General features: G+C 49.0%; 2 protein-coding genes across 2 annotated transcripts; both read left to right on the top strand.

The window, feature by feature from the left end:
* Window positions 1–22,006: 22,006 nt before the first annotated feature.
* UBL7 (ubiquitin like 7) lies at window positions 22,007–35,238 on the top strand. Its single transcript, XM_054565162.1, is given in 12 exon segments — window positions 22,007–22,124; window positions 23,524–23,736; window positions 24,527–24,646; window positions 28,699–28,781; window positions 29,559–29,643; window positions 30,199–30,256; window positions 30,996–31,129; window positions 31,390–31,439; window positions 31,684–31,725; window positions 31,727–31,852; window positions 32,433–32,555; window positions 34,845–35,238. Coding segments are annotated over 12 exon segments (1,212 nt in total). The 5' UTR covers window positions 22,007–22,084; the 3' UTR covers window positions 34,983–35,238.
* An 11,753-nt stretch (window positions 35,239–46,991) lies between these two features.
* SEMA7A (semaphorin 7A (JohnMiltonHagen blood group)) lies at window positions 46,992–70,028 on the top strand. The gene is made up of 14 exons (XM_054565153.1): window positions 46,992–47,204; window positions 60,878–61,029; window positions 61,542–61,583; window positions 61,935–62,027; window positions 62,241–62,325; window positions 62,472–62,582; window positions 63,217–63,356; window positions 63,949–64,133; window positions 65,031–65,139; window positions 65,226–65,424; window positions 67,936–68,063; window positions 68,266–68,420; window positions 68,639–68,700; window positions 69,023–70,028. Exons 1-14 carry the CDS (start codon window positions 47,033–47,035, stop codon window positions 69,382–69,384), a joined length of 1,995 nt encoding a protein of 664 aa, XP_054421128.1. The 5' UTR covers window positions 46,992–47,032; the 3' UTR covers window positions 69,385–70,028.
* Window positions 70,029–70,316: the final 288 nt, after the last annotated feature.

The raw sequence follows: 70,316 nt of genomic DNA, 5'->3' as shown, positions 1-70,316 counted from the left end.
TTCCTGGATCTCCTGGAAGTCTATTTCTTTTGCCAGGTTGGGGAAATTTTCCTTCATTATTTTTTGAAATAAGCTTTCAATGTCTTGCTCTTGCTCATCTCCTTCTGGCATCCCTATGATTTGATGTTGGAACATTTAAAGTTGTCCCAGAGGCCCCTATGCCTCTCCTCATTTTTTGAATTCTTGCTTCTTTATTCTGTTCTGGTTGAATGTTTATCTCTTCCTTCTGCTCCAATTCGTTGATATGAGTCTTGGTTTCCTTTCCTTTCTTTTTGGTTCTCTGTATATCTTCCTTTATGTCACTTTGCGTAGCCTTCACTTTACCTCCATTTTGCGACCATACTCAACCATCTCTGTAAGCATCCTGATTACCAGTGTTTTAAACTGTGCATCTGATAGGCTGGCTACCAGTTCATCACTTAGTTCTATTTTTGGATCTTTGATTGGCTCTTTCATTTGGGCCATATTTCTTTGTCTCAGCATGCCTTTTATGTTGTAAGGGGTGGAGCCTTAAGTATTCACCAGGGTGGGGCAATCCATGCCTCTGGGTTGTGATGATGTGTGTGGTGCAGGGGTTTGAGAGAACAATGTTGTTTGCTTGGCTCTCTGCCGGCTTTCAGTCACTTACCCTGCTACCCACAAGCAAATCGGGCCCTTCTGGTGCTGATTCCGGAGTGGGTGAGTTTGTGTACATTCTCAGACCCTGGTGTCTCTCCAACGAACTGTCCTGTGAGGCTGGGAGTTTATCCTACTGTCACAACCCCCACAGATTTTTACCATCAGAGGTTCTGAGGATTTCTTTTCCTGCACTGGACCCCTGCATTGCATGGTCTGTCTCACTCCCCAGCTGTCCCTCTTGGCTTATCTGCACACAAATGTGGGACCCTCTGGCCCACCAGCCACTGCCTCACCCACTCGTCCGGGTCCTCTGGCCACTGCCTTGCCATGTGTCCTCTCTGCCAGGCTGCCCATCTCCGCCTCTCCTACCAGTCTGGATGAATGTTTCTTCTTTAACTTCTTGGTTGTCAGACTTCCATACTGTTCAATTTTTTGGCAGTTCTGGTTATATTTTGCTTTTAAATTCACTGTTGTCCTTATTTTGGTTGTGCGAGGAGGCTATGTGTATCTACCTACACCTCCATCTTGGCCAGAAGTCCCTCTCTTGCTTCTCTTAAGATTCTCTCTTTATCTTTGACTGTTGTCATTTTTGTTATGATGTGTCTTGATGTGGTCCTCTTTGGATCAACTAGTTTGGGACTCTTTGCTTCCTGGACTTGTATGTCTATTTCCTTCACCAAATTAGGGAAGTTTTCTTTCATTATTTTTTCAAATAAGTTTTCAATTTCTTCCTCTTCCTCTTCTCCTTCTGGCACCCCTATGATTAGGATGTTGGTACGTTTAAAGTTGTCCCAGAGGTTTCTAAGCCTCTCTTCATTTTTTTGAATTCTTGTTTCTTCTTTCTGTTCTGGTCAAATGTTTATTGCTTCTTTATGTTCCAAATTGTTGATTTAAACCCCAGCTTCCTTCCCTTCACTGTTGGTTCCCTGTATATTTTTCTTTATTTAACTTAGTGTATTCCTCATTTCTTCCTTCTTTCCGTGGCCACATTCAATGAGGTCTCTGGGCATCCTGAAAACCACTGTTTTGAATGCTACCTCTGATAGTTTGGCTATCTCTGTTTCCTTTAGTTCTTTTTTGGGGATTGTGTTCTGTTCTTGCATTTGGGCCACATTTCTTTGCCTCCTCAATATGGTGGCCTCCCTGTGTTTGTTTCTGTGTATTAGGTAGAGCTGCTTTTACTCTCTGTTTTAGTAGCACAGCCTATGCAGAAAAGTCACCCATCTGGCTGAACGTGACTTCTTTAAATCCTTGGTTGTTTAATTTCCATACAGCTCAATTTACTGATGGTTCTGGTGTTATTTGTTTCTGAGATTTGGCTGTAATTTTTCTATGGTTGCATGAAGAGATGAAGCATGTCTACCTACACCTCTATCTTGACTGGAAGTCCTAGATCTTTATTTTTCCACACAGCTTTATGTTACTATCCATTCTGCCCCTTAGCATTTCTTGAAGGGCAGGTCTAACAGTAACAAACTCCCTCAGTTTTTGGAAAAATCTTGGAATACCTTAATTTCTTACTCACTTTTGAAAGACAGGTCTACTTGATATAGGATTCTTGATTGAAAACTTTTTTTTCTTTTATCACCTTGAATATATCAGCCTGAATAAAACTACCTTTTAGCCTCCAAAGTTTCTGATGAGAAATCTGCTTATAATTTTATTGAGGACACCTTGTATGTGATGAGTTGCTTCTCTCTTGCTGTTTTGAAGATTTGTTTTAATTTTTAAAAATATTTTATTTATTTATATATTTACTTTAGAGAGAGGGGAAGGGAGGGAGAAAAGGAAGAAAAGAAACATCAATGTGTGGTTGTCTCTTGTATTCTCCCCGACAGAGGACCTGGCCCGCAACCCAGGCATATGCTCTGACTGGGAATTAACCAGTGATCCTTTATTTAACCAATAAAGTTATCCCAGAGGTTCACAGGCCATTGTTCAGTCCACTGAGCCACACCAGTCAAGGCTGAAGATTCCTTCTAATAGTTTGGTTTTGAAAGATTGATTGAATCTTGTGGAGTTTTTTTGAGATAAACTTACTTGGAGTTTGTTGAGTTTCTTCAATGTTTATATTTTTTATTATCAAATTTGGGAACTTTTCAGTTATTATTTTTTCAAATATTCTCTTTGCCCCTTTCTGCCTCCTCCACTGGACCTCTCACAAAGTGTGTTTTTCCTCTTGATGGTGTCCCTCAGTTCCATTTGGCTCTGTTTGCTTTTCTTTAATCTTTTCTCACTTTGTTCCTCAGACTTCATAATTTCTTTCTTTTTTAAAGTATATTTTATGGATTATGTTATTACAGTTGTCCTAATTTTTTCTCCCCTTTCTCCACCTCCACCCTGTACTCCCCCCACACCCACCAGCATTACCCTCCACCTTATTTCATGTCCATGGGTCGTTCATATAAGTTCTTTGGCTTCTCCATTTCCTATACTTTTTATAACCTCCCCACCTTTTGTGCTTACCAATTCTTCTTATTCCCTGTACCTTTCCCCACATTCTCCTTCTCCCCCTCCCCACTGATAACACTCCATGTGATCTCCATTTCTGTGATTCTGTTCCTGTTCTACTTGTTTGCTTACTTTGTTTTTGTTTTTGTTTTTGTTGGTCAGTTGTTGATAATTATGAGTTTGTTGTCACTTTACTGTTCATAGTTTTGATCTTCTTTTCCTTAGATAAGCCCTTTTAACATTACATATAATAAGGGCTTGGTGATGAAGAACTCCTTTAGCTTTATCTTGTCTGGGAAGCACTTTATCTGCCCTTCCATTCTAAATGAGAGCTTTGCTGGATAGAGTAATCTTGGATTAGAGTCCTTGCCTTTCATGCCTTTGAATACTTCTTTCCATTCTCTTCTTGCCTGTAAGGTTTCTTATGAGAAATTGGCTGAGAGTCTTATGGGAACTCCTTTGTAGGTAACTGTCTCCTTTTCTCTTGCTGCTTTTAAGATTCTCTCCTTATCTTTAATCTTGGGTAACTTAATTATGATGTGTCTCAGTGTGTTTCTTCTTGGATCCAACTTCTTTGGGACTTCCTGAGCTTCCTGGACTTCCCAGAAGTCTATTTCCTTTGCCAGATTGGGGAATTTTTCCTTAATTATTTTTTCAAATAAGTTTTCAACTTCTTGCTCTTCCTCTTCTCCTTCTGGCATCCCCATGATTCGGATGTGGGATCAATTAAAGTTATCCCAGAGGTTTCTCACCCCCTCCTCATTTTTTTTTTTTTGAATTCTTATTTCTTCATTTTGTTCTGGTAGGATTTTTTTTTTCTTCCAAATAATTGATTTGAGTTCCAGTTTCCTTCCCTTCACTGTTGGTTCCCTGTATATTTTCCTTTATTTCATTTTGTATGGCTTACATATCTTTCTTCATTTTGCATCTGAACTCAATAATTTCTGTGAGCATCCTGATTACCAGTGTTTTGAACCCTGCCTCTGATAGGTTGTCTATCTTCTTATAACTTTGTTCTTTTTCTGGAGTTTGGTCTGTTCTTTTGGGCCATATTTCTTTGTCTTGGTGTTATGTGGTAAGGGGTGGAGCCTTAGTTGTTTGCCAGGGTGGGGCAAGCCACTTTGCTGTGTAGTGGTGCTATATGTTGGGGAGGGTTCAGAGAGGGAACAATGCCACTTACATGCTTGCTTAGCTATCGCCTCACTTTCTGTCACTTCCCTCACTTCCCACAAGCAGACCGTGCCCTTTCATGTGTTGATTCCTGGGTTCAGTGAGTTTGTGTTTGTTCTAGAACCCTGGGGGTCTCTCCAACAGACTCTCCTGGGAGTTTCTCCTGCCACCACAACCCCCACAGGTTTTTACAGCCAGAGGTTTTGCAGATTCAGTTTCCTGCACTGGAACCCTGGGTTGTACAGATTGTCTCACTCTCCAATTGTTCCTCCTGACTCATCCGCATATGAATGTGGGAAATCCTGTCTGCCAGCCACCACCTTGCCTGACTGGTTGGCCGCCTTGCAGCTTGTCCTCTCTGGCCTGACTTCCCGTCTCCACCCCTTTTACCAACCTGGATGAATATTTCTTCTTTAACTCCTTGGTTGTCAGATTTCCATGCAGTTTGATTTTTCTGGCAGTTCTGGTTGTTTTTTGTTTTTAAATTTGTTGTTATCTTTTTTTGGTTGTGCAAGGAAGTGAAGTGTTTCTACCTATGCCTCTATCTTGGCTGTATCATCTAGACCCCGACTTGATAATTTTTATTCTCCTATCTTCAAGTTTGTTGATAACTTTTTTCAACTCTCAGATCTTTGAATCTATTGATTATTTTTCATTTCAGCTATTGTATATTCAAGCTCCAGATTTTCTCTACATATCCTCTAGTTCTCAGAACATTGTTAAGATACTTTTTAAAAAGTTTTTGTCTAGTAGATCTCCCATCAGGTCTTTTATGGACAGTTTTGTTGATTTATTTTGTTATCCTTTGAATGGGCCATATTTCGCTGTTTTTGTATGCCTCATGATTTTTTTCTTAAAAACTGGACATTTGAACCTAATAATGTGGTGTCTCTTCAAATCAGATTCTCCATTTTCCCTAGCACTTGCTGTTTGTTGATATTTTTGATTCTTGTAGACTCTTTGCCAAGGCTTAAACTGAGTTGTAGGCTTAAGGTCTTCTCAGGTTATTTTCTGAGCCTGTGCCTTTCCCTAGACATGTGTGGTCACATTTTAATTTTTCTTATACATGGAGTTGTGTTTAAATATCATAGTCTTTAAAGTTTGGCTCTCAAAGGGGGAAAAGAGAAAATGAAGGGAGGGAAGAGTGCTTGTTTTGTTTTGTTTTGTTTTTAATCCCCTGAGAGTCACTTTAGCCAGAAGTTGAGAGATTTGCAACAATGGAGGTAGTATAAAGTCTTAAAAAAAAAAAAAGGCTCTGACCAGTATGGCTCAATAAATTGGGCGTCATCCTTCAAACTGAAAGGTTGCCAGTTCGATTCCTGGTCAGAGCACATGCTAGGGTTGTGGGCCAGGTCTCTGGTTGGGGGAATGTTAGAGGCAACCCCGATCAATGTTTCTCCCGCACATCAATGTTTCTCTGCCTCTCTTTCTCCCTCCCTTCCCTCTCTCTAAAAATAAATAAAAATAAAATCTTTAGGAAAAAAAACAACAACAATGGGGTTGGTGCTGTCCTTTTCGTCTGCAGTTGAATGAACAGAAGAAATAATCAGGGATCAGAACACAGATCCCCAATATTTTGAAGACAGGATCCTTTAGCCCACCTTGGCTCCAGTAAGCTATGTGCAAGCCGTTCCTGGAATATGTGCACAGCTGCTTGCCAAGGAACTGTGGGTGTGGTATAGGTAGCTACTACTGTGCTAAAGCCTGAAATTCACTGATATTACAGAAACTTATTACCACCACCACACTTATTGCGAGCCTTCAATAGACATCAGAGTTCATAATAGTTACAGCAAATTCTGCCAGTGCAATTGCCTAGGTAGGAAGATAGATTCCTGGTGCTTCCTACTTTGCCATCTCCCCAGAATCCTCCACACCTCCTTTTAAAAGTTCAATAAAAGTAATTTCACACAAAAACTGAACAACAGAAAAGAAATAAAATTAAATCTCATACTAGATTATTATAAGAAAAAAAGAGAATAAAGAGCAGAATTACAGTCCTGCAGACAATGAAAGCATAAGAATAAGACATAAGCAAGAAAAAGATAAAAATATCTATTTCAAAATAAACTAAAAGATTTTAAGAAAATGGTATAAGACTTGAAAGAACAACATCAATTTGAACTAGGAAATCTCAGAAGTGTGGTGGCAGAACTCAGTAAAGAAAATTACAAATAAAGGGAAATAATCAATACAAAATGAAGTCTATACCAAAAGGAACACAAAAAAAGTATACAACAAAAAGTGTTGTAAAAGAAATATAAGGTGAAAAGGAGGAACGTCTTAAAAAAAAACACACAAATGGAAGAAAGAGAAACAATTTGAGGAAAAGCGATAGATATTATAGGACAATGAAGATCCAACATACAGATAACAAGAGTCTTCTTTAAGAAGCAAACCAGCCCTGGTTGGTGTGGCTCAGTGGACTGAGTGCCAGCCTGCAAACTGAAGGGCTGTGGGTTCAATTCCAAGTCTAGGGCACGTGCCTGGGTTGCAGGCCAGGTACCCAGTAGGGGTCGTGCTAGAGGCAACCACACATTGGGTTTCCTTTTCTTTCTCCTTCCCTTCCCTCCTCTCTAAAAATAATTAAGTAAAATCTTTTTTAAAAAGAAGCAAACCAAAGCAAGAAAACAGAATGATTCTAAAACTTACAATTCACAATTACTCTTATATAATAAAAACGAATTGAGCCTACATTTCAAAGAGTATATCACATGCCTGCGATTATTGAACTAGAACAAACAACACCAAGACATATTCTGGTAAAATTATTGGACCTCATTTAAAAAATTGAATTCATATATTTGGGTAATGGGCAAAAAAACAGCAAGTAACTTGTAACAGCAAGAAATTAGGTTTTCATCATCATAAGAAGATGAAAAAAATCTCAAGGAAAAATAAATAAGAGCCCTGGCTGGTGTGGCTCAGTGAATTGAGTGCTGGCCTGCAAACTAAAGGGTTGCTGGTTTGATTCCTGGTCAGGGCATATGCCTGGGTTGTGGGCCAGGTCCCCAGTTGGGGGGCATGTGAGAGGCAACCAGTCTGTATCTCTCACACATCATGCTTCTGTCCCTCTCTTTCTCTTTTCATTCCCCTCTTTCTAAAAATAAGCAAATAATATCTTCAAAAAAAATCTGAGCCAAAGATTTTATATTTAGAAAACTGATTTTCAAGTAGAAAGAGCACAAACTTCTTTTAATATGAAAAATTTTAGGAAACATTCTAGCCCTTCCTGAGAAATTTACTAGAGAAAGTTTTCAATTGTAAAAAACTAGTGGTTAACATTAAACATAGAATTCTTTGGAAAATTAAAGGGATTAAAAGAAAGATAGTAAAGTACTTAATGTGTGTAGGTTCAGATAATAGTAATACAGGTATTAAAATTGTGGGGAATAGAGTAGGTAGAATGAGTATATGAGTCCTGACTGATGGGCTCAGTGGGTTGGGTATTGTCCTGCAAACCAAAAGTTTGGCAGTTTGATTACCAGTCCCCAGAAGGGCTTTGATTTCCAGTCAAGGTACATGCTGGGGTCTCAGGCCAGGCCCCGCACTGGGGGTGTGAGAGAGGCAACCAACATTGTTGTTTCTCTCTCCCTCTTTCTCCCTTCCTTCCCCTCTCTCTAAAAAATAAATAAAGTCTCATCATATATGAAACATTTTTAATTCCTCTCAACAGTTGCATGGGTGATAACAGTACTAGTATTGTTATTCTGGAGATTTCAGTGCATGAGGGATAAACTAAATGAGTACTTATGGAATATTCAAGTTCTGTCTTTTTTTTTTTTTTTTTTACACAATTGCCGAAGGTCTCTGCAATCTCACCAGACAAGCAGCTTTTGATATCTTTTTTAAAATTAATTAATCATTTATTTATTTATTTTTAAAGAAGGGAAGGGAGGGAGAAAGAGAGGGAGAGAAACAACAATGTTGGTTGCCTCTCTCACACCCGCAGTGGGGAACCTGGCCTGAGAACCCAGCATGTACCCTGATTGGGAATTGAACAGGTGACCCTTTGGTTCACAGCCTGGCACTCAATCCACTGAGCCACACCAGCCAGGGCCAAGTTTTGTCATTCTTTATGTTCTCGAGAACTAGGATTCTCAGTGTGGAAGAATAACCACATAAATAGAAAAGGTTTCATAAACCCCTGTAGTCTTGAATTTGAAGTCACAGAATATAGGTCTAGATGAAAATATAGGTATAGATCTAGATCTAGATCTCTCCCTAGCTCTGTCCACTAAAGCAGCTTAGAAATGACAATAAACATCCTAGTGCCCAGATTGTGTCTGGAAATACAATTTCCCACTGAAGACCATATGAACTTCTTGAAGAAATGGATTGATTATTGTGTCTGGGGCATGAAATGTACAACATGAACCTGTAACTCTTGTCATGCCAGATGGCAAGGAAATTATCAAAAACTTTTTGGCCCTGGCTGGGTGGCTCAGTTGCTTAGAGCAGTGACTCAACATGCCAAAGTTTGGATTCCTGGTCAGGACAGAGAGCAACTAGTGATTGCATAAATAAATAAATGGAACAACAAATTGATGTTTTTCTTTCTCCCTTCCCCTCTCTCTCTTAAATCAATTGAAAAAAGAACTTCTAAAGCAAGGGTGTCCAACCTATGGTCTGTGTGCCACACGTGGCCCAGGATGGCTATGAATTTGGCCCAACACGAAATTGTAAATTTACTTAAAACCTTTCTTTTTCCCTCATCAGTTTTCATTAGTGTTTGTATATTTAATGTGTAGCCCAAGACAACTCTTCTTCTTCCAATATGGCCCAGAGACATCAAAAGGTTGGACGCCCCTGTAAGGAAGGACTTCCAGTCATGATGGCAGCATAGGTAAACATGGCTCATGTCCTTGCACAATTATATCAAAATTATAGCTAAACTACAAAACAGCCATCATTCAGAACTGCTAGAAGTTGAGCTACATGGAAGTCCTACAACTACAGATTTGAAGATGAAGGCATATTGAGACTGGTACAAGAGGTGGAAACATGAAATGGGCTGGTCCCACACCCATATGTGGCAGATAAAAATCAGGAGGGATATCTTGCGAGTGACAGGTCCCAGCTCCACACCAGCCCAGGGTTCCAGTGACAGGAAGATAGGTCCCATAATTCTGACTGTGGAAGGTTGTGGAAGACAGAAACTTCTGGAGTGCCAGGCAGTTTCTCTTAAAGGGCCTGTGCATGGACTTACTCTGATTTACTCCCTCTGAGCTCTGGAATAGGGGCTGCAGCTTGAAAGTCACCAGAGGCATAAAGGGAGGAACTGAATTGTCCAGCAGCAGACTGAGAGCTGAGGGTGTAGCTTTCTCCCAGACAGAATTGCTGGCCGAAGACATTGTTGATTTTCTGAGCCCTAGCCGCACAGAGCCAGCAAGCAGTCACTATACCTGAGATTCCATCAACGTGGTTTACAATGTTTGCCCCACCCTGGGGCTGTGCCGCATGCAAATTTTGGACACTTACAAGCTGTTTCCAGTGCCTTTTTCTTCCTTTCTTTTAAAAAAATATTTTATTATTTATTTATTTTTAGAGAGAGGGGAAGGGAGGGAAACATCAATGTGTGGTTGCCTCTTGCACGCCCCCTGCTGGGGAACTGGCCTGCAACCCAGGCATGTGCCATGAGTGGGAATCGAACCAGTGACCCTTTTGTTCACAGGCCCGCACCCAATTTGCTGAGCCACACCTGCCAGGGCATCCAGGGCCTTTTTATACAAATGCTTTGTCTTGATTCAGATTTTCCTAAATTCAAACAAGCAGCATCTGGCCTCAAGAGTGACCGGTACCTCTGAGTAAGTGGCACCAGGCCTGATGTTAGTGGCAGGCAGGCTTGCTTCACAGGTTGGCCTGGGCTAGGCACCTCCAAGCCCAGCACAAGCAGCAGCCATATGAAGATTGCTTTGTAGCTTATGCTGGTTGGCCCTCAGATAGAGTACAGCTGGTGGTTTACCTTGGACATGCCAAGAGCAATCAAGCTCAATGCAGGAGAAGAGTGTCCTTAGCTCACATGGGCATAACTAAAGTATGCAGCTTGGGTGATAGGGGAGGCCATGCTTCTGGACCCTATAGGATACCTAAAACATTAGGCCTCTCTACCAAGCCTAGGAGACATAGCAGCTCTACCTAATACATAGAAATGAACACAAGGAGGCTGCCAAAATGAGGAGACAAAAAAGCATGGCCCAAATGAAAGAACAGAACAAAACTCCAGAAAAAGAAGTAACTAAGGAAGACAAACTATCTACTAGATACATAGTTCAAAACACTGATTATATGGATGCTCAAGGAATTTAGTGAGGACCTCAACAACATAAAAAAGATCCAGTCAGAAATGAAGGATACACTAATTGAAATAAAGAACAATACAGAGAATCAGTAGTAGACTGGATGAAGCTGAGAATCCAATCAGCAATTTGGAATATAAGGAAGCAACAAACACCCAATCAGAACAGGGGAAAAAAAGAATAAAAAAAAAATGAAGATAGTATAAGGAGCCACTGTGGCAACTTCAAGTGTACCAACTTTCACATTATGGGGGTGCTAGAAAGAGAAGAGAGAGAGCAATAAATTGAACCTATTTGAGAAAATAATGACATAAAACTTCCCTAACTTGGGGAAGGAAATAGACATACACATACAGGAAGTATAGGGAGTCCCAAACAAGATAAACCCAAAGAGGCCCACACCAAGACACATCAGAATTAAAATGCCAAAGGCTGGACTCAGGCGATCCCTGACAAGTCATGTCTCCAACCACAGGGAAAACTTTTCACAGACAAGCTAAATTGGCATTGAAGATCAATGTCCCTGGCTTCAAGTTCAAGATGGCGGAGTAGGAAGATCCTGAGCTTACCTCCTCTCACTGACCTGCAACTACATATAGAACTGCAACTACATATAGAACAACTATCTCTGAGAACCACCTGAAGACTAGCAACCACATATAGAACAACTATCTTTGAGAACCACCTGAAGACTAGTGGAACAGATTTTCTATAATTACAGATATAAAGTAAAAGCCACATTGAAAAGGGTAGGAGGGGTAGCTTAGTCAGGACGTACCCTACTCCCCACTCCTCATGCAGTGACTCACGAGTGGGAGGGTTATCACAACTGTAGAGGTTGTCCCCAAAGAGCAAAGGGTCTGAGCCCAGCCTGGTTGACCTGAATCAGGAAGTGGAGCCCTCCTAACTGGCTTTGAAAACCAGCAAGGCTTACATCTAGGAGAACCAAAGGGCTGTTCTTTCTGAGTTGTGCTCTTTTCCTCGTTCTGGCACAGAGGGAGCAGTTTGAAAAGCGGCTAGGTCATATGTGAAGGTGATACATTGACTAATTTTAGGGTGTGTGCTGGAGGGACAGGGATCTGTTGGAAATTGCTCATGTCAGAGGTGCTTGTGGGTGCCATTTCCCCCCCATTCTTTAACCTAGCTGGTCTGACAGTGGCAGGTGCCACGTCTGACACTGTCCATTAACCTTGGTAACACTGCCCCACCCTGGTGTTTCCCTGAGAACCTATCCAGGGTGGCACCCTTCCAAAACACTCCCTACCCTGTCACACACAGTGGGCAGCATCACTCAGCACCAGCACATAGCAGTGTGTCTGCAAAAGTGGGGGTGGGCTTTGCAGCCAGCTGCATCAAAGCCTTGCCCTGCACACCAGTGAGCCAGCAACAGTTGTGGCCAGGCCTCACAGCCAGCAGGCCAGATACCAGCCTTGTGTGGTAGTGTGTCCATAGAAGTTGTGGCCCAGCCACAACAGGAGGCTATACTAGTTCACCCTCTAGAGCACCTGGCTCTGGTGACAAGGGGGGCATCTTCTAAGTAAGGGCCCCACAGGAAAATAAGGCCACTTTTATAAGACTGAGAGATTTATCTTACCTACCTAATACAATACATAGAAACAAACAGGCAAAATGAGGATAGAAAAGAATATGTTACGAACAAACAACAGGATGAAACCCCAGAAAAAGAACTAAATAAAACTGAGATAAGCTATCTACTAGATGAAGAGTTCAAAATAATAGCCATAAAGATGCTCACTCAACTGTCCAGACAAATGAAAAACCTCAGTCAGAACTTCATCAACTTGAACAAAGACATAAAAATTCTAAGAAAGGACATATCAGAACTGAAGAATATAACAGTTGAAATGAAAAATTCACTGGAGAGAATCAATATAAAATCAGATGACAGAGAAGAATGGATCAGCAATCAGGAAAACAGGATAGTGGAAATCACCCAGCTGGAAGATAAAAAAGAAAAAAGAATGAAAAAGAATGAAGATAGACTTCCAGCCAAGATGGAAGCATAGGAAGATACACTTTGCCTCCTCGCATGACTAAAAGAAGGACAACAACAAATTTAAAAACAAAGAACAACCAGAACTGTCAGAATATCAAACTGTATGGAAGTCCAACAACCAAGGAGTTAAAGAAGAAACATTCATCCAGACTGGTAGGAGGGGCAGAGAGAGGCAGCCAAGGCAGAGAGGCTGCACAACAAGGCAGCAGCTATCAGACCGGGAAGTCCCACATTTGCGTGTGGATAAACCAGAGGAACAGATGGGGAGCAAAACAAATGGCACAATCCAGGGTACAAGTGTGGGAAAAGAAAGGGTCAAAACCTCTGGAGGTAAAGACCTGTGGGGGAAGCGGTGGCAGGAGAAACTCCCAGCCTCACAGGAGAGTCTGTTGGAAAGACTCACAGGGTCCTAGAATGTACAAAAACGCACCCACTTGGGAATTAGCACCAGAAGGGCCCAATTTGCTTGTGGGTAAGGGGGGAAGTGACTGAAAGCTGGCAGAGAGTCAAGCAAGTGGCATTGTTCCCTCTTGGACCCCCTCCCCCTGACACAGCATCACAACTCGGCATCCTGGGTTGCCCCACCCTGGTGAATGCTTAAGGCTCCGCTCCTCCTAACATAACAGGTGCTTTGAGATAACAAAATATGGCCCAAATGAAAGAACAGATCAAAGCTCCAAAAATAGAACTAAGTGATGAACTGGTAGCCAACCTATCAGATGCACGGTTCAAAACACTGGTAATCTGGATGCTCACTGAATTGGTTGAGTATGGTCACAAAATGGAGGAAAAAGCAAAGGCTATGAGAAGTGAAATATAGGAAAATATACAGGGAACTAACAGTGAAGAGAAGGAAACTGGGACTCAAATCAACTATTTGGAGCAGAAGGAAGGGATAAATGTTCAACCAGAACAGTAAGAAGAAACAAGAATTCAGAAAAATGAGGAGAGGCTTAGGAACCTCTTGGACAACTTTAAATGATCCAACATCCAAATCATAGGGGTGCCAGAAGGAGAAGAGGAAGAGCAAGAAGTTGAAAACTTATTTCAAAAAATAATGAAGGAGAACTTCCCCAACCTGGCCAAGGAAATAGACTTCCGGGAGATCCAGGAAGCTCAGAGAATCCCAAAGAAGTTGGACCCAAGGAAGCCTACACCAAGGCACATGATAATTACATCACCCAAGATTAAAGATAAGGAGAGACTCTTAAAAGCAGCAAAAGGAAAAGAGACAGTTACCTACAAAGGAATTCCCACAAGAGTACCAGCTGATTTCTCAAAAGAAACCTTGCAGGCAAGAAGGGGCTGGCAAGAAGTTTTCAAAGTCATGAAAGGCAAGGACCTATATCCAAGATTACTCTATCCAGAAAAGTTCTCATTTAGAATGGAAGGGCAGAAAAAGTGCTTCCCAGACAAGGTAAAGTTAAAGGAGTTCATTACCACCAAGCCCTTACTATATGAAATGTTAAAAGGACTTATCTAAGAAAAAGAAGATAAAAAACTATGAACAGTAAAACAGAGGGGAGGAGGAGGGGCAAGAATGGGGGAAAAGGTACAGGGAATAAGCAGCATAAATAGTAGGTACAAAATAGGCAGGGGGACGTTAAGAATAGTATAGAAAGTGGAGAAGCCAAAGAACTTATATGTATGACCCATGGACATGAACTGGGGGTGGGGGGAATTAAGGGTTGGGCAGTGTAGGGTGGAGGGGAATAAAGGGGAGAAAAAGTGGGATAACTGTAATAGTATAATCAATAAAATATATATTAAAAAATAGAAATAATGTAGATAGTATAAGGAACTTTTGGGACAACATCAAGCATACTAACATTAGAATCATTGGGGTCCCAGAAGAAGAGAGAGAAAGGGATGAAAAATCTGTTTGAAGAAATAATGGCTGAAAACTTTCCTAACTTGGCAAAGGAAACAGACATTCAAGTCCAGGAAGCACAGAGTCCCAAACAAGAAGAACCCAAAGAGACCCACGCTAAGACACATTATAATTAAGTTGTTAGAGTTAAAGATAAAGAGAGAATCTTAAAAGCAGCAAGAGAAAAACAACTAGTTACATACAAGTGTACTCCCATAAGACTATCAGTTGACTTTTCAACAGAAGCTTTGCAGACCAGAAGGGTGTCACATAATATATTCAACATGATGAAAGAAAAAAACGTACAACCAAGAATATTCCACCCAGCAAGGCTATCACTCAGAATTGAAGGAGAGATCAAGATTTGCTCAAACAACAATTAAAGGAGTTCATTACCACTAAAGCAGCATTACAAGAAATGTTAAAGGGAATTCTTTAAGTGGAAAAGGCCAAAACTAGAAATAAGAAAATATATGAAAAAATATCTCACCAGTAAAGGCAAACATAGTAAAGACAGTAGACCAGCCACTTATAAATGTAGTATTAAAACAATTAAAATGTCAATAATTACTTAAATGGAAGTTGACTAAATGCTCCATTGAAAAAACATAGGATGTCTGGTTAAAAAAACAAAAAACAAAAAACAAGACCCCTATATATACTGCGTACATGAGACTCTAGATTGAAAGACACACGGGGACTGAAAATCTGAGTGTGGAACAATTCAAAAAGATACATGCACCTTCATGTTTACTGCAGTATTATTTACAATAGTTATGTTATTGAAGCAACCTAGGTATTCATCACTAGATGAATGGATAAAGAAGTGATGTGTGTGTGCATGTGCACACATACATGCTGGAATATTACACAGCTATGAAAAAGAAATATATCTTGCCATTTGCAACAACATGGGTAGACCTAGAGGGTATTATGCTTAGAGAAATTAAGTCAGAGAAGACAAATCCTGTGTCACGTCACCTAGGTGTGGACTCTAAAAAAACTAAAGAAATGAACTGACAAACCAACCCACAGATACAGAAAAACTGATGATTGCTAGAGGGTTGGGTGGTGGGGGCATGGGAAAAAAGGTTAAGGGGATTAAGAGATACAAACTTATAAATAAGTCATGGGGATGTAAAGTACAACAGGGAATATTAATAATATCAATAATATCACAATAACTTTGTATGGTGACAGACGGATGGTGGATTTTTTGTGCTGATCACTTTGTAAGGTATATAAATGTGAAATCTCATTATGTTCTACACCTGAAACTAATATAATATTGCATATCAGCTGTACTTTAATTCAGAAGAGCTTTACATTTCAGAATAAAAATTAGACATAAAAAATTAATGACAAAGGGAGAATCTTAAAAGGAGCAAGAGAAAAGCAGTTAACTACAAGGGTGTAAGACTGTCAGCTGATTTCTCAAAAGAAAGTTTGGAGGCTAGAAGGTATTGGCAAGAAATATTCAAAGTGATGAAAAGCAAGGATCTACAACCAAGATTACTTTACCCAGAAAAGCTGTCATTTAGAATCAAGGACAGATAAAGGCTTCCCAGGCAAAAGAAAGCTAAAAGGGTTCTTCACCACCAATTCAATATTATATAAACTGTTAAAGGGTCTTTAAGAAGAAAAAGACTAAAACTATGAACAATAAAATGGCAATAAATTCGTATCTATCAACAATTAAATCTAGAAACCAAAATAAGTGAACAAGCTGAACAGAAACAGTATCAAGGATACAGACGACGTTTTGATGGTTGCCAGAGTGGGAGGGGTGTCAGACAGATGGGCGAAAAAGGTGAAGCTATTAAGTACAAATCAGTAGTTAAAAAATAGTCATGAGGATGTAATGTACAGCATAAGGAATATAGTAACCCAGGAACATATTGGCATGACCCATGGACATGGACAATAATGAGACTGCCTGAGGAAGTATGCATGGGGGGATTGCATGTAGGGGGGCAAGGAAGAAAAATTGGGACAACTTTAGTAGCATAAACAATAAATTATAATTTAAATTAGAAAAAAACTAGCATTATGTGTCAAAAGGACTCAGTCTCAAGTTGAAGAGGCTCCACAGTGATGTTAGCATGGATTTCAACATGAACAAATGCAAGTAAATATATTGTGGAAAACAGAAGTCATTTTAGAGAAGGTAAAATTATAGAGAAGGGGGAAAGGGCTAGACAAAAATGTGGTGTTAGATTGGAATATGAAGTCTTGGAGATATATATGGGTAGGTTTTGTGTGTAAACATTCATATACTTCCTAGGTCTATGCACTGAGGGACAGGAAGTAATGGTGGCACTAAGGACACCTAGCATTAAGACTTTGATTCTAAATATCATTCTCTACTAAAGGAACCAAGGCTGCTTGAATTAATGACTGACAAGACAGATTTTGTGAAAATCTTTTACAGAACATGAATATACCAGTGAAGTGTTCAGCCTCCACCTACCTGGGACAGTTGATGAAATTTAAATTATATCTGTGGATTACATGATACTACTATATTAACTAATTTCTGATTCTGAAGGGTTGTACTGCAGCTATGTAGGAGTGTGTCTTTGTTTTCAGGAAATACCTGAAATATTTGAGTACTAAATTGTAGAGAATTGTTTGCTAGTTTGTTTTTTTAGATTCAATTGTTGATAATTTGCATTTTTGTCATTTTGTTGTTCATAGTTTTGATTTTCTTTTCTTAAATAAGTCCCTTAAGCATTTCATATAATAATGGTTTGGTAATGATGAACTCCTTTAGTCTTTTCTTATCTGGGAAGCTCCTTGCTTTTTGATTCTGATAGCTTTACTGGGTAGAACCACCTTGGTTGTAGGTCCCTGCTTTTCATGACTGAATTATTTCTTGCCAATCCTTTCTAGTCTCCAAAGTTACTTTTGAGAAATCAGCTGACAGTCTTATGAGAAATCCTGGTAACTAACTGCTTTTCTCTTGCTGCTTTGAAGATTCTCTCTTTATCTCTAACATTTGGCATTTTAATTATGATGTGTCTTGGAGTAGGAGTCTTTGCATCCATCTTGTTTGGGACTCTCTGTGCTTCCTGGACTTGCATGTCTATTTCCTTCACCAAATTAGGGAAGTTTTCTTTATTTTTTTCAAATAGATTTCCAATTTCTTGCTCTTTCTCCTCCTTCTGAAACTCCTATGATGTGAATGTTTGGAATGCTTGAAGTTGTCCTAGATGTTGCTTATACTATCCTCTCTTTTTTGGATTCTTCTTTTTTCCTTGTTCTGATTGGTTGTTTTTTGCTTCCTTACATTCCATATCATTGATCTGAAACTCAGCTTCATCAACTCTACTGTTCTTTCCCTGTAAATTGTTCTTTATTTCAATTAGTGTATCCTCCATTTCTGTCTAGATCTTTTTTTTATGCTATTAGTCCTAAGTAAGTTCCTTGAGCATCCTTATAACCAGTGTTTCAAACTCTGCATCTGATGGATTGCCTATATCCATTTCATTTAGCTCTTTTTCTGGAGTTCTGATCTGTTCTCTCATTTGGGCCGTTTCTTCGTCTCCTTGTTTTGGCAGCTTCCCTTTGTTTGTTTCTATATACTATGAAGGGCTGCTTTGATTCCATGTCTTGGTAGTGTGGCCTAATGTTTTAGGTGTCCTATAGGATCCAGTGGCACAGCCACCCCTATCACTCATCTGGGTACTCAAGGCGTATGCTTCATGTGGGTTAAGTACACCTTTCTCTTGTAGTTGAGCTTTGGTTGCTGTTGCCAGATCAATGAGAGGTATTTACCCAGGCCAGTCAGCTGCAAGGATCAGCTGTAACCACTTACCACCAACCCCTACCTTCAGTGGAGGATCAGTTGTGCAGGGGCAGGGGCTCTGACATGGTCTTTAGGTGTCTACTGGGTGCAAGAAATGGCACCAGCTTTCCAGTTCTGTGCGGGGAGGGTTTAGAAACGGGGTAATAGCCTCTGCTTGCCTCAATGCCAGACACTTGTTTCTCCCTATATAACCCTGGTGCTGGAGCTCAGAGGGAATGAGTCTGAGTAGGTGAATCTGTGTGGGTTCCTTAAGAGGAACTGTTTGGGGCCCCAGAATTTTCTTCCACTGACTCAACTCCCGCTGGTTTTTGCAGGCAGAAATTGTGGTGACTTACCTTCCTGGCACTGGAACCCTGGGCTGTGGGACTCTTTGCTCCTGAGATATCCCTCCCAAGTTTTTATCTGTCACACGTGCATAAGGGACCAGCCTGTTCCATGTCGGTGCCCCTCCTATCAGTCTGGATGGATGTGTTTTCTTTTATCCCACAGTCATCAGACTTCCAACTTGATTTCTGATGGTTCTGAGTGATGGTTGCTCTATATTTTAGTTGTAATTTTTATGTGGTTGTGTGAAGCGGTGAGCCATGTCTCCCTATGCCACCATCTTGACCACAAGTTATTTCCCATTTTAATTGAGTTCCTTATGTCTAATATTCTTGATATTGTGATCGGTTTGTTCTTCTTACAATGGCACATCCCCATGAATACTTGTGAATTCTCTGTGTGAAGTATTCACTTAGCTTTCTTTTTTCCTGTTGGATGACATAGGTTTTGGTAGTGCTGCTCCAAAGAGGATTTATATTTGCTTTATAAAGAGCCCGGGACCTATTTTTTAAAAGTGTACATTTTATTGCATGCCTACTATTTCTAAGTAAAGTTGATTTACAATACTAGAGGTAATACTTAATCAAGACAACACTTTGAACATCCTTACTTTATTTTTATATCTTTAGTTTTTTCATTATTTTTTATTCATATAGATCTGGGTTTTGTTGCTTTCTCTGAAAGAATGAACTGAACTCAAAGTTTGAATTTACAGACATTCAAATGACACTTTATTTGCCTTTTCCCTCTTATTAATTAGTAATAGTGCCTCAGATAAACCTCATTGGCTAAGATACTGCCACTTTGCACAGCTTCCCCCTTATTAAGTCCTCCCAAGTATACATCTTCTCTTGCCATTGACTCTTTAATCACTTAATAGAATGTCTTGGTTTCTGCATCTATTCATTGGACAGATTTCTTTTATTGTATGTTAAAATGCAGGTCTCAGGACCAATTCTGGATTATTCTGGGAAAGTTTGGCCACAAACTTACACAAACCTGGGGTTTCAGATTCTTGGGGAAGACCATTCTTTCCCAGATCAACTCCCTTTTCACTACCCTGCCCTCAGAGCCAAGCATGGAGAATTTTGTTGTTGTCTCTTAGTGCTGATCCATGTTTTTTTTTGTAGTCTGCCCTTTCAGGTAGGGTGCAAATCTTTTAAATATTTCAACTTCACACAGTGGTGTCAGTTTCAATTTCTGAGGGGTCTAATGGTTTGGTGTTAAAAAAAAAAGTATATCAAGGTTTACAGGACCACTAATCTCTCTGGAGAGGTCCCATTAGCTTTCAAGCACACTGCCTTGCTTTCAGTTACCTCTTCATTTCCCATTTCTCCTGTGACCACCGCTATATGACTTTAAAAAAAAGATTTTATTTATTTATTTCTAGAGAGAGAGAAAGGGAGGAAGAGAGGGAGAGAAACATTAGTGAGAGAGAGAAACATTGATTGGCTGCCTCTCATACATGCCCCGTTTGAAGACTGAACCCACAACCTAGTCATGTGCTGTGACTGGGAATAAAACTGGCAACCCTTATGCTTTGTGGGCTACTGTCCAACTAAGTGAGCCACACTGGTCTGGGCTATATGATTTTTAATAAATATTTTATGCATTTGTTTGTAGCAGGAATATTTATAGATGATTTTCACTTGCTCCCTTGTTAGACCTACATATCCACATATTAATTTTATAAAAAGTCTATTTTACATATGCAAATGGTATGTATATTGTTTTTCATAGTTAGTGATTGGCCTGAAGGTTTAATGAATAATTGTCCACAGCTGTCTTATAGATGGTTACTGAGAGCATCAATGTCTCCAAATGTGGATGGGCTGAAGGACAGGGCCCAGATTCTTTTATTACTTTTCTGGTCATCCATCTTTGTCTTGTGCCCAGGCTTCTAACTTTCTCTAGAATATGACCTTTGATTCTAAGTGCAACACCTACTTGGTAAATTGGTCCTCAAAAATCCTATTTAGTATCAAATTATTCCTTCATTCATTTTCTCATTTAGTGATTTATTATTACCATGTTTCCGAACATTGTAATGAGTCAGAATTTAGGTTTACCTCCTCTCCTGGGTACAATAACACAGCCACATTTGGTAGATAGCTTTGGCTTTAATTATTCATTCAACACAAATTTATGTGCCAGGCCAAGGTCAACTGTTGAAGACAAAGTGAAGTACAAAAGTTATTGTCCTTTCCCCTATCAAGATTACAATGAAATCATTTAAAATAAGACATTTATGAGCACCTACTATTTCAGATGCATTTTGAGGAAAACAAAATGAAGACACAATCCCTGCTTTCTTCTGCAGGCAGTTAGGCACAATACCAAACAAAATTTAACAAAATACTAATTTATGTGGCTCAGATGGGAGGGGCCGAAATAGGGCTCGATAGCTAGGATTTCTGGAAGGGAAAGTGTATCTAAAGGTGAGTGTGATGGGGGAAGAAGGTCCTTTGAGGACAGCCACGAGGAACCTGGACTACAGCCTGAAGATAGAGACAGAAGTCGTGCAGCTCTCCACATACCATAACAACAGCGAAGGGGTGACTGGCCTTCAATGTTAGGCCCTCCCAAACCCTGCAGTTTGTGTGCTCTCCTCAGTCATGCATGCTGGCCTGCTCAGTGCTGCCTCAGTCCCAGGGCGTACATTGGGATGTTCCAGAGTTACGCTTTTACATTTGGGAGAGGATCAGCCTTTAGCTGCTATGATCTACCGTTATTATTTTCTTATACTCACTTTTTAAATTTGAATACAGTTCAATTAGAAATAGCTCCCCTCTTCAGCATTTTAGCTAATCATAATTTCCGTGCAAACATAATCCAATTGTAACTTGGAAGCTAAAACATGCAGTTTCCTTGCGAGGGTCCTGTGGAAACTTCCCTCCCCAAACTGATTCTTTGAATGACTGTTACATAAACCCCACCACTGCATGCTGGGCATACCAGAAACCCGACTTAGTAACTCCCCTCAAGGAACCCACGTTCCAGGTCTGCCACGTAGGTATGTTCGCCGCAAGAAGTTGTGGCAAGGAACACAAAGAGGCTGACTTCACCGAGGGCACCTGATTTCAATGTGAGGGCTGCGAAGAACCGCTGGCGGCGGGGTCGGGGCGGTGCATCTGAAGAAGCCGCTACGGAAAGGATCCTCACGGATGGAGGGTCGGGGCGGCGAGGACCGGGGTCCACCATCTGGCCTAGGGTCCCGCAGCCGGCGTTTCCACGTGCAGCTCTTCAACAACCCAGCACGACCTACTGACTTTGCGTGCTTCCCAAGACAGCGTGGGAGTCACAGGGCTGTACGCGCCACACCAGGGCGCTCTCTCACGACTCGCGCCCCCGAACACTTGACAGAAAGTAGTACATGAGGGCGAAAGCACCAAGAAGAAACCGCGCGGGGTATTTCAAAAGACAGAAGCTACATCCTCCCCGGAACCGGAAGTTTGCAACCAGCGCCACTTGCCGCCAAATTACTATTTACAAGGGGCGGAACAGCAGCGGGAACTGCAACTTCCAGAATGCAGCGCGGAACTTCCGGTTTCCGGCGAAGGGACTGGAGTGAGTGTTTACGCCGGCGGCTCTGCGGCCGGGTTCTTTCCGCGGGACGGGTGAGGGCGCTGGGACCCGGGCCGCGTGGGCTCGACTCGTGATGACAAGTTAGCTGGTCCCAGGGGAGCGGTGGGGCCATTGCTAAAGAGTGTCCTTCCCACTACTTAGCTATCTGTGACCTTGTGCCGGTGACTACCTTTCTGGGTCTCGGTTGCCCTGTCTGTAATATGTGGATGGTAATGCCTGCCTCAGTGAACGATTGTGAGGGTTAAATGAGATATGGTATGAATAGACCTGTTACCTCCTCTATTATGAATCTGGACATGGGAGATACCTTGAAGATGGCTTGGGGCCTGTTGAGGAGCCTGTCAACCTCACAACCTTTTGTATTGCCCCTGCTAGAGGACTCTTTGGAAGCGATAGTGATTATAACCAGTAATTTTCTTGCCTTACAAGATTCTTCAAACCTCAAAATCTCTGATGCATTGCTGGGGCACCCATATGTGCTAGGCAATGGGATGGTAAAAGCAAAAAATACAGTCTTTGCTTTCAGGAGCCCCCAAGAAATGGTTGGGGGGGGTGGTGGTGGTGGTGGTGGTTGTGAGATTGAAAGTGAATAGATATTTGGAATTCTTTGCCCTGAAGGAATGTGGAGACAACAGAGGAGGAGGAGAGGGGACAGAGGAGGTAGTATTTGGGTTGGTTTTGGTAGGAGTTTGCTAAGCTTTGCTGAGAGGCCAAAGAGAAGAGGAATTACAAGCAGTGTTAGCAGGTGAGCAGAGGTGTAAAGTGAGGGAACTTGTTTTGAATGGAGGCTTTGTGCAGGTGGGGTTATGTGCTGGGGAGGGTGGGACAAGGTTCTCTTGGCAGGAAGGCTGGCAGAGTGAACAGATGTAAATATGTTTGTCAGACTGTGGAGTTTAGACTTATTCATAGAGGTGATTTAAAGTCATTGGAGGAATTCTAAGCAGAAGGGTGACTTGATCATATCTATGTTTTTAAATGAATTGGGTGGCAGCATGGATTTTTGATAGGTAAAGGCAAGAGCCAGGGAACTTGTTATAAAGCTCTTGTAATAGCTCGAGCAAGAGGTGTGAATGAGAAATGAGTGTACGTAAAGGACAGGGTTGGATGATCTCATTTGAAACTCACAACATTGCTTTAGGTGGGCTGATGTTTTTATGTGTACTTTAAAGATGGAGAAACTGAGGCCTAGGGAGTTGAAGTTCCATGCTGTCCATCATAGAATGAGTTGAGAGGACCCCAGATTCTACTTCTGTCATGATGCTGCACCCTGTGCTTTTCCTGCAGTGTCACACTGAGTTATCTGTCATCCAACCTCTTGGTGGGGTACTGGTAGAGTAGGGTGGTCAGTCCTTTAACCACTAAGGGGTCATTTCCTTTACAGGGAGAAAGAGAGAGCGTGAAAGAGAGAGGATGTCTCTCTCAGACTGGCACCTGGCAGTGAAACTGGCTGACCAGCCACTTGCCCCAAAGTCTATTCTTCAGTTGCCAGAGACAGAGCTGGGAGAATATTCACTGGGGGGCTATAGTATTTCATTTCTGAAGCAGCTCATTGCTGGCAAACTCCAGGAGTCAGTTCCAGACCCTGAGCTAATTGGTAAGTCTCTGAACTAGAAATGGGCTACTGCTCTGATCTCTTTTTGGGAAAGACACTTCTGGAATTACAGGGGTAAATTAAGAAGTTGAGATCTGTTGCCTCATAATGTTAACACTCTAGGGAAGTGAGTGTTGGGTAAAAAGAAACAAATATCGAATAATAAAACTATTGGTTGCCATTTCAGTTGTGTATTATTCAGAACTACTTTATCACAAAGTTCCTTAACTATGACATTATTGAATTCTTTTTGAAAGGGCAAGAATTTGGGGGTGGGATAGGGCAGGAAGAGCTGGTCGGGGGAAGCACGCCAGTATATGGCATTTTGAGTTGGTCCTAAGGAATGATTAAAAGGGCTTTGTTTTTTGTTTGGTTAGTTAGAGGGAAGACAGTAAATGAAAGGACAATGGCAAGGGCATTCTAAGAAGAGGGAATTAAATATAACAATTATATTATTGTATAAAGGTCATTTTTAACAGCTAAGGGATCCAACTGGAAAAAACTGTGTTTTCAATCATATAAACACTGGGTTCATCCTTTTTTGTTGTTGCATTTCTCCATTCATTTAAATTGAGCAGCCTCCACAATGTTAAGCTTTAGAGCTTTCTTGTTTGCACATCCTGTATTTTATGAGTTTGTACTCGCTAACAATTGTTATTAAAATGTATTTATTAAATAACACTACTTTGTAAGTATATATCATTCTCTAGTTATTTGCCTAATTGAAATAAGGTTTAGAAACTGTCTAAATTGTTTTGAGGAGCAAATTATAAATGGACAGTTCTTTTTTTAGATCTGATCTACTGTGGCCGGAAGCTAAAAGACGACCAGACTCTTGACTTCTATGGCATTCAACCTGGATCCACAGTCCACGTTCTGCGCAAGTCCTGGCCTGAGCCTGATCAGAAACCTGGTGAGTGACAGTTGGCCCTTAGGCAGAGCTTCAGTAGAACCAAGGGAAGGGTCTTTGGTTTTTTGAGGCACAGGCCTGGCTGGATGGAAGAAAGGGGTAATTTACTGAAATAGTAATAGAGGATAAATATCTTTATTACTTAATTGGGTTAGACCACCTTGATAAAACAAAATGAAGTTTTGAGCTTCTCGCCACCAGTACCAATAATGGATAGGGATTTGTTTCTCTACTTTTTAAGTTCATTATCCACTGTTTTAATGGGGTAAGAAATATGTGTCTATTTAAATTTGTTTAGGTTAACAGTTTATTTCTCAGTGAACTTTGTTATCTTTTCGTTACGGTTCTTATTAAAAAAAAAGCTGGGGACTCCTTGTATTCTTCCAGTGCAGCAATTTTCAACCAGTGTGCCACAAGAATTTTTAAAATATTGCAATACCAGACTTTAGTCAGGGACACTGACCTCTTTTCCCTTACATTGTCAAGTAAAAAAAAATGACAATGGCCAACACAACAATAGCCATCCTGTGTGAATGAATCAAAATTACGCTGTTTTAAAAATCAGAACAATATATTATATTTTTTGATGTGCTGCAGAATTTTAGTAATAATTAGCTTTTGTGTGCCATGAGTGGAAAAAGGTTGAAAATTGCTGCTCTGATACTGTGGTTTTTTCTCTTCTTTTCAAATATTCCGGCAAACTGCCTCAGGCATTGACTTGTTCCGTCAGCTCACTCCTCCTGCTATAGTGGTAATTTATTTTTCTAAAACTTGAAAATACTTCAGCAGTATTAAGGTAGCTCTTAGAGAAAACACACAAAGCCTCTAATGTCTTTTGGATTTATTCATAAAAGGTGCTGCTTGGAATTTATAACTTAAATTTTGCACCTGTGTTTTAAAAGCCTCTCCAAGGATAAAGCTAGGCTATATAAAAAGATTAGCTTTGTTAAACTGGCAGTTTGATACTTTTATAGTCTTCACGGTTGCTGTGACTGGTTATCAGCTTGAAATATACTCTCTTTTCATATCTAAACATAGAGGAGAAAGACCTTTTGTACTCTGATGGGAAGTGAGAAAGAAAAAGGTAGTTCTGATATCCAGAGGTTGGCCTGGCCCTCAGTTAGGCCTTGGAACGTGAACTGTTTCACAGATCATCAGCATCTCTAAGGCCACTCAGAGACTGAAGTGGATTAAGACAAAAACAAGTGCCTCTCATTTGTGAACGGAGGCAAAAACCTGAACATTGTCCAACCACAAAAATGACCAAATATCCCTCTATCCTGGCTATTATGAGTGACTGCTGCTTCTTTCCAGTTTCAGTTTTTGCCTTGCCCTAGTTTTCCTTTAGATAAGAATTATTAAGATACCCAATCAAAAATTCTCCCCCACTTCCAGACAGCATCCAGTCCAAAACAAGAACCCACCTCCTTAAACTTACCCCCAAATCACCGAGCCAAAGCCCAAATCCTGTAGTTAAGTCCTTTCTAATAACCTCTTATAGATGTGCCCCTCGGAAATCAGTGGTGTGCATTCTGCAAGTGAGCCTTACTACTATTTGGCTGGAGGGCATTGACAGAAGGAGAGTAGCATTTGTTGCTTCTTCTAGCCAGATTGTTTCTCCTTAATATCTCATTTCACCATTACAGTGGCCCTGCAGGATAGGTAACAAAATTAGCATGTTATAGGTGAGGAAAAAGGATTAGAAAGGTATTTATTCAAGGGCACCTACTTAGAAAATGAATTCAAATGCTGGGATGTGAATGCAGGTTTTCCTGGCTCAAGACCCCATGTTCTTGTCACTGGGCTGGCTGCTTCCTGCTTCGAAAGGTGAGAATTAACTCAGAGATGTCCCAGAGACAACCTTGACTCTTAGCTGATTATTCGCTTAAGATATTAAGAGTCCTTTTCTCGCCCCACCCCTTCTGCCTGAAGATTTTTTTAAGTTGATTTTTAGAGAGAGAGAGAGGAAAGGGGAGAAAGAGAAATATACATGCGTTTGTTGTTCCACTTATTGATATTCATTAGTTGATTCTTGTATGTGCCGTGACCAGGGATCGAACCCGCAACCTTAGCAAATCTGGACGATTCTCTTATCAGCTGAACTATCTAGCCAGAGCCTGGAGATTTATTTCAGAAACAAATGGACTTTTAATTGGGAGGTAAAAATAAACTTTTAGACCTGAAAAGAAACTGTTTTGTGATGGCATTTTAGACACTGTGTTCTTCCAAAAGGAAGCGCATTTCTATTTTTTCCCCTTTGCATTTTATTCATTTATTTTTTAATTTACATTCATTTTTATTGTATGTTTTCCCATTACCATTGCCCCCCCCCCCCCATACTGTCTCTCTCTTCTACCTCTAGGAAGCACATTTTTTTTATCTCCCACTAGATTAGCACTTGGAGAAGGAGAATCTGTCAGACCTTCCCTTCCCACCTAGATCTCTTTGGCGGTTCTCCGTGATGGGTCACACATCCCTTCAGGACCTCCTCAGCCTGCTGTTTGAGCCAGGGGTGTGTTCCCCAGGCTCCAGTCCCCCCTCCCCGCCCCAAAAAAAGACTTGCTCGTCTTTCAGAGCGCCTCATTTTAGGCCTCCCTGCCTTTCCATGTGTTTTCACTTAAGCTTGGACTACCTTCTCTCCCTAGTAATCATCAGCTCCACCTTGAATACCCTCTCAAATGATTTCTCCTGGGAGACAGCTCTTTGTCCTAGCTGTCCCTGTTAGTAATGGCTGTCGGCTTCCTGTTCCTTGTGCTCTAGCTGGGATCCCCGCCTCAGCTGAGGTCCTCAGCGTGGTGTTTGGTAATTTGTTTGATCTAGTCTTGTTTCTCCTGCTGTCCTAAGAGTTCCTCGATGTCAGGGACCCTTATGTTTTGCATTCTTGTGCCTTGCCCAAAACCAGGCATGGAGTAAATGCTTAGTATGTGTTTGTTGAGTGAATGAAGCAGGCGATTTGCTTAAGGTGAGTATTTTTCAGGAGAGGTAATCCTCACAATTAGGATAGGTGAGGATGTGGTTCCACATGGAGCCACGGGGGGGTGCCATGCGCCGTGCTTTGAGAGTGGTGCTCCTGGAGTGAGTTGGGCAGTACACAGTCTATAGGATCACAAGTGGCCATTGTAGGTGAGGGTAACCACACTTTTAAAAGTGTGACCCAGGGTGAACTGCTTACCTGCTCCCCCTTCTTTAACCCACATTTGTTCACCTATGAAATGGGCTGATGTCCTAGGTAGTAGAGCAACTAAGGAAAACTAAGACAACTGCTAAACTTTCTTGTATATACGCGCGTGCGCGCGCGCACGCACATACATACATATTAGTTTCCAAAAATCAAAAAGGAACTTTGAGTCCCAGTGAAACCCTTGATATCGTGCATGTGATGAAAGTTTATTTAAGAACACTAGGAGTACATGTGTTTCCTGGTCCCTCTTGTATTTTTTTTTTTTAATTAAAAATAATATTAAGAAAGTCCGAAAGAAAATATTAAAGAGAAAACGATTACCCTGGATCCTGCCACCCTACTAAGTGCTGTCCTGTTCTTTGTCTCTCCCCGCGCCCCACCTTGGACCACATGCACACTGGCACGTTTTACGTGGTTTTATTAAATAATGCACACACAACTCTGTGTTCTATTTCTTTTAACATATTGTGTCTATGTAGCCTCATGTTGTTCAGATGGCTTGCAGCACTTAGTACTTTAAATCACTGTATAAAAATCTACTGAGTTGGTTATACCTTCCTCCTTTTCAAATGTGAGAAGTCTAAAATTCTTGCAGTGGGATGTTGATCAGAGCAGTCTCTTTCATGTGATAAGATCCTCTCTGCTGGAACTGGACTTTGATTATCTTTGATAGCCTGAGGATGCTTAGAAGAGTGCATTTTTCACATCTGTGTTATAAATGGGTTTTTCTGAGTGGGCACTCACATTGTTAGTGGGGTGATGAGGGAGGGGACCTGCAGGCCAAGCTGCACCTGGCCACATGCTGAAATGATGTTTTGTGTCTGCAGCATGGGCAGGGCCTGGGCTGTAGGGTAACTGTGTGTCTTGTCCCCAGAACCTGTGGACAAAGTGGCTGCCCTGCGGGAGTTCCGGGTGCTGCACACTGCCTTGCACAGCAGCTCCTCCTACCGGGAGGCGGTGAGTGTGTGCTGTGCAGCCCCCTGCCTGAGACTCACCAGACCTGCAGGAGAGTGTGAATGCTGGAGAGTGGTGTAGAGTGGGAGCTGGGAGCCCGTTGCCATGGCCACCAAGAGTTCCTCGGGGAGTTTTTGCCCTGTCTGTGGGTCTCAGTAGAGCCCTGTCTTCCCCCAAGGAGGCTGTCTCAGCTAGGTAGTGTCGATTCCATCTAGAGATAATGATACAACCTCTTCTGGTATTGGCCTCACAGAATGAATATGATTACAGCCAAAGGATCCACATATGGTCTCCCCTGGGCCTCGTTCTTGGAATTTGGCTGAACTGCCTGCCCACTGCCCCTCACCTGGGTTTCCTCACTGCGAGATGCACTGGTGTCTTTCTGTAGGAGAGTTGATAAGCAAAATTGATACAGCTGCAAACTTCCCGATATATATGGCTATGAAATGATAGTCGTATGGAGATTAGAAAGGACTTTTGGGACCTAGAGAAACCTTTGTTATTGGCTTGTAACAGAGCTTTTATTTTGGAAGCTTTAGAGGTATAGATGGGGGAAGGACTAGAGATTGACGGTTTGCTATGATAATGCCTTTTAAAGAAAAAAAAAATTGTTTCCCCTCCCGTAAGCCACGATCTCTGAGAAGAAAGAGGTTCATCTGATTCCGGGGACTGTTGTTTTGTTGTGGTGTATGTGCAGGCACTCAGAGGGAGCAAGTACTTAAGCAGAGTGTGGAAACCCGCTGAGTGCATTGAGCTCAGCCCTCCCCATTTCTCCTGCAGGTCTTTAAGATGCTCAGCAATAAGGAGTCTCTGGATCAGATCATTGTGGCCACCCCAGGCCTCAGCAGTGACCCCATTGCTCTCGGTAGGTACAGGGCTGAACTTGAGGAAGTAGCTGTGGGAAAAGCAGAAACCAGAAGAAGGCGGTCACCCTAAAGAGACTCTGACCGTCTTTTGAAGAATCACTGGTCTTGCTGGGGGGAGAGGGGAGAACCAAGACGCGTTCCGCATACCTAGCCCTCCAAGAGCTGTCAGCCCCTCAGCCTAACTAACATCATAAATGAAACTGTGAGGATGAAACTGTGAGGATGGTTTGGGCAGCAGTTAGCCCAAACCATAGCAATCAGGGAAGACTTCTTGCACACCTTGGTGGATCAGGCAAGAGCCTGGAGGTAACGGGAAAAGAGGCTGGCGTGTTGGTGCCCAGTATGTGACTTAACTGCAGGGCAAGGTGGTGAGCAGAGAACAAGATGGAGAGCACTCTGTTGTGCTGCTTGGTGCTTTGTTTCTTCCACTTCTTACATGGGGTGCTTTGTGGTCCTGTGTCCCCGCTGAGCTGGTTGCCCTGAGGCCTAACACTTCTTCTCCCTCCTGGATCTGGCTAGGTTTCAGTCTCTGAGGTGAGTCCTGTTCTCCTTAGGGGTTCTCCAGGACAAGGACCTTTTCTCTGTCTTTGCTGATCCCAACATGCTTGATACGTAAGTATACCCATTTTATTGAAGAGTACCCTATCTCTCCTCATACAGTCGGTCCAGAGCCTAAGGGTTGCCCTGCATTGGGCTCTTGGAGCCCAGTTCTTGACTGCCCCCAAGTCTACCTTCTGAATGTGTCAGGAGGTGAGAAGGAGCAGGGAGCTATGGGGAGCGACAAACCCAAGGGCAGGAACACATATTGCTGTGGAGGTGAAGCAGGGTCTGAGGGAGGTGGCCCTGTGGGCTGGGCTCAGTTTAGTTCTCATGCGATAGCTATGAAGGATCCTTCGAAGGATGTGAAGCTGGGGAAGGAAGCAGGTGCATAGATCCTTATTGTTTTAGAGCTGGACGGGACAGCAGAGGTTTTGTCTCTTATTTTGCAAGCGAAGAAAAAAGCTCTCCCCACCCTCGCCCCCTCAAAGGGAAGAGAGGGGACCTGGGAAGCAGTGGCAGAGTCGAGACCAAAGACTGATCCCTGAGCCTCTCAGGCAGTCCTATCCCATAATGCCGAGGGGAAGGGGAAGCGTTTACAATGGACCCCAGGACTGAAGGCCTTGACGCTGTGGCTAGGGGCAGAGCAGAGGAGGACAAAGCCAGCTGGAAGGAGGTGCTGGAGACCGAGGATTTTAAAGGCAGGCTCAGGGGGCTTTTGTTTGTTGATATTTCTGAGGGCCACCCAGGCTTTTGTCATGGCAGGCGTGCTCTTTCTTATTCACCCTTGGGTTTCTTCCTGCCCCTGTTCCAGGTTGGTACCTGCTCATCCGGCCCTAGTCAATGCCATTGTCCTGGTTTTGCACTCGGTGGCCGGCAGCACGCCGCTACCGGGGGCTGACTCCTCTTCCCGGAGCACGCCCTCCAGCTCCTACCGGGACATGCCAGGTGAGTCCCAGGAGAGTGCCGTGCAGGCCCCCTCCGGAGCCGGCAGTGGCCCAGGAAAATGCTTTACTCAGCAGCTATGTATAGCGCTGGCAGAGGGTGTTCCTCGGGAACTCTCGGTTTGAGTCAGGGAGTGCATCTGTCCTGTAATTTTCCAAGAGAAGAAATGAAAATATGAATTTGGAGAGTATCTGAGCTGAGATTCTGGAGCTGCGCCTGTGCCTTTCTGTTCTTCCTCCTGAAATCTGTTCTGTCTCCTCCAGGTGGCTTCCTCTTTGAAGGGCTCTCTGACGATGAGGATGACTTTCACCCAGTAAGTGGCCTGGCTGCCTGCCCTCTGGGGAATGTGGTCCCAGGGCCGCTCCCCTCCCTGGGACCTGGAGCCCAAGCTGTGAGGTGGTGACAGGCCCTTTGGTGTCCACATCTGTGCTATACTATTGCTTTCTGAACCTGGCAGCTTGAGGAGTCTCCCCAAGAACTGTACAAGGAACGGGGGCGGGGTTATCTGGGACCGTCACAGGGCCACTTTCCTGATTCTGGGTGCCTCCCTTCTCCAGAGGGCCAGGTCCACGCCCTCTAGCAGCACCCCCAGCTCCCGCCCCGGCCTCCCTGGGGTACAGTGGAGCTGCTGGACCCCGGCCCATCACCCAGAGCGAGCTGGCCACTGCCCTGGCCCTGGCCAGCACTCCAGAGAGCAGCTCTCACACACCGACTCCAGGCACCCAGGTATGGAGAGGGGGCAAGAAGAGGGAGGCTGGGATCCCAGGGGAGAAGCTCCCCAACGGTGGGGTGGATTTGCCCTTGCTGACCCTGGTATCTGGTTTGAGCTGAACTCTGCCTGAATCCTCGCGGGGTTTCTCACTCTGCGACCTTTCTCTCACTCGCCTTTAGGGCACAGAAGTCCAGGGTGTAGCACAGTCTTGACTGATTCCTCCTCCTGAGTAAGTCAGGAGAACCTTCCCTCCCATTAAGTGCGCTTCCCCATCCCTGACACATTAAGGGCCCAGCCCTCAATAGCTTAAGCATTTCTAGTGATTTCCGGTCACGCCAGCTTCCGGTGCTAGGGTCCTAGGCTAGGTCAGCGGCTCGACTCCATTTCCCTGGAGCGGAAGAGAATGGAGCCTTTCCTGCCCGCCTGATGAGCCTTTAGGTACCTACCTCTGTGTGGTTGTCTCAGGCAGGCCCCAGTTGGAGGTGGTAGTTGGGCGTGCCGGGGGCACCGTGGGGTGATGTGACAGCAGTGTCTATGTGCCGGGAGATTGAGATGGCCCTGAGGGCGGCCCTGACCACTGGTTTGTCTCACTAGGGCCATTCCTCTGGGACCTCACCAATGTCCTCTGGTGTCCAGTCAGGGACACCCATCACCAATGACCTCTTCAGCCAAGCCCTACAGCATGCCCTGCAGGCCTCTGGGCAGCCCAGCCTTCAGGTCAGTCTTCCCCACTCCTGGTGCCCGTGCGGCTTTCCTGGTTACTTTGGATACCGAGCTTTCTTCTGCTCTCTGGGGGCCTTCCCACTTGGCGTGCTTCACTCTAGGAACAGCAGGGGCGTGGCAGTGTAACAGGAGGATGCTCACCGCAAGGGCAGTAATCCCTGTGACTTCCACTCCTGCACCCGGTGACGGTGGCCTGGCTGCGCTGACCTCCTGGCTTAGAAAACTGACTTACGGCAGTTTTGGTCCATTCATTCCGTCATTCCGCGAGTGCTACCTGAGCACCGAGCATGTTATACTGAGCTTGGGGCTGGGTCCGGTTCCTGGGCTAGAGATGAGCCGTCCTCATTCCTGCCAGAGGGGCGTCAGGCAGTTAGCTACTGAACTTGAGGAGCAACGGGGCTAGAAGCCTGGCCCAGGATTGAGGTGCGGGTATAGGTCAGACAGAACTTCTAAAGAAGGGATGTTTAAGCTGATTGTCAAAGAATGAGTTAGAGGTTGGGCAGGCAGCGAAGGGGTTGTTTGGGGTGGAGGGTTGGTGTCCAGGCACGTGCGGAGGGGCATGTGACATTCTGAGGACTGCAAGGCTCAAGGCAGCGTCCTCGTGGAGAAGACCCTGAGATGTGGAGCCGGAGAGAAAGAGAGCAGGTGCCCGCCTGCATGTGCGGAGCAGAGGGCCTGGGCAGCGTGGTCACTAAGGGAGCCGTGGCGGGTTAAGCGGGAGTGACACCATCCGTTCCGCTTCATGGCACGCTCACCTTAGCAGCCAAGCGGAAGACCCACGGTCTCTGTGCGCAGCTGTCTGCTTCCCTGTTTCCCTCACTGCTCACAGGAAGCGTGGGGCCGAGCGTCATCTCTGGAACTTGCCAGAGTCAGTAAGCCAGGATATGGTAGAGACCGGGTTTAAACCCGTGTGGTTTTGTCTACCCCGTGTGGCCCAGGTGGACAGTGAGGGGATTGGGAGCAGTGCCTGTGGACAGCTTGTCTTTTTTCGTTTCTTCATCTTAGCCGGACGCCTGTTCACCTTGTTCTCCAGCTCAGGAGCTTTCGGTGGTTCCACCAGGCCTATAAACTGAGTCAGAGTTGGTCGTGTGGTTTTCTTAAAAGCCCTCCACACCCTCCCCTTCCTGCCTGCGTGAATTTACATTCCTTCCCCATTGCCTTCTCCTTTCCGCAGTGCGAGCACATCATTTCCCCTAAGTTGTACGCTTACCTACTTCATGAGATAGAGAGACTGACGAAGTTTTGAAGGTACTAAAAGAAAATATGGGTTAATTGCTTTAAACCCTTACAGTTGCGAAGGCTTTTTATAACTGAAAGTCAAAATCCAGGGGCCGTTGTCGAAAAAGTAATATATTTTGAGTTTGTAAAAGTGAAAATTTATGTGTATCAATCCAAACAAATAAGGAAAAAAGAAAACAGGCAAAGTCTGAATGCTAACAACAAAAACATTTTTCGTAAAAAGGAGAGAAGCCATGAACTGACTATTCATGGAAGTGCAGTACCGATGGCCCCCAGACCATGTACGTCCTCACAGTCCCATTTCTCAGAATTTGTCCTGGACGTGTTTGTGCTCAAAGAAAATGACACCTGTACGGAGTTGGTCGCTGCAGTGTTGTTCCAATGGCAAAAGATTGGAACTAGCCCAATTATGGTACATTTCAGGACATCCACGGTGCTAAAACATGTCATGGTTATTAAAAAGGCCTTCAAGTACTGGCATAGAGAGATGTCCAGGCTACACTGAGAGCGTTAAAGAAAAAAGAAGAGGGGTATAGACGAAGAGGAGGAACACGACAAAAGTGTAAATACAGTAACGTGTTTGTCTTCTCAAAATAAAATTGGTCATCCAGGTTGGGGATGAGAGTGGATGCAAGGAAGACGTTTTTGCTATTTATCATGCTCGAAACCAGAACTAAGCAAAAATCTTATCCTCCTCACCCTTTTTGTTATGTGCGCGCGTCTGCGTGTGTGTATGTCTGTTCCTACACATAGTAGGAGGAAGAAAGTAGTCTTTTGAACGTCAGACGTTGAGTAATTTGCTTTTTTCTTTGATTCTTATGTTAAAATTTTCTTTTTTAAAAAATTGGATAAACTTTTAATTTGTTCTTTAAACCCTGAGTCTCTCTTGTAGTCTTCCTAGAGATCCTATGTTGTGTGGAACTTCAAATCAGCGAGTTTGCGGTAGGACAGACCCACCCTTTTCTCTCCCCTCAAAGGACAGACCTAAGCGCGTCTCCGTAGGATCCCATCTAACAGCTTTTCCCTGGTCCTGTCTTTCTGCAGAGCCAGTGGCAGCCTCAGCTGCAGCAGCTGCGCGACATGGGCATTCAGGATGATGAGCTGAGCCTGCGGGCCCTTCAGGCCACTGGCGGGGACATCCAAGCAGCTCTGGAGCTCATCTTTGCCGGAGGAGCCCCATGAACTCCCCGCTCCTCCTGACCCCCAACAAACTGCCAAGGTGTCTGCCCACGGGAGGCACTCCTGGAGGTGCCCCATCTCTCCTTTACCCAATACACCTGACGGTTGACCTTCACTTTGTCCAGTGCCTGGCCTTTCTGGCTGATCCGCGCTGGTGGGGGCAGTGGGGCAAGTGTGGTGTGTGGGTCTCGGTGCTGTGACATCGGGGAGCACGACTGGCTCTTGCTGCTGGGCCGTGGCTGGAGAATGTTAGTCCCACGTCATCGGATGCTATGTGATGCCCATTTTCTTTCAGGAAAAGTTTCCAGTAATAGTTCCCCTACCCTTTCGTGCTCTGAGGTGTGGCATCCTCAGGATGTGCCTAAGGCTGGAGAAAGGCTGCTGCTCAGTCTCCAGAGTAACAGCTTGTTTCAACTGTGTCCAGACGAGGTTGTGCTTTTTAGATCACTACAGTCTGAGGAGTGGCTAGGTGGACTTTCAGAGGAGCAGCTAGGGGCAGCTTACTCTCCACATCATTTCCTCTTCCAGAGGCTTCCAAAAGATTCCTTGTCCTTCCCCCCCAGGCTAGTCTTATCTGACATTCTTTGATGCCTATTTTGTAATGATGCCAGAATCCATGCCGGAGAGCTGTGCCAGAAGGCACGTCCCCCTTCTCTGTCCTGAAGGCATAAATGTAAGAGTAGTGAAATAACATTACCAAACACCACCACTAACAGGCACAGGTCTCAGCCTTCATATTGAAGGATGGGCACCAACCCCAAGCTGCTGCTCCATCTGCCTGAGCTCTAGTTCCCCTTGGCATGGTGTTCCCTGCTGCGCTGCAGACATGTCCAAGTTGAACAAGTAAGTTTTGTGTGCTTTGAATACTTTCAGGAGAAAATTTTTCCCTTTAGATTGTGTTTCAAGAGAAAGTTGCCAAGAGGTCTGCCTAATCCAGTGCCTTCGGCAGATGTTTGTTTCATTCACAGCATCACAATCGTTGTCATTCGGCTTCTGCTTATTACCTGGGACAAAACTTTGCCACTTATAAAGACCGCCTACCCTGTCCTTTGTTCCCCAGCCTTGACCCCCAAGGGAACCCACGGAGCAAGCCTGCTCCCTCTGCTTCAATAGCATGGCTTCAGTTAAGGGGGCTAGTGTAATTCACCTGTTCCTTGACCTCGAGTTTTGGTCCCCAGCACATCCTGTTCTCTCTGGATGACCTCCAGCTTATCTGTGATAGTCCTAAAGGGAGATACTTAGGAGCAGCACTATTCCAGAAATGGCCCAAACAGCATAGTATTCTTTCCTTCTTCCAGAAAATGTGAAGTCTCTCCACATTTCCCTCTCAATCCTAGAATTAATGTTGAGAGGTGTTTGTATTGGCTGAGAAGACTCAGACTGAACCCACCAGGCTTCTTGGGGCCCAGCCTGTTTGTGCTCAGTGTGCTGCCTAGAGCCCAACTGCGTCTTGTGGTTAGGGCAGACCAGGAAGCCCTGTTTTTGAACCCGATGTCTCTGGCTTGTTTGTGGTGGAAACAAAGGTCGGGTCCTTCCTCATAGGCCTGCCTTGGTCAAACGGGGCTGACATAGCTCATAGTCCCCATGATACAGCCGGCCAAGAGTGGGTTTCCATTTTGTGGCAACTCGTCCTGTGCCCCCAGGGTCTGCCTTCAAAGGCACTGGGGCTCCTTAACTCCCTGCCCTATTATGCTGTGGAACATTTGGGTAACCCTGTCCTGTCCCTGGAACTGACCCCCAAATACCAGTTACATTGCTTCCCAGAACTGAGCCATCTCCACGATTTCTCCTATCCTTCTTTGTCAGCTCTTTCCTCTGGGGTCTTGGCAAGTTGGCATTGCTTCCTGTGGCTGTGTTTTGAAGTCTAATAAGTGTCCCCACTGAGCCTTGGCTTTCCATGGGCCAAGGACCCCTTCCTTGCCGTTGCCCCCTTTACCCTTTCAACAAACACTCAGCCTCTACTCTGTGCCAAGTAAAAAAGGTGGGATTCTTGCTTCCCAGGACCATGTCAATGTTAAGACAGACAAACATTATGCTAATACCTGATGAGAACTGGGCCAGGCTGGTCCAGTGGGCATGGGACTCATAGATAGGGAAGCTAACTTGGGTTAGGGGCTGTGTGTGTGAGGGAGAGGAGGGAGAATTTCTTGGAGACATTAGCATCTAGCTGAGACCTGAAGGGTGAGAAGGAATTGGGCAGGAAGGATGATGCACTGTGTGGCCTGGGTGCAGGGAAAACACAGCTCCTGTAGCCCTGTGGGGCAGGGTTTGTTTGGAGGTAGACAGAGATCATTTTAAGCCATGGGAAGAGTTTGGACTTACCCTAGGGACAGTGGGGAGTCACAAGAGAATTTGAATCAGGAGAGAGAGTCAGGTTTGCACTTCAGAAAGGATATTGGCGGCTATGTGAATAGATGCAGAGTGGGCCAAGCTTGAGGGAGGGAGACCAGTGGAAATGTTATGATCCCTTGAGAACTGATGGTGACCTTACAGTGTGGGAATAGAAGAGAGTAGTGGGTGGAAAGAAACTTGGAATTTGTGATATCGCAGCTTGGGAAAGGTAAGTGTGCTATTAGCTCCATTTATTGGATGGGGACACTAAAGTTGAGAGGTGAGATCATCTGTCCACAATTTCAGGGTTAGGTAGTGGACAAGTTGGCTTTAGAAACTCAGGTCTGTCTTCTGCCAAAGTTGACATCCTTCCCACTGCTGCCTGTTTTTTCTGAGTGTGGAGGAATAGGAGGAGGTGCAGGGTCTGATCTTTTAGGAGCTTGGGCTTAGTCTTAAGGGCAAAAGGCACCCCGTGGATGGTCTTAGATAGGGTAGTGGGGGGCCAGGCGTGTATTTGAGATACTCTGACAGCTGTGTGGAGGCTGGATTTGTAGGAAGTGAGGCTGGGAGTGGGAGGCCAGCTAGGAGGCTTGCTGCCTCCAGACTAGAGCTGCAGCAGGGGAGCTGGGAGGAGGGAGGGGTGTGAGATGGAAAGGCAGGCGAGATGGGGGAGAGGGAGGGAGAAGGCAGGCAGGGTGAGAGTGTGTAGATGGGGGTGCAGCAAGAACAAGGGGGTGGGGTTGGAATTAGGAATGCAAGTGCAATTTTATACATACTGAGCCGGGGTGCTATGTGACGCCATGTGGGGATGTCTTGTAGACGGTTGGATATTTCTAGGATGGAGATAATGATCAAGAAGTTTTAAGCTGACTCGGCCTGTGTCAAAAGAGAAGGGAATTCAGCTTTTCAGGGACAGGGAAAAGGCACACCCACTAACAAATTAGACTTTATAGGAAATGGTGACCGATGGACATGGAAGAGGGCGGGAAATGCTGCTTCTGGGAAGGTCAGAGCAGGAGTCTCTAAGCTGATGGAGTGGGAGAAACTGGACAGAGAAGGCTTGGTCAGTGGTGTGAGATGTCACAGGGAAACCTAGTAACAAAAGGGCTAACTTTGGACTTGCTGATTTTGAGCCATGGTGAGCTTGCGGAGATGGCTACAATGGAACCAGAGCCCTGTCGCACTGTGCTGTGGCTATCGTGGTGTGCCGCTGTGGGGGAGCACCGCAGAGAGCGCAGTGCTCCCTGAAACCTGAGGGAAACCATCAGGGGCCAGCTGAGGTGGGAGCAGGGCTCTGAAACCCTCAGAGCCCGTCCCGGGGTTGTCACAGATGAGGGGGAAATAAACACAAAATGTCTCAAACACTTCTCTGTTTGCCGGGAGAGCAGACAGGGCACTTCTCTCCTACCCTAGAAGGCCATGGTGCATACCCCTAGTGGGGAAGGCCGTGTTGCCCTTTGTTCCAAGGCTTTTATTGAAAAATTTATTAGTGGGCTAGGTAACAAGAATGCATATGTACACTCATTACATTAGCATGTTAAGTTTTACAGAGAACAGATACCTTTAAGAAAACAAGTGACAGGAATTCACTGATTTACATGGGTCCGAGAGGAGACCGGTCTAAACAAAAGAGAATGAAGACAAGGGCAAGTGCCTTAATGATAAAAGGTAAGGGGTGTAAATAATGTGAAGGTCCTTTGCAGCATGAACTGACCAGAGATGTGAGGGAGGAACAGAGCACACACTGAAGAATTTACTTTTAAGCCTGATTACCCCAGGACACACCAGATCTGATTTAGGACTGTTCTTCCTGCACTGTTTCAAGCCTGAGCCAGTGGCGGGGGGTTGGGGGGGAACCACCAAGAGATAAGGAGACTGCTTCTCGGCTGCAATGAGGACTCTGGCCGTGTTCAAGCCAAGCTGAGAGATGCAGGGGCCTTTGTGCCCCTTCTCTGTGTCCCCCAATTTCTTATCGGCTGCCCATATCGATCAATACCTGTCTTAGGTTGCCCCTCCCCCGGGGGGTCTTACCCACCCTTGGCAGGGGCCATCCCATGGCAAAGCAGAGAGGCCAGGGGAACAGGTCAAGTCGCCTCAGGAGCCTGTTTCTCCAAGGCCGCCTGATTATTTCCAGCCGTGGGGCCCTCCAGCCTGTTGGCAGTATTACAGCTCCTGAAACCAGGCTGGGCATTTCCCAACAGAGCCCAGTTGCAGGGTTTGAGGCCTGAATAGCTGGGGCCAGTGGAAGCAGAGAGGGCTGGGAACTCTGGAGAAGCTTGCTGCCTAGGGGGTGTTTGGATTTGGGGAGGGGACTGAGTGAGCTTTTGCGGTTCAGCAGAGGTGAAGTTGGAATGATCATGCGAACTTTTCTAGGAAGCTAAGGAGGAAAAAAAAGGAAAGAGACCCTGAAATAGAATATGCAGATATGCAGAGATGGGTGAGTTTTCTGAACAGATCCCTTTTCCTGATATAACTCAAAATTCGGCTGGTTTGGCACAGCTTGTTGGGCACATGGGCCCGGCTCTGCTCCTCTTCTCAGCCCCATCTGGCCTGGGCCCCAGACCAAGCTTTCTGAGCCTTCCCCTGAGGTGGCCTCTTACTGCCTTTGCCACAGGTCTTGGCAGTCAATGTTTGGTGAAGATGTTGTATATGGTGGGAGTTATTTAGGCCTCCCTCTGCTTGCCCAGCCTCTCCAAGCCCCCTCTGGCCCTGGGCTGGAGTTAGGTCACATTGGCTGTGCCCCTTGTTTCCTTGGACCTGTCCCTGTCTGGCTTCTGTAGGTTCTGCAGTCGCTGATAACAGGATTCAGCTTCCTCCATGTTTGAAATACTTCTGCAGAGACCCAGGCACTGCCCTGTTCTACTTTGGCAAAAGTGGCTAACAGCAATGCAGTACCATAGTGCTCATTTATCAAGTACCCTTTCTGTGCCAGCCGCTGAGCTAGGCACTCACATAGGCTATCTCAGTTGATCCTGAGAAATAAATATTATCTCCATTTACAGATAAGTGCTTCCTGTTAAAAGGACATGACTGCTGGGAAACTGGCCTTTCCAGGGATTGGGTGGGATTGTATCAGTGCTGTCCCATCAGTGTACCCACCTGAGGCCTTGTGTCTGGCTCACAGTTCTGGATGCCACTCAAAGGGGTGAAGGGTCTGCCCACCACTCATCCATCCTGGAAGTGGCAGCTTGAATCCTGGGGGAGAATCAGACTTCTAAGTCAGATCCACTGAGGTTATGATCTATTCCACAGATGCCGTAACCTCTTAGAGCCTCAATTGTGTCCTGTTTAAAATTTTCCTCAATTTATATAAGTAGATATTGACAACCTTTGTATCAGAGATGCCAGCAGTCACAGAACTGGCCTGGTGAATGTTGCAGATGACTAGAGTGAGGATCCTGACAACGAGGCAACCCAAACAAGAGGGACAGAAACCAGGACAGTCGAGGGTCTTGTGGTAGGGACCAGAAAACCAATTGCTCTCATGGAAGATGGGGTATCATTTCTTCTCCTGGGCTCAGATTAAAACTCAGTCTTTGTCAACTGGTGTCCCAGAAAGCCACACCTGGGTGAGAGTTGGCCCAAGGATTCCCCTGAGCTCAGATCAACAGGATTTAACAGCCTGGCTGGTATCTCTGCTCTATAAGGCAGTGCCTTTGGAGGGATTGTAATCTGGAGCAAAGAAGGCAGTCCAGCTTTCTGCTCAGGCTCGCTCTCACTGTTGCATTTTGATCTGACACTAGATCTTTGAAGGAGGTAGACACGAACCAGACTGCCTAGCACTTAGGAGGGTCTCAGTAGAACTTTGTTAAATGACTGACTGATGTCCTAGAAATTGGCCAGGGTTGGAAGACCAAAGCCCCATGAGTACCGAGTTGGACTTGGGGTTTTTTACTTTGAAAAAATAGATTTAGAAGGGCATGGCTGCTGTGTTGAAATCCCCGAAGGACTCTGTTCCAGGAAGAGAGATTAGACATGGCCTGTGTGGCCTTAGGGGACAGATTTAGGACCACTGTCGGGGAGAGAGTCTTCCTCTGGAAAAGGCTGTGTGTCAGTTAAACCAGACAGGCAAAGCTGCTGTGGGGGTGAGCTCATTGTCACCGGAGGTATGTAAGCAGAGGCTGCATGATTGCCATAAAAGATTGTTGTAAGTGGCTCCCAGGTTGGACTGTATGACATCTGAGAATTCTAATCTCAAGAACTGGGCTTCTTGGATCACCATATCCAAGAAAGAAAGTGAACTGCTTGTGGGAGACTACGTGTCCACATGCATCTCTTTTCCTCAGGTGGCGCCAGCAGGCCCAAGGATTACATCAGAGATGGGAGGTTCCTGCAGAGGTAGTTTTAAAAGCATATTTATTTCAACCTACAAACCAGAAAGCAGTGCAAAGGATAGAATGAGAAAGCTTTGTCTATCTCTGGCTTGGATAGGAGAACTGCTGTTTCAGCTCCCTGTAAACAAAGAAATGGAGGCCTGGGCGGAGGCAGGACTTTGCCTAACTTGGGTCAGTGGCCAAGCTGCAACTTTGTCTTTGGCCTCCAGGCCATATGTATTCAGGAGACTGTTAGTTTAGATGGGTTCCACGTGGCTCCTATGAAATCCTGCTCTGCCTCAGGCCCTGGGCACAGAGAATGGAGGCTCAGAGATGGATTTAGGGGTCGGGGTCGGGTGGAGGGAGCAGTTTGCCTCCAGAAAGGCTTGGGAGTATTTACAAGATATATGATCTACTCCGTTAAGTTGCCACTCTGTATGGAGTGGCCACCAGGCGGCGCTCCTGCAACAAGCTCAATGCCATGTGGGTAGAATTTGGGGTCTAAGGATGCTGGAAGCCATGGGTGGACCTGTTACATTATTAGGTGAGCTGAGTGCCCTGATGGAATGAGAGAAGGTCTGTCTCTGCCAGTCTTCTGTCCATTACTGAATATCCCCTCTGTGGATTTTTACTTTTTGTCTCCCAATTTGTCTGCCCAGACTCCAATCTTAGCAATTTAGGATAGGGCCAATCCGATAAATGCACCTGCAGTGACTAGGATAGAGAGCAGAGATGCTGGGAATGTTGACCCTGAGGGTTAAGAAGAGGTGGCAATTCTGAGAAGTTCGTTTAGGGTGGGCTGCGCTGACATCTGGAGGTTGTGGCTCTGTGCTGGCCTATAAGGAAGAGGCAGGCTTGGATAGGTGGGAAGTGGCAGGCACTGGAGGGGAACAGCCTGACAGGGTTTAGAGCTGGGTATGCGGTACGAGGCCAGCACAGGTCAAGGAGGGTGTCAACATAAGAACTGTCCAAACCTGTAGAGAATTCCTAGGAGTTTCTTTGAGCCAAACTGACAACAATTGCCAGGAAGCAAAATCTCAATGGAAGTGTTCTGGAGGATGGCATTTGCGCAGTTGATTTTATACATCAGAATCAAAGGAGGAGATGTCAGGGGGGCGGGTTACATGAAATCCATTGGTGGTAGATTAAGGGGGCAGGAGAAAGCAAAATGAGGGTAGGGGGAAATCTGTGGGAATAGATTAAAAAGTATAATGGGGAGACACATATCCTTTTACATTGGTGAGTACAAGATAGTCAATAACATTTATAGCACATAGAGATGGTGCTCATGGGAACAAGCTAACAATGAGGGTGCTGTGGTCTCAGTGCTCTGGTGCCAGCCTGGTTGTGCCCTGTGGGGTCTGGAAAAGGATTATTTTGACATTTCAAAGGTATTTTATCTTAGATGCGAAAAGATAGTAGACAGGCTCACGGTAAACATTGACATTTGTTAAGGAAGGTACAGGCCTAGGATGTGACTACCTGCCATGACCCACTTTTAGTTAGGAATGTTTGTGTTCCTAACAGATCATCCTGTGCAGTTACTTTTGGACTCTGAGTTTGTGAGGCCCACCACGCAGGCCTCTCCGGAGCCTGTTATGCTTAGTGTGTGGCCCCTTTTACGACCACAAGGGTTTCCTCTGTGCAGTTTGCCTGGTTTAGTCCTAAGCCCCTTATGGTCTTCAAGAGTTGGGCCAAGTTCAGTGGTAGCTAAGGTTGTGGCCATGCTCATGCCTGTGAGATAGCCATGCCTGCACACAGTGAGCACACAATAAGGTGGACTTCCCAGATGTGGCCTTCAGCCATAGACATCTTACTTTTGAATTATTTACCAATATTTTAAAACTGATAGTTTCAAAAAACCTCAATTTTCAGCTTCTCTTGAAAAACCAGACTGTTACACTGGGTATACTTCCCATGTCCCCCATGGGCTAGGCCGGAGTAGCAACTGCCCTGTAGGCAGGGCCTGTGCTCTCCTCTCTGGCTTCACTATTCTCAGGATCTCCCTGGTCTCTGCCCAGTGTGGGGGGTGGGGGGGTAAGAGCGGGGGCGCAGTAAGAGTTGCTGTTGGTAGTAGCCAGAAGGCCTAGGTAGGCACCAAATTCTGAGAACTAGTAACGGGGATGGATCTAGCAGGGAGGGCTCTTGTGGGCTAGGGTTTCTATACTACCATCCTAAACCTCCCACAGGCTTCTTGTTAGGGTTGGGTTGCCCCTTTGAAGACCAAGTGTAGCTATGGAATGAGGGCTGAGGAAGGGGTCGGAGGGAGCTTGGAGAGTGGAGGAATGCTCAGAGTAGGGTCCTGAAAGACTGCTTGGAAGGCTGAGAAGAGCTCCCAGGGTCTCTGCTCCTTTGGGCCTATGAACCTCAGGGTTGTGTGTGTCCATCTCTCTGATTTCCCAAGGCGCCTTCTTGGCTTTGGCTGTGCCTGAGCTGCCCTACAGGGAAGATCCCGTCAAGGCGTTTTTCCCTAGATAGGAGCCCCCACACCATTTCTTTCTCTCGACCTCCTCCACTCTCCCATATGTGGAGTCCTGGGGAAGGGGCGGGCAGGAAGGTGCCTCCACCTCAGACCTGTCAGCATCCACACCTGTTGCTTCCTTTGCTGGTCCATTTCCCATCGTCGTCTGGGGGCGGGGATTGTGCTCCTGTCCTTGGTCCAGGCCCAGGGGCCAGCCGTGGCCTCCAGTGAGGCAGGCAGGCCCCTGTCAGCACTCGCACCATTCTTATTTTATTTCCCTGTGCTGTCTCAGGCAGGGAGGCCACACACAAACACCGGTCCTGTGCTCTCCCCACCCCAGAGACGGATACCTGCTCTCCTCTATGCCCATACTCTAGCCACCCTCTCCCTCTCTAGAGCTGCCACCCAAATCATGGGCCTGGTTCTCACCTCCCCTGGCTGCCTGTAGCCGAGCAGGAGTGGGCTGCCATCTGGCCCTGGCCCTTTGCCCCTAGATTGGCTGGCTTGGGGATGCCCATTGGTGGTGAAGCAGGTGCTGAGCTGGCCATGGAGGAGCCCAGCCAGAGGCCCACCCTGGGATATGAGGTGGGATGGTCTTTAGCACTACCCGCTCACTCCCCCACCCCCGGCCTGGAAAAAAACTTCCTGGCACCTGCCCCAGATTCTATCTGCTGCCTTGGTGCTTGGGAGCCTGAGCCTGGCCCCTGGCCTGCCCTCCTGCCCAGCACCTGGTAACCTGGGCCCTGTCTGGGCCTTTCGGAGGATTGTTTGGATCCGGACTCCAGCCTAACACAGCAGGCAGCAACACAAGGGTGCGTTGCATTAAGAGCATTATGATGTAGAGGATAAGAGTGTGGGCCCCAGAGATTGCCTGAGCTTTAATCCCAGCCTTTCTCTAACTCTCTCTGACCTTGGGGACATCACATTCTCTCTCTGGTCCTTGGGTTTTCATTTGCAAAAGGAGCCAAATGCTACCGCTGCTACCTCATAAGATTGTAAAGATGAAATAAAGTGAGGCTAAGAAGCGTGCACAGAACATAGTAACCCAGTGTTAGCTATTGCCATTGGAGTCAGAAAACCCAGGTTCTCATCATGGCTCCACTGGCTGACCTTGAGCAGATCCCTCACCCTCTGCGTCTGTTTCCTTCTTTAAATGCGGGGTTATGCTCTCTCGCTGAGGGGGGAGAATGTAGGTGGAAGTGGCCTTTTTTTGCGTTGTGAGTTGCTGTGCACGTGGGCAGTGTTATCATTAATTCTGAATTCTCAGTTCTTAAGGGCAGGGGCAGGCAATTTCTTAATTTGCTTACCTTTGCAGAGAGGGCAGACACTGAGGGTCAAACGGCTCAGCGCAGGGGGCCCTGGGCTTGAAACAGAGTGTCAGTCGTGGAGGCTAGCCTGTGCCAGGACATGCCGCTGGCTTCGAGGCCATGGGTGTGGGTGCAGCTGGGGAGGGGCTCTTGGATGGTCCACAGCCTCCCTCTCTGGGGCAGTGTGCCTCTGGGCATCATGAAGTTGTTGGCCCCACCTACTCTACCAGGAAGCGAGCCCTGCACCATCTCTGGAGGCATCTTGGTTTCTTTCCCCTTTTGGCCTGTCGGGGGTATCTTGGGGCTCTTGGGGAAGACAGAGGGGATATAGCTGGAAACAAAACGTGGAAAGGTAAAGCAAAACTTCCTGGTAACAATACAGTTCTGGCTGTAGATGAGGGCAGAGGGCTGGGGCTGGGGCTGGGGCTGGGGCTGGGGCTAGGGCCAGGGCAGCCTGCTCCCTGTTTCAGCTGGTGTCTGCAGTGTGTGAATCAAGTTCAGCTAGGCGTGTGGGCCCTGGAGGCTCACATGGATCTCTGCTGCCTACTCCTCACCCTGTCTCCCCTCAATGCAGTCCACCTGAGGAGAGACATGTCGGTAAGCCATGTCTTTACAGACATGGGATGGGATCAGTGGTTTTCCCATCCATGGCTCCCTCAGGCACAAGCCAAGGTGGAGGAGGGTCTGTCCCTCTCTGGGCAGAGCTGATGGGTGAGCTGCCTGGCCTGCTCAGGTGATGCAGAGGGACTGGGGCGGACCTGTCAGGGAATCACCACTGGGACATCAGGCTGCCTTTAGTAGCTCAGCCCTGTTTAGCTGGTGAGCGGAGATCCCCTAGAGTTGGTCTGACTCTGCCTCCTCATAGTGAGTAACCACGCAGGATACCCCCGCTTTCTCTGCTTGGGTAAGGGGCCTTCTTAACTATATCCCCCGGCACTCACATGGAAATGAGTTTGGATTTTCTGAGCACGCACCAGCTGGCTGGGGGGAGGCAGCCCAGAAGGCTGCTGGCTGGGGAAGGGGGAGAAGGGGGAAGCGTGGGGAGGGAGCCAAGCCGAGATGGCAATTCCACCTTCTCTCAGCAGAGCAATGGTGGGGCGCCGAGTGCTCCCCGCGGTTCATCAGTCACCCACCCTAGGAGGAAGCATCCTGCTCCTGCTTAGCCTAGAGGGAGCCCTGTCCACTCAGGCCGGCCTACCCTCTGCGGACCGCAGCCTTCAAGGTCCAAACCACTGGGCTGGACAGTAGCGAGGTTGCCCGGCTATACACGTAGACGTGTCTGTGCTCAGAGGGGTCTTCCGACTTCTAGGCCAACCCTTTCACCGGCTGGAGGGAGTGGATCCGAGGCCCTGGGAGGCGACCGGCACTATCGCGGATCAGAGGAGGCCACAAGTCTGTCCGCCGGGGGTTCTCCCGTGGAAGTGCCCGGGAGCGCGTGACGAAGGCTGGCCTGGTGGTGGGCACCGCGCCCCCCTCGGGGAGCCCGGAGGCGGAGGCGACCGAGGCTGCGAGGGGCGGGGGAGGGGCGGGGTGGGGTCATGCGTTTGACTCCGCCTCTTCGCGCTGGTATCAGTCTGTGCTCGGCTGCTGGCTCAGTCTCGGCTGCTGTGCTCGCCGCCCTGGTCGCTCCGGGACGGCGAGATGACACCGCCTCCGCCCGGATGCACCGCCCTCGGCGTCCTGCCCGCCCGCGTCCCCGGCCGGCCGCCTGGGCCCGGGCTCCCGCTGCGGCTGCTACTGCTGCTGCTCTGGGCGGCCGCCGACACCCACAGCCACCCGAGGACCGGACCCCGCATCTCTGCTGTCTGGACAGGTGGGTGGCGCCGCGCAACGGGCAGAGCGCGAGTCCGCGGGGTGGGTGCGGAGTGGGTGGCACCGGCGCGGGTGCGTGAGCGAGGCTCTGCGGGTCCCGGGCTGTCCTCGCGGGGAGCGTGCGGATCTGGGTGAGTGTGAGTGTGAGTGTGAGTGTGAGCGCGTGCTGACTGACACACTGGAGTGGCTGGACCGCTGCGGGGAGCTGGGGGCGGGGGTGGAGGGCTGAAGCCCCGGCTAAGTCACTGCAAGTGCGCCCACAGCTGGGAGCCGCAGCGCCGGGGGGGCACAGGGTAAGGGAGCGGGGCCCCTCTCTCCACTCTGAGGCGCTCTCCGTTCTCCGGCTCTGGGCCACCGGTCAAGACCCTTTCTCCGGCTGGGACCTCCTCCCACGTCCCCTTTCCTGAGCTGCGGGCTCCGCGGTCGCACCGGGCGGGCTGGGCCAGAGGGGTGGGGGGCGTGGACCCCTTGCTGCCGCCACTGCGCTCTGGCTGTGGGAACAAAGACCCTACTGCCTACCCCCGCCCCGTCCCAGCCCAGAGCACAGCCGGTAAAGGGTGGGCACCTTGTAGTGAGCTGGGACGTGGTACAGTGCGGAGGCTTTGGGCACCTGGGCGCTACCTCTGCAATGCCGGCACCTGCACCTGCCGCTCCCCCCTCCCCCCCACGTCCGCACGTGGTACTTGTCCCCAGAATAGGTGCCAGCACAGGGGGCACTGCCTGTTGGGTGGAGCACAGCTGCTGGAACCCCCCAGGCTGCGGATCTGGGGCGGGGGGTGCAGCTTTTAGGCAGCGGTGAATCTGTGAGCCTGGAGGACCAGAGAGTCTCCCTCCGGGGTGACTTAGTTTAAAACCCCTATACAATGGGTCAGAGAGCCAGCTAGGTGGGGTTCGAGGCTTTGTGCCCTGAGGGACTGAGCTTACCTCCCCTGCATTGCACACAAATGCTTCCTGCCCCCAGGACATGTGGGTTTTGTCCCCAAATTAGACGGAGCTGCCCTCCCCCGTGGTGGTGGTGGACTCAGGGTGGAGGCCGGGATGGGGGGAACCTGCGGGTCTGGCCCTGATGGGGCCCTTTGATGCCTGCGGCGGTTTGCAGGGACTGCCAGAGCCTGAGCATTATCTGGGGCAGGTATTCTTAGCGGGCGGGAGAAGGCGGGGGCTCATGCAAAACCAGTGCCCCAAACTGCAGCTGCAGCAGAGAGATTGTGACTAGCCCAAGGTCACTGGGTGATGTGTGAGCTCACAGTGCAGACGGGGCCTCTGATCTGGCATAGAACCTGTGCTAGCACTGGGTTACGGAAAGGAAAAGGATTTGGGCAACTTCTTGGCCATGAAGGAGGGACTTTGGGGGCAGCTCTGTCATTCAGTGTGAGATATTCCAGGTGGGAATGCAGCAGGTCAACTGGACCTCTGGCCATCTACTCATGGTGGACACCTCCATCCTAGGCTTCCTCTAGGATTCTGCCTTTCTAGAATTGTTGCTTTGTGTCAGACCCCTTGGCTGCCCTGGACAGCCCAGCATTTGGGCCCTCTGAAGGGGACAAAAGGACCGTGTATTAGTGTTCTAGAATCTCCCCCTGTACCAAATCCCTTGCATTTGGCTCTGCTTTCCCCCACCCCCCAAGTCTTCCCAAGACCTCTCCCCCACATATTTAATGCACATTCCTGTATTAGCACTTACTCGGTACCTCTCCAACACTTAGCCTCTCCACCCTAAGGCTATTTGAAGCTGTTTTCAGTTCTTTTGCCCACTTTTCAAATTTTCCAGCCCAGCTCCACCTTTCTTTCTCCTGCACACAGTTCACTACAATAGCCTCACTGGCTGCGTCCTCTGCTTGGCAATACACTAATGACCTCTCCTGGGGTCTGCCCACCCCTCACCTCCTTGTCCAAGGGCAGTCTGTGGTCTTTTTCATCAGTGCCAGGCACCCCACTTGCCAGATAGACCCTGCCATCCTCCTGTCCCCCAGGACCACCAGCTGGTGATGGTATGCCTAGCTGACAGTTGCCTTCTATTTCCTCTGGGGTGACATGTGAACAGGAATGGGCTTGGGTAGGGCAAACCCAGGAGTGGGGTGAGAGGAGAACCCTCCTGGCCTTGCGGTGGTATAGGCCTGCTTCCTATCTACCAATGGATTGGGGGGTTGGGAGCAGGCTTGAAGAACAACCAAATCAAGGATAATGGTGGTTCTGGAGCCACTTCTCTCTGAGACATAGTTTGGGGTTTTAGTTTTAAGCCAAGACAGGTATGGGGACTGGAATAGGTATGGGGGGTTTTTGTCATTTATTTTCTACTTCTTGGACCCCTTCACCTTAGGGAAAGATTAGGTCAGGGAGTTCTGTGAGGGCCGCAGCCTGCACTTGTCCATGGAAGTTGAGACCTCCTGTATATATATATGACTTACCAACTCCTCCAGGAAGCCCCTCCCTGATTGGGAAGACTAGGTTAGGTACCTCCTCTTTTTTAATTAAAAAAAAAAAATAACCCCTGTGTGGCTCCCACAGCCAGACACACACACACACACACACACACACACACACACGTATATATCATCTTTACATACATATATGCACACACATACAATATATATGTAAAAGTGTATATACACACACACATTTAATACTTACTTATTTTTAATTTTATTTTATTGAGAGACCTCCAGCATATTGAGTCCTGGCTCAGCAGCTCTGGGCAGAGAGAGAGGTGCCGGCACTAACCTGTTCGGTGCCCTTGAGCTCCACACCCTCAGAGCTTGCCAGAGCAGAAAGGGCTCTGGAGGTTGTCTCCTGAGGGCTGTCAATGACACATGGGCCAGTCAAAGATATGACTGTGCCTGACCCCCCTGCAAGAAGGGGCTGAAGAAGAGTGTGTTGCAGTTGAGGGCAGGAGAGTGGCGTGCCTGAGAAAGCTGTGTACCCCTTTCCCATTCCATCCCCAGTTGGAGGAGATGGAGAAGCTCAGAAGGTCCTGACCCCCAAGGTCAGAGATGAGCCAGCCTGCTGCCAAGGAGAAACAGAGCCCAGTCTGCCGTCTCCACCTGCCCAGCTGGTTCTGCTTCTCCCTAGTCCAATTAAACAACAGGATGTTATTGTTAACGTGGAGGCTGCTGGGGGAGCGATCATGGGGCTAGTCCTCAGGGCAGGGGTGGTTGTTGCCTCCTCCAGGGTATGAGGTCACAGCTGGGACTCCCCAAGTATCAGCATTTCCCGTGGAAATCCTTGCCCCCTTGAGGACTTAAGATGTGTTTTCTTCAACCTTCAGGGTAAATCCCCTGCAGAACAGGGAGAGGGCAGTTCCCAGGAGGAGAAGGGCTGAGTCCTAGGCCGGGAGAGGTGAGAGAGATGCTCAGTGATGCCCCTCAGAGCGTCCTGTCAAGCTGGGACCCCTCTGGCACTCTTGCCTCTCTGGGATGGGCAGAGGGTGTGGTGGCCCATTCAAATCTTGGCTGTGAGGAGAAATTGAAACCTGAAAAATCAGGGTAAATCCTTGAGTTTCACATTCTTTTCTTTTTCTCTCATGAGCCAAAGAATGGAGGAAGTATCTTACTGGTGTGTGGCCTGACGGGTAGACATAGTATTTCAGCATTTTTGATGTTCTACATTTGCTGGGGCCAGCCTGTGTTGGTCTCAGGGCTGTGCTTGAGGATCCAGGGATAAGAAACTAGACAAGTTTGCAGACTTCTCAGTGTAGATAGGAAAACAGGCAGGTCAACTTGCAGTTACAATGAAATGTGGCAGAGGGCAGCTGGGCGTGTTGAGGAGGTACCTAACCCAGTCTTACCAATCAGGGAGGGCTTCCTGGAGGACTTGGTAAGCCAGGATGGCAGGAGGAGCAGGAGTCAGCCAGGGGAGGGGAGAGACAGGAGGAAGCACCTGTTTTGACAGGATTTCAGACCTCAAAACTTGCAAGTAGGACCAGGGAGAGGAGAAGGCAGTGAGGGGGAGCCTTTGAGTCAGCCTTGACTTCAGGGCTCCAGGAAGGTTTCTTGCAGGAGGGAAGTCTGAGCTCAGCTGCCTCACCTCCCGCAGCCAGTCCAGTAGTGGGGAGGAAGGACCATGGCTGTCAGGGAAGCCAGTGTCATAGCTTCCTGATGGGAAATGGGGGCTGGGTCCCGGAAGACCAGGATTTTCCCCCTGACTCCTAACTGTGGGGATTCTCCGTTTGAGGCCTGTCCCTCAGCAGAGACTTTTCATGGAAGGGAGGGAGCTTCCCCAGTGCCAGTGAGGCCCTGCTTGTGGGGAGGGGGACAGATGCCCTTCCTCTGACCAGCTGCCCCTTCAGGAACCTTCATCTCCTTAGCTGGGCAGAACACACCCTGGCTGGGAGAAGCAGGGAGAGCCGGGCACCCTTTTATGAGGAGGGCCAGAGCCCCTAATGTGCAGGTGGGAAGTAGAGGCTCAACCCAGGGAAGGGAGTGGCCCTCATGTTGACAGCTATGGCCCCCGCTGACGTCCTGTCTTCCTCCCCCAGCTTCATGTCACTATTTCAGCCACTGTAGGGCTGTCTAGATGTGTCACAGGAGACTGACCACATTTCCCCTGCTTTGGTTGGCAGTTCTGGGTCTGGAGACTTCCCCTTTTCTTGATTTCCTTTTTTGGCAAAGCTTGGCTATCCCAGAAGCCTTCTGTCTCTCAGTGTGGGGGAGGAAGGGGTCCTCTTAGAGCATGGAGGGCTGTGGCCCCTTATTGGCCCCACAAAATAGGCATTACCCTTCCCTTGCCAGCCCAGGCCATGAAGGGCCAGGAGATCCATCCCCACCCAGCCCCTGTGGTATGAGGGCAGAGATGATCATCCCCCTCCAGTCAGCCTCCAAGCCTTTTATTTCCCCAGCCTTGACCCGGGCCCTGCTGTATATCCAGGACTGTGTCCTGGCCTCTGTGAGGCCCCTCCGTCCTTCCACAGCACTGCGCTGAGAGTTCCTCCTAAGACACACAGAGACAGAGCTGCCGCTTTCCCCAGCCCTGCATGGTAGCCCAGCCCTGCTCACCCCTTATCTTCCACACTTCTTCCCTCCCCACTCCTCAGCTGGCCACATTTTCTGGCCTCAGGCCCATTGCCCTGCTGGTCTTGCCTCACTCTACTCCATTCATCCTCCTCCTCCTCCTCTCTGCCAATGCTATCTCACTTCCTCCAAGGAGCCGTCTTAGGTAGATTCAACCCGCACAACCTGATGGGACAGAGTTTAGGACATCAGGAAAAAAAAGGTATCAGATCAGCTGAGCCAACCATAAATTCCACAGATGGGGAAACGGGGGTCAGTAATGACCGGGAATTGCCCAAGGTCATCCAGTGAGACAGGCATAGCTGGGACAAGGACTGTGTCTTCTCCTGGAGCCTACTCCCAGCCTCAGCTCTTGGCCTCCCTCCACTTGTCTGCCTGCCTTCATGCTCTGGCCCCATGGCTTGGGGTACCTTTTATCCCTTTATTCCTTGGCTGGCTCAGACCCTTCCTGGCCTGGCACTGTCTGCTCCCAGGAGCCCCACAGGCCCTGACCCTCCTCCCTTTAGAACCTTAGATTTGGGCCAGCTCAGTGCACCTCTTCTGGCTTTTTCCTCAGCAACTGGGCCTCGGGGGTCTCGGGGCAGGTTGACCTGTGTTATGACTTGGGCTAACCTGGGTTTACTTTCCTGGCAGCCTGGGATTAGGCTGATCCTGAGTGCCTCCTGCAGCCCCCGCTTCCAGTCAGGGGCTCCGGCTCTGTGCCAGCACCCCCGGGGCAGACTTCATTATGGAGGGAAGCTAGCCCCTGCCTTCCTGCCTAGGTCTGGGTTCATGCCTTTTGGGAAAGAGTGGGGGTGAAGCCTGGGGTTTGCTCTTGGGAAGCACTCAGGTGCTAAGAGAGCGCGGCCTGCAGCCAGTGACGGGGGAGGGCACCTGGAGAGGTCCGGAAGGACCAGTAGATACAGCCAAGGACTGTGATGGCAAGTGAGAGCAGGAAACGTCAGTGTGGAGTGGTACAACTAGGGAAGACTTCCTGGGCGAGGGGGAAGAGCCAAGCTGGGGCCAGGGACTGGGGTGTTCGGTGGGGCAGAATGCGGCACAGAGAGCTGCTCTGCTCATGTTTTTTGTCTTCTGGGCCTGAGTGAGAAAGGAAGGTCAACATGATGAGCTCAGCTGTTAGCAGACTGGGAACCTATTCTAAGATGTCTCCTGCCCCTGGCCTGGTCCTCCCTACTATCTCATCTATCCCCACTTGCCCAGCCATAACCTTGGCTTGGTCTAGGGATGGCAGGGATTTGCCAGGATTATGCAGTGAGATGGGTATAGCTGGGATCAGGGCCGTGTCTTCTGCCAGAACCTGCCATGGCCCCAGCTCTTGGCCTCCCTTCACTTGTCTGCCTTAATGTATCAGGACGACACGAATCACCTGAGCTACCTGGCCAGGGCTCTGTCTGACTTAGTATTTCACTTAGCATAATACTCTCTGGGTCCATCCATGTTGTGGCAAATGGTAAGATTTCATTCCTTTTTATTGCTGAGTAATACTCCATTGTATGTACCGTGGGTTTATTAATGGTCCATTGAGGGGCACTTAGGTGGCCTCCCTATCTTGGCTATTGTAAATAATGCTGCAATGAACATAGAAGTGCATATGTCTTTTTGAATTAGTGATTTGGGTTTCTCTGGATAAATACCCAGAAATGGAATCACTGGGTTATAAGGTAGTTCTATTTTTAATTTTTTGAAAAACCTCCATACTGTTTTCCATAGTGGATACAACAAATTGCATTCCCACCAACAGTGCATGAGGGCTCCCTTTTCTCCACACCCAGAGGCAAGTGTTTTTGACCAGTGCTGGGTTGTGCGAACCTTGCTGGGTGTGTGTTAAAGAAGGGTTTGCGAGTATACCTTGCCCTTCGCTGTGGTCTGCCCAAGAACAGAACACCGAGTGTGTTCTATTTCTGGGCGGAGGTCCCAGAAGACTTATCTTCCCAGTTAGTCATGCTGGTCAGCACTCAGTACTGTGCTGCACCCCCCAGATCCACCCACACGCCCCGCAGCAGCCTGTATACCACGCTTACCTGAACACACTCTCCTTAGGGCATTGTGGATAGAGGTCAGGGTTTCATTAGCTAAGAGGCCTCTGATCAGGCTGTACCCTCTCTGGGCCTTAGTCTCCTCATTTGTTTGGGAAGGGATGACCTGAAAGCTTTCAAAGGCCCATCTGTGGAGCACAGAGTTATAAGCATAGGTTCCAGGGTCAGCCTGCCTGAGCGTCAACCTTCTCTCTACCACTTAATAGCTGTGTGATACTGGGCAAGTTACTCAGCTTCTCTGTGTCTCACTGCCCTCATCTGTAAAATGGAGATAATAAGAGAACCCACTTCATAAGAGTTCAGTGATTATTAAATGAATTAATATATCCAAAAAGTCACTTAAAGTGCCCAGCACAGAGTAGGTGCTCTGGACGGTTCGTTAGGTTGTAGGTAGGGGGATCATTGTCACCACCATCATCATCCTCCTTCGGCTTCTCTGGTTTCTGATGTAGTGCAGCAGCCCCGGCCGCCCAGCCCCTGCCAGCTCTCCCTAACTGGCTGCCCTGGCTCTGCTTCCCCTACCTACCCACCGCTGGTCCAGGCTAAGGCTGAGCTGGGGAACCTTCTGTTTCTCAGCAGACACCCTGCCCTGCCTCCCTCCCTCCACTAACCATCTTCTGCCCTCTCTGCGACCCCTGCCCTGGCACTGCACCCAAGGGCAGGCCCTGTGCCTCTCTCCATCATTTCCTTTGAAGGAACCACTGGCTGACCTTGGCTTCACTCTGGGGCTTTTAGAACTTGCTGAGCTGAAGAACAGGTGGAAGGTGGATAGGACATGGTGTTCATCCTGGGCTTCCTGCCTTCCCTGGGCTTGGCACACACTCTCTGCTCCAGCTGGGTCTCAGTGCCAGCCTTTCCTCCCTGCGCCCCTGAATCTGGCTCAGCTCCGCTCCCCCACAGGTTACTTTTCAAATGCCCCTAACCTCCGAGCCTTTTCCCCAGCTGGTTTCCCTCCTAGCCAAGCCTTCTGGTCTTCTGACACGGCAAAGTGGCTCAGAGCTGGCTCGGAAGAGCCTTAGTTTTTCTGTCTGTAAAATGGGGGTGCAGACCCTTGTCTTCCTTCTTTGCAGGGGGGTTGGGGCATTTGGTGGGCTAGTCAGTGGAGGCAGATAAGGGTGTAGCTTCTGCTGCTGCCTCTACCTCCAAAAAGCTGTCTCTCACTTGGCCAGCACTCACAATCACACACTTCCCAAAAATGCCCCATGAACTTAAACCTGATTGTTTAGTGATTTATTCTAAGATCAGTGGGTCTTTATGGGTCATAAAACCTAGACCTTAGCCCAGGCTGGTGTGGCTCAGAAGACTGAGTGTTGGTCCTGTGGACTGAAAGGTTGCTGGTTCGGTTCCCGGTCAGGGCACATTCCTAAGTTGTGGGCCAGGTCCCGAGGTTGGGGGCATGTGAGAGGCAACCGCACACTGATGTTTCTCTCCCTCTATTTCTCCCTCCCTTCCCTTCTGTCTAAAGATAAATAAATAAAATCTTTTTAAAAATAAATAAATAAATAAAATCTTTAAAAAAAAACCAACCAAACAACCCAACAACCTACACCTTAGCAAGTACTCGCCCTTCCGATCCACAGAGGTGGAAACTGAGGCGAGGAAGGCCCAGCCCCGGTCACGGTCACAGCCAACCAGTTGCCGAGCTGCCAAAGGGAGCACAAGGCTTCTTGGAGCCGGGACTGAGCCCACACATGAGATATCGTCTCCTCCCACCCATGGCTGACCTTAGTGGGCAGGAAGATGCACCCCTCTGTTTCCTGGCTGATAAAGAGAGGCAGAGCTCCCACTGCCCGTGAGCTAAGCGCCATATCAAGGGCCTGCCACTTGTCTGGCACATGGCTCTGCCCCTGCTAGGTAGCTCTCTGGAACTCCACCTTACCCAACGTCAAATGTCTCCAGCACAGGAACAACAAGCATAGCCCCCCCGCCCCTTAGCACGAGCCGGTGCCCCCCTGGAAACTGGGCTTCTGGTTGTGAGGAGTGGCTTCTCACACCTTAATCCCTGGCCATATCAGGAGAGACAAAATTGTTGACATTTGTCCCTTTGCCTCCATCCATCCCAGTGCAGAAATTTCCCTCCACTGTGCTGATACAGCACTGCGTTCCACCTTTAGTCACTCCTTGGAGTTTAAGGTTTTGGTTGTTAAAGGTCCCTGGAGATCTTTACCCTACCTGGAAGGTAGGCATGTGGGTGACTCCTGTCAATAATCAGATCAACGCCTTATCACCTATTGGGGAGGGTGGAGAGAAGGAGGTGACACGGGGAAGTGGAGAGAAGGTGATATATAGCTTTTTGCAAATCCAGAGGCTGTCAAGAAAGTCGTGGGCGTGGTCCCAGGGGACTGGAGCTGGGCACTGAGTACCAGAAACCCTGAGCTGTGGCCTGACTCTGTCCCTGCCTTCTTTGCTGTGTCCCTTGGACCAGTGATACATCCTCTCTGGCCTCTATGCAGAGGTGCAGGCTAATTACTGGGCTCCACGTGAGCCTTCCCTCTGCTCTCTGCCAGCTGTGTGGTAGGCAAGGGTGTGAGGTGGGTGAGGGCGGGGTGCAAGTCCTGCCAGATGTGGCTGGTTTCCGGCTGAAGGCTAGCCTGACTCCTGCTGGGTGTCTGGATTCCTGCCAGCCTCCATGCTGACTCTCAAAGGCCTCCTTGAGATAGCACTCCAGGTCTGTTGGGTCAGTGGGTCAAGTTGAAAGGCTGTGTCTGACCAAACCAGACCACAGGGCCTGTCCCCTGTTGCTCCTTTCAGGGACAACACCCACCCTCATTCCAGCTCCCACCTCGCCCTCCATTTGGGCCGCTCTCTTTCACAAACAATGAGGATATGGGGACAGCGCAGACTACATGGTGACAGCATCCAAAGAGTATGAGAGAAGGAATGGCGTTCCACCCACCAGGCCTGCTTTAGGAGAACCCACCCTGCAGAAGTCGAGACTGACCCGGGCCAGTTTGCCACTGGGACAGTGGTGGGAGAGTGGAGATCATGAGAGGAATCAGCTCTGGTTGGTTCCAGCAGGATCAGAGCTCTAGGACAACCCGGCTTGGGGGCTGTGACTGGGGGAGACTGCCTCCTTCATGCAGCCATCTTCCTGACCCTCATCCCAGCTGGGACTGGGCCTGGGCCTGGGCCTGGGCCTGGGCCTGGGCCTTGCCAGTTCTGACTCTGTGAGAAGGGTGGGGACTCAGAGAGACCATGCAGGGCACGGGGCAGCCTGAGTGTGCTCTTCCTTGGTCCAGAAGGAGTAAGGATTGGAATCACAACGGGGGTGGGGGTGGGGTCTTGTAGCCAGCTGCCTCTGGGGCCGTGCCCACCTGTATCCCCCAGCCCCCTCCCTGCCTGAACTGCTGGTTATTCTGGGAGCTTTTAGCTGCCACTTAGTCAGCCACAGATGCAGCAGGCTGGGGAGCGAAGGAAGGTAGACACGGTGCCAGGTGCCAGACTTGCTCCTTTTAGCCATCTGATGGGAAGCAGAGGAGGCTGGGCAGTCAGGGGAGTCAGGAGGTGGGGGGTGCTAGAGGAAAGGAGGCTTTGGGGACACGGACCCTGCTCCTGGGGAGGAGGAGCAGTGCTGGAGACTGATGGGCAGTGTGTTGGTGTATCCTTGGGAGGCCGCAGCACCTCCCCTCCTCCATCACACATGACCTTAGCCCACCTTCCCAATCTTCTCTGCTTAGGTTTCTGTACCACCATACAGTCGGCTTTCCCACCTTTGCTCGGCCTGTTTCCCCTGCCTGAAATTCTTTCTGCCTGTTCCTGACCCGTCTGGCTTTAATGTGCCTCCCCCATCTCTTTGGATCCATAAGGAAGCAAAAAGACATGTTTAGGGATGTGGTGCTTGCTCCCTTGGCTGGGCCTTTTCAGGGGCAGCCCTGTGCCTTGCTCTGCATCAGCAGAGACTTGAAGGCTGACCCCTCCGTGGCCCCATGTTGGTGACATGAGGCCACGGATCCTGGCACAAAGGCTTGATGCTGCCTTCACTTCCAGGCAGCCCTCCTGCCCCTGAAACCCCCAACCCCCACTCCCGTGGACCTGAACAAAGCTTCCTTTCATGTATTCATCGAGCTGCTGCCACTCAGACACTTCCCTGGCACAACTAGGCTCTTTGAGGGTTTGGGGCTGTGTGGGAGCGCGGCTGGGGCTGGGGTAGAGAAGGGACCAAGTCCAGGTCCTGGGGCCGGGCTTGTGCCGTCCCCCACCCCGAAACGTATCACAAGGTACAGAGCTGCGAGGTGGGGAGCCTGGGGGTCAAGGGAGGCAGCGCCCCCGGGCTCCTGTTTGTTCTTCTGCCTCCTCCTCACCCCAGGGGCCGGAGCCAGGATTTGAGGGGCATAGGGCTTAGGCGTGCAGTTGTGCGCAGGGCAGTCCTGGCCCTGGTGCCGCAGTGCCCCTGTGCTGCACCAGCCTCAGCAGCCCTCACTGCCCTCTGTGTTCTCAAATTCTTCATGAGCAGTTCTCGGGGCTGCACCTAGACAGTTTTGCTTGAGCATTGCGGAGGCTTGCTTTGATGTGGCTGACTGATATCACATTTCAGGATGTTTCTTGTCAGACCTTGCTCTCCAGGGCCTGGCCACTGCCTGTCCCATCAGACTAGACTTCCCAGGGCAGAGCTGTGACCCCCAGACAAGGGCTCCATCAGGGCCCCCTCTGGTGCTTCTTTCCAGGGACCAGAGCTGTGCAGTGGCTGTGGCTTTGTTGCTGGTGCAGGCAGAGGTGACTGGAGGAGATAGGGCTGGCATGGCCTGAGGGTCGAGCTCCTCCCCTTTAGCCTCTGGGCTTCAGAGCTTCTGCCCCAGCCCAACCACTCCAGATGCGCAGATTTTTCCTGGCCTTTGGCTGACTGGAGGTGTGGGAGGGGAGCTGGGGCTGCTGACTGTCTGGATCTCAGCAGGGCTGTGGGCTGTAGGTGAAAGGGGAGCAGTGGGAGCTGAGTTAGGAAAGCCTTGTCTCTTTGGGCTGCTGACACCAGCACCCTAATTTTACCCCATCTGGAGAGGAAGGGGAGCCTGGGGGCCTGAGCCTTGGCCAGCAGTGCCCACCAGCACCCAGCACAGAGCTGGGCACTGGGCCCCTGCCCTGCACAGCTGGGACTGACGGGGAGTGAGCCTCGCGGTGCACTCCCCACCCCGAGAAGAGGCTGCTGAGGCTCTTTTTGAAGCTCAGCTCACTACCTCAGCACTTCTCTGTGGCCTGCAGTGCTGACATCTCCGTAAACGCTCCTAAGAACCAATACTTCGTAATGGACTAGCCAGTCTGCTCTACCTCCTAGTGTGACCTTGGGCTGGCGTATCCCCAAGGGGCCCCCAGTTTCCACCTCGGCAGTGAGGCAGGTCACAGCCAAGGTGAAAAGTGTTACCCGTTTCCAGAGTGACTTGGCCATACAGGAATGTATCTTAAGGAACCGAAGTGAAAGTGTGGGTTGCACAGCGTGCCGCTTTCCTTGCCCTGTCGAAGGCAGAATCAGTAGGAATGGCCCCAGTGGCAGCAAGAGAGACTTGGGGCAGACTCCAGAAGTGGCAGTTCTTTTCTGTCTGGGCTGGACTGTGTCCTCCTTGGGTGTGACCGCTAAGCTGGCTGCCCCTGAATTTGCTGCAGCTGAATAAACAGTGGTCGGGCCGAGTTCTTGGGGGAGTTCCCAGGCTGGTTAGAGGTGGGAAGATGTGAGCTGTCCCATTTCTGGAATTTAGTCCTGCGACCAGTACAACCTCAGCAATGTCACCAGAGATGAGATACCTTCTCCCTGGAGGTTGTGGCTGCAGACAGTTTCCTTTTTGGGCAAAATTTCCTGGGTCAGCGCTTCTGTTTAAAGACCCAGGCTGTGCTCTGTGAAGGACTTCCGTCCCAGAGTTGCTGGGGAGAGAGCGTGGAACTTCATCCCTCGGACAAACCGGCACCTCCATGAAACTAGGCCAGAGTGGGCCAGGCCAGACTCTTAGCTGTGGCCAGAAGCTTGGACTCTTGTCTGCTACTTGGACAGGGTCTGCTACTGACCATACAACCTTGTGCTGCAGCCCCTCTGGACCTCCGCTTTTCCATCTGTGAGATGGGAGGGAATGGACATTTAGATTCCTTTCCAGCTCTGATCTAAGCCAACTTACTGAGGGGCTGGGGTGGGCCAGGAGGGAATGAAGAGGGCTTCCTGAAGGAGAGGATAGTGTTCTAAACAAAGTGATTCCTGGGAACCTGGACTGGACTCTAAATGGGGCGCTTAGAGGGCTGCTTGCTCTCTCCAGAGCAGCAGAGAGCCTCACAGAGTATGGCTGGAGGGCCTGGTTCCTCCTGCCTGAGCCCAGCCCCTTGGGAATAGCCGTGTGTGTGTGTGTGTGTGTGTGTGTGTGTGTGTGTGTGTGTGTGTGTGTGTACCCTGTTCTCCCCAGGGGTCCCTAAATCTGTTCCCACCCCGAGTTCACATATTGTAGAGTAGGGGCCATGGCTTTGGGGTGAGGACAGTTGTTTGCTACACCCACCGGTGTACCCCTCACTTCTCCTACCCATAGCTCTGAGCCCTGGCACTGCCCCAGCCCAGACCGAAGCACTCGTTGCCAGGTGGGTGCCAGTGTGCTTGAGAGGGAGGACAGGATCTCTCTGCTCAGGGCCCGGCCTCAAGTTTCTGCCAATTGCCTCCTCCTCAGGCCGTGCAGGGAAGGACCAGGTGGATTTTGGCTCAGCAGAGCCGCACACCGTACTTTTCCACGAGCCAGGCAGCGATTCCGTGTGGGTGGGTGGACGTGGCAAAGTCTATCTCATCAACTTTCCCGAGGGCAAGAACGCCTCTGTGCACACGGTGAGCCTGGAGCCCTCACTGCCCTTCCCTCCCATTTCTCCCCTTATCTCTCTTCTGGCCTTGGTGAGGGGCTTCAGGGAATTTGGGGGAGGGAGCTGGCATCTCTTCCTAAACTGGTCTACCCCCCATTACATCTCATAGATGATCCCTGGGGGAGGCTCCCTGAAGGTAGTCCAAGTGTGCATGGGTGTTGGGCAGTATGGAGACAAGCCCAGAGCTCACCCTTCTGGCCTGGCAGGCTGCGCTGATGGGGGACGCCTGGGCCGGGAAGCTGAGCTCCAGAACCCCATGGCCCTGTCTTCTGAGATCTCTGCGCTGGCCCCTGAGCTCTGGGCTTGCCTCTGGGTATCAGGCTCAGCAGCCTGTGTGATCTTGGTGAATCATTCACCCTCTCAGAGCCCTAGTCGCTCACCTGTACTATCAAAGGAGCTTGTCCGGAGGGTGCATGAAAGCACCTACAGGGCCTCTGACCCCTGGCAGTGTGGACTAATGCTTCCCGCCTTCCCCCCAAGGTGAACATAGGCTACACGAAGGGATCCTGCCTGGACAAGCGGGTGAGTGGAGGAGAGGAAGTGTACAGGGGAGGCTGGGCCCCTTGGAAAATGGATGGGAATCCCTAAGACTCTGAGGGAGGTATGGCCCTGCTTTGGGAGCCCCAGTCTCAGGAGTAAAGAGAACAGCCCTGCCTTAGGATTCCCAGTCTGAGCGGAGACACACTCTTTCTCTGAGGCCCCTGTGTCCTTCCTCTATTCTTGGGGGGTTGGAGTCAGCTGCACCCTCTCTGGACTCTCCTTAAAGGCTGCCTCCATGCTCAGCCTTCTGCTATGTTCTTCCCCAGGACTAAGGGTTCTAGTTTTAGTCCTGCCAGGGCCTCCAACCAACCTCTCTTCTACTCTTCTGGGCAGGACTGTGAGAACTATATAACACTCCTGGAGAGGCAGGGCAAAGGGCTGCTGGCCTGCGGCACCAATGCCCGACGCCCCAGCTGCTGGAGCCTGGTGAGAAGGCCTCTACCCATATACCTGGGCAGCTCACCCTTACCTGGGTGGGCTTCTGTTCCCCAAGGTGGGAAGGAGGTGGAGGACTCAAAGGCTGGTTTCCCCTTGTATAGAATACTTGGGAGGATGGGGGTTCTCACTGGGAAGCTGGTGCCCATGGGAGGCAGTGGTCATTGGATTACATGGCTGTCTGACCCCCTTGATCTCCCCCAGGTGAATGGTACTGTGGAGTTGCTTGGAGAGAGGAGAGGTTATGCTCCCTTCAGCCCGGATGAGAACTCCTTGGTTCTGTTTGATGGTAGGGCTGTGGCTAGAGCGGGAGGGCGCTGAGCGGGCTGCTACCCTAGGCTGGGGCTGGGTCAGCTTGTGTCTGGTGGCCCAGGTCCAGGAGAGGGACTGCCAGGAGCTGTCTGCCCTTACCCATGCCCCTTCCACCATGCCCAGGGGATGAGGTGTACTCTACAATCCGGAAGCAAGAATACAATGGGAAGATCCCTCGGTTCCGTCGCATCCAGGGTGAGATCGAGCTGTACACCAGTGACACAGTCATGCAGAGTGAGTCGAGCTCCGGCTGGGCTGGGGCGGGCAGGGTATGAATGCCCGGGATGGCAGACGGGACCCCTATACCCCCTGGGAGGGCTCCCCAAGGGCTGCTGCGGCCACAGGTCAGTCTGGAAAGTAGGACTTGGGAGGGGCATGAGCAGACAGAGCCGAGAGGCTGGCCTAGCAGGGAGCAGGGGAACAGCAGAGGCAAAGATGCAGAGGCAGGGTCGGCCCAACACACTCTGGTAACAACAAAAGAGAGGAAACCCCAAACTCAGAGGTCCCTGGGAGCCATAGTGTATCTTTCTGCTGAGCTCATGTAGGGGCAGCACCCCTTCCCTCCTCATTAGGGCTCTGCCAATTAGGCAGAGGTGACATAAAGGCCCCAGGGACTTTCTCCAGTCCCCATGCATGAAGTCATGACTTCTAGGCTGATGACATCTTTGTAGGAGGGTAAAACAGGGGTGGGGTGGGGGCTGCAGAATCTCAGGCCCCTTGGGGTATTGGTCCTGATGTTCTGAGTTTTATTCCAGGTCTGATTTGTTCCAGGTTTGTATGTACAGACTGGGAGGTGGTGTGCAGGGTTAGAATGGGTCCCCCGAGTAGACTCTGCAGCCTGACACCAATTTGCATGTGTCCCTGGCAGACCCGCAGTTCATTAAGGCCACCATTGTGCACCAAGACCAGGCCTACGATGACAAAATCTACTACTTCTTCCGTGAGGACAACCCCGACAAGAATCCCGAGGCCCCTCTCAATGTGTCCCGCGTGGCCCAGCTGTGCAGGGTGAGTGGGTGGCTGAGTGAGCAACAGTGTGTCTGTGCATGAATAGGTAAGAGTGTGTGAGTACCTGTGTGCAAATGTGCATGTGTGTTTGTGTGAAGGAGTATATGAAATGTGTGAGTGATTTTTTTGTGTGGGATTGTGAGAGTAAATGTATGTGCCCAAGAGTGTCCATGAATCTGTGAGTGGGTAAAGATGGTTGGGCTCATGTGCATGTGTGACAATGTGCAAGTGTGTGTAGTTATCTGAGAGTGTGTATGAGTGTGTGCGTGAGGATAGAAGTATGTTTGCATGTGTGTGTTTCACCAGTGTGAAGGTTTTGGGATATGCAAGTGTGTCACCTGTGTGTGTGTGTGCATGTGTGAGTGGGCAAATGTGTGTCTGAGTCCATCTGCTCTGTGGGGAAGGACCCAGCACCGTCATCCTGCAGGTCCTTGCTGCTGGACCTGAGTCATGGGGCACCTCTGCCTGGTCCCTTGGCAGGTCCCCACCCCTTCAGAGCCTACCTTCCTCCTCTGAAGCCTAGCTGCTGGCATTCTTGGCAACAGGTGCCCAGTGGGTGCTGAAGGGCCTCCTTTCCCCTCCCCGCTTTCAGGGGGACCAGGGCGGTGAGAGTTCATTGTCAGTCTCTAAATGGAACACCTTCCTGAAAGCCATGCTGGTGTGCAGTGACCCCTCCACCAACAAGAATTTCAACAGGCTGCAGGACGTCTTCCTACTCCCCGACCCTAATGGCAAGTGGAGGGACACTAGGGTCTATGGCGTTTTTTCCAATCCCTGGTAAGTGACCCTTGTCCTGGGCCTGGGCCTGGGCCTGGCATTAGTTAGGTATCCAGTAAGGATTGGAGGGCTTGGGCCCAGCTGAGGACTAATGTGGCATAAGCAGGGACTCCTGACTCAAGGGGCAGGGCTGTTGCTGGGCCTGGAGTGGGGACACAGTCAGTGCTCAGGGAGACATTTGTGCTGGTGTGTTTCTGGGTCTGTACCCACTGGTGTGCATGTACGTACTGTTTGTGTGTTCATGGCAGTGCCTGTGTGTCCCCCAGCTGTGGGCTCCGAGTGGGTGCTGGGCCAGGGAAAAGCCTGTTGAGTCCTCTTGGAGTGCTGGGTGCTATCACACCTGTCCAGGCACTGCCTGCTTCTGGTAATTCACACCTCTTAATCACTCCCATTGATTGAAAACAAGGCAGACAAAAGTGTCGGGTGTGTGGGGAGGAGGGGCAGGGTAGGGAAGCTCAGACATGCCTCAGGCTCTGTGGCTCCCACCTTGGGTGGACCCAGCTGGGCTAGGCTACGGGAGGGAGTGGGGTCTGGCCTCCTTGGGAATTAGTATCCTGCAGCTGTGCTCAGAGAGGAGGGAGATTTGCCCAGCAGGGATGCACATGGGGCTGGCGTCTGAACGCTGCGATACCATGACAGGTTGTGGTTTTAGACTGTAACAGAAAGAAATTACTTCTTTCTTGTAACTTCCTTTCTTCCCTCCTGCTTTCAATGGTGCTTGACAACTCTTAGGCACGGGGTCTGGCCCCCGGGATAGGCTCCATCTTCACTGGAGCTCGCAGGCTGGGCAGCTTGCTTAGAAGGCTATGGTTGTGCCCCGTATGGTACTGGGCTGGCCTGGGTGAGTGAAGGTGGAGGGGTACTGAGCTCTCACTGAGGTGGTCTCTGTGTCCTCAGGAACTACTCGGCTGTCTGTGTGTATTCCCTTGGTGACATTGACAGGGTCTTCCGCACTTCCTCACTCAAGGGCTACCACACAGGCCTTCCCACCCCTCGTCCTGGCAAGGTAAGCAGTGAGTAATGTCTGCTGTGGCCCACGCCCCACCCCACCTTACAGCCACCCACTGACTGGGGCCTGCTCTTCTTGCCCAGTGCCTCCCAGACCGGAAGCCGATACCCACAGAGACCTTCCAGGTGGCTGACAGTCACCCCGAGGTGGCGCAGAGGGTGGAGCCCATGGGACCTCTGAAGACGCCACTGTTTCACTCTAAGTACCATTACCAGAAAGTAGTTGTCCACCGCATGAACACCAGCCATGGGAAGACCTTCCACGTGCTTTACCTAACTACAGGTGAGGGACTAACCCGTGACCTCCCAGTCTGCCTTGTGAAGATGGATATGAAAGGTATAAATAATGATGTAGTTAACATATGGTTGGCTCTTTATACCTGGAAGGAAGAATTGAGTGACTAAGAGCTGTTGGGATTTAATATGCGTGGCTGTGGAAGAATTGAGCAGGGGGGCTTCCTAGAGGAGGTGGGGGAAGAGGGAAGAGGGAAAGGCATCCTAGGGTGGGAGAAGAGCAGGTGCCAGGATTCAGGGGCAGAAATGTGGCAAGGCTAATAAGCAAAGCCAGGTGCAACTTTGCTCCGGATGTCTCTGACTCATGAAGATGGGAGGAAGAAATGTGGAAAGCCAGGAGGAAGGATCTGGTCACTGGGTATTCTGTGGGTCTCTGCTAGGCAGAATGAGGAATTTGGACCCTCTCCTTGTCTTTGGGATTATGCAGGTGAGAGGGAGCATTGAATGTGGGATGCAAAGAATTTAGTCAGACATGAGGAAGTACTTACAGATGGCAGAGCCTTTGCCATCTTGCAGAGGACTGCAGGGGCACCTCCTCTTCCCTGGCGGAGAAGGGTCTTGCTGACCCCAGAAGCTGGGTAGTATGCCCTGGGAGATATCCCTGCATTCCAGGAAGCCACTAGCCATGGAAGAGCCAGCCCCGAGCTGGGTTTATGGCAGCTTCCTGGTCCCAGCTGTGGGCAAAGGGGACTCCCGGGAGTGGACGTGGAGATCAGTGTAGGCAGGCCACAGATTTTCCCTGAGACCAGGCGGCCAGTGGTGCCATCAGAAAGGGCAGTGTCTCACCTGGGTGCTAGTATCTTTGGGACCACACAGTTCAGGCCTCAGGCACCTACTCCTCCTCCCATGTGACTTCCTGCTGTTGCTTCACCTTGGGGTTTTCTCAGAGCCACAGTGGCCTTATCGGTTCCCTTGGAGCAAGGCCTCATTTCTGGGTCCTAAGATTGCACCTCTTTACTCTCTATTTGTCTTGGCTCTACCATGGGTCCTCGTCCTTGCCCTGCTCCAGCTGTGGCTGGCCTAGTTGTTGTGGTCAGCCAGAGGATGGCGGAGCATTGGGGTGCAGGAGAGGAGAGGTCACACAATGGGGGACTGGGAGCAGGAGCCAGGGCAGAAGGGTGGGGCCTGGGCCAACGGAACTGTGGGCTCCCTTCCTATAGACTTGGGAGGTGAGCACACTTGAGTGATGAGGGCACTTGTCTTGGTTCCCCAGAGGGCCATCGGAGACACGCCATTTAGGAGCCTGCAGCACAAAGAATTGGGGCCAGATAAGAAATCGAGCTTTCTGAGCCTTCTGCAGAGAATGAGAAGCTCTCACAGGTGGGAGGAGATATGGGGGGCTATCATTGGGCTGCTGTGGAAGGAAGTGAAGGACAGTAGCTGGGCTGGGAGCTTGTCAGGCCAAAGACGCATTGTGCCACATTCCCGAGCCTACGAGAGGGAGCCCAGAACTAAAGGAGATGTCTTAGGCAGGCGACCATCTCATCTTCTGACTGGTTTTTAGGGGCAAGTGATGCAAGTGGGGAATTGGGAGGGCGAAAAAGGGAGGTAGGCTATGCTAGAAACTAAGACAGCTGTGATATGGGATTAGGAGGACCTAGGGGTCAGGATGCCCATTAGACCCTGACAGGTGTGAAAGGATAGAACACCGCCCTCGGAAGCGGGCAGCCTCGTATGTGACCTTGGCAATCCCTACGTAGAATCTAAGATTCTTTTCAAGTTTAAGATTTTATAAAAATTCAAAAATCCCCTTAGACTAAATGCTATGTTGAGTCCTGGATTGGGTCCTGGAACAGACAAAGGACACTTAGTGGAAAAAAACCATGCAATCCTAGTAAAGTCTGTCGTTGAGTTAATAGTACTGTACTGCTCCATTGTGATGCATGTGCCAGTTATATAAGATGGTAACATTAGGGGAAATGGTGAGTGGTACATGGGAACTTTTTGTGCTATCTTTGCATTTTTTTCTGTAAACCTGAAATGATTCCAAAGTAAGTGTATTTAAAGAAAACATCTTGAAGCATCCGGGAGGCAGGGGAGTTATGGAAGAAGCTGAGGGGTGGGGTTCTGACACCACTGGATTGCAGTCACCAGTCGTGTGACCATGAAAAAATTGCTCAGCCTTTCTGAGCCGCATCGCCTTATCTGGGAAATGGGGAAGATAATACGCTTGGCCCAGGGATGTGGAGGAACGAGGGAATGCCAGTGCCTGCGGGTTCAGCACGTGACCGGGTATCAGGACTGCTCGTTCTGTCCTTCCAGCTTCCTCTGAGCCTCACAGAGCTCTGGGGCAGCCTTGGGAACTTCCTGGGCTGCCCTTTAATTCCCATATCCCTCACACTCTCCTCGCCTCACCTCACCTAGTCCTGTGACCCTTGCTTGAGCCATGACTTCCCAGCCCTCCCCACCCATGTCTTTCCTGGTTGATCCTGCCTAGAGGGAGGCTGCCTGTCTTCAAGGTGGGATGCCTGCCTGCTGACCCTCTGCCCACCACCCACAGACAGGGGCACCATCCACAAAGTGGTGGAGTCAGGGGAGCGGGAGCACAGTCTAGTTTTCAACACTGTGGAGATCCAGCCCTTCCGCCGTGAAGCCACCATCCAGGACATGTCACTGGACCCTGAGCGGGTGAGCCTCCCCATGCCCAGCCCTGCCCTGTGAGACTACCCAGTGACAGACAGCTGAGGACAGAGCTCCTTTGCATGTAATTCACATGCCCTTTTCAGAGCTGCTGGGCCCCGGGGCCCTCCAGGCAGCTGGCCATGGCCTGGGGGTGTAGAACTCAGTGTTGGGGCTGGGGGCCCTGGCCTGACCTGTTCTCTCCTTCCAGCGGAAACTGTATGTGAGCTCCCAGTGGGAGGTGAGCCAGGTGCCCCTGGACCTATGCGACATCTATGGTGGGGGCTGCCATGGCTGCCTTATGGCCCGAGACCCATACTGTGGCTGGGACCAGGGTCACTGTGTCTCCATCTACAGCTCCCAAAGGTATGTTGGCTGGGATCCCTTGTCCCTGGGAGAGGGTAGAAACTGGAGTGGACGTGGTGTGGATGGGCTGCAGGAGGCGTCAGTGCTGGGTGCTGGGCGGTCCTGGCCAGACCCACCTCTTGGTGGACACTGTGACGGATACTGGTTGAGGGGTGAGGACTGGGAAGGGCCAGATCTGTGGTCTCCTGTCTACTTAGCCTCTCTCCTCCCACCTCCAGGTCAGTGCTGCAGTCTACTAATCTAACGGAGCCACACAAAGAGTGCCCCAACCCAAAGCCAGGTACCTGATCTGGCCCTGCCCAGGGCCCCAGTCCAATGAGGGTGATACGGCCATGCCCTGGCGGCCCTGTCTGAGGGAAACATGGTCCTGGGGGCTCCTGATAGTCCTGCGGAGGGAGCCTCCTTGGTGTGGGGGTAGTTGTAAGAGCAGTGGGGTGAGGGACGCAGAGGAGAATGAGACTGGGTGCTCATTTCCTCATGTTCATTTAGAAACCTTGGCCTTGGAGGCCTGGCGCCGGGGGGGGGGGGGGGGGAGCGGTGCAGGACGTGGCCTGCCCTGGGAGCCCTCGGCCTCTCCTCACAGCTGCCTGCCTCTCCCCCAGATGAGGCCCCACTGCAGAAGGTCTCCTTAGCCCGGAACTGTCGCTACTACCTGAGCTGCCCCATGGAGTCCCGCCATGCCACCTACTGGTGGCGCCACGGGGAGAAGGTGGAGCAGAGGTGTGAGCCCAGCCACCAGAGCCCCAACTGCGTCCTGTTCATCGAGAACCTCACTGACGGCCACTATGGCCACTACTACTGCGAGGCCCAGGAGGACTCCTACCTCCGCAAGGCCCAGCACTGGCAACTGCTGTCTGAGGACGAGGCCAAGGCTGAGCACCTGCTGGGCCGCGCTCATGTCCTTCTGGCCTCTCTTTGGCTGGGGGTCCTGCCAACACTTGCTCTTGGCCTCCTGGTTCATTAGGACCTCCTGGGACTGGGCATGTTGTAGGCTTCTGCAGCCCCAGGGCCCTAGAAAAGTCTCACACCCAGAGCCACTCAACTAGGAATTCCTTGCTCACCACAGTTCAGCAGGGGACACCAGGCCTGGAGACGGCCAGCCCCAGGCAGCTGGGCCTGGGTCGGGAGGGACAGTGGGGGCTGGAGAATGAAGGCACCAGCTATGAAGCTGGAACATCAGCGACCCTAGACTTTATCTTCTGGAGACTTCAAAAACGCCTTCTTGAACTTGAGTAAATGCAGTGATGCTCCTGGCCCAGGACCCCGTGGCTAGAGAAGCATTGGGAAAGGGGAGCTGGGATCCCCCTTCTGGACCTTCGCGCTGAGACCTGAGTCCTTCTGGACTCTCTGTACTCAAACCACCCCCTCATTCTCCCTCCTGCCACTGCAGGGAGTGGCTGGTGTTCCTGCAGGCCCAGGGCTGCCCTCTGTGGCCCCCTCCCCCGCCCTGGGTCCCACTAAGGCAGCCCCCTTGCATGTTTGTTGAAGGATGTTTGCTTTCCGGACAGGAGGACGGAAAAAGCTCTATTTTTATGTTAGGCTTATTTCATGTATAGCTACTTCCGACTGCATCTGTATGAAAATACCAAAACTACATAGTTCGGGTAGGGTGGGAAAGGGAGGGGCTGGGAAGGGATGGGTCGTGGGGAGTCCCAGTCTGAGGCTCTCGGGCATGGGATAAGAGTCCAGGGACATGGTGGCATGGGTTCAAGGAGACGGCATGAGCTGGCTCTGCCCTGGGAGCTCAGGCTGAGGGGGATATTTTCCAAGCCCCCCTCTTGGTTATGGGAGTGGGTGGGGTGAGGGAGACAGGGGAAAATGAAGGAGAAAACTGAGACCTAGGTTCACACATTCATTTAGAAGGAGTCCGGTTCTCAGGGGGAGGTTTCAGGACTC

This window comes from Pteronotus mesoamericanus, unplaced genomic scaffold (genome assembly GCF_021234165.1).
Source record: "Pteronotus mesoamericanus isolate MK-2021 breed Mesoamerican mustached bat unplaced genomic scaffold, CSHL_Meso_final contig_100, whole genome shotgun sequence".
Lineage (NCBI taxonomy): Eukaryota > Metazoa > Chordata > Mammalia > Chiroptera > Mormoopidae > Pteronotus > Pteronotus mesoamericanus.
This window is presented reverse-complemented; position numbering and strand designations above follow the sequence as displayed.

Bases quoted from the DNA above. Each gene is read 5' to 3' on its own strand.
- SEMA7A (XM_054565153.1), top strand. From the start codon at position 47,033: ATGACACCGCCTCCGCCCGGATGCACCGCCCTCGGCGTCCTGCCCGCC. The intron at 61,584-61,934 runs GTGAGTGGAGGA...TCTTCTGGGCAG, and splicing joins GATCCTGCCTGGACAAGCGG to GACTGTGAGAACTATATAAC. The intron at 63,357-63,948 runs GTGAGTGGGTGG...CCCCGCTTTCAG, and splicing joins GCGTGGCCCAGCTGTGCAGG to GGGGACCAGGGCGGTGAGAG.